The 72,089-nt window shown below is 43.3% G+C and overlaps 1 protein-coding gene across 7 annotated transcripts; it reads left to right on the top strand.

Annotated features, from left to right (window-relative positions):
* Positions 1-14,821: 14,821 nt before the first annotated feature.
* Positions 14,822-63,197, top strand: ZBTB38 (zinc finger and BTB domain containing 38). Of its 7 annotated transcripts, none has more exons than XM_044292388.1 (2): positions 14,822-14,931; positions 54,549-63,197. In XM_044292388.1, the coding sequence occupies exon 2, from the start codon at positions 54,569-54,571 to the stop codon at positions 58,334-58,336; it is 3,768 nt and encodes a 1,255-aa protein (XP_044148323.1). In that variant the 5' UTR covers positions 14,822-14,931; positions 54,549-54,568; the 3' UTR covers positions 58,337-63,197. The 7 variants fall into 7 exon arrangements, with proteins under 7 accessions (XP_044148323.1, XP_044148318.1, XP_044148320.1 ...); XM_044292383.1 differs by lacking the exon at positions 14,822-14,931 and adding an exon at positions 14,949-15,308; XM_044292385.1 differs by lacking the exon at positions 14,822-14,931 and adding an exon at positions 14,949-15,431.
* The last annotated feature ends 8,892 nt before the right edge of the window (positions 63,198-72,089 follow it).

Raw genomic sequence — 72,089 nt, 5'->3', positions numbered from 1 at the left:
GGAGGCAAGCTGGGCTTATGCCTCTTCGGCCGAGAACATCCGGCGGGCCATAGGGGAGTGTGTGTAAATCTTTATTTGGTGTGCGTGGGGGGCACGGGTGTTCACGCACTTACCCTAAACCTAACAGAAAAAAAGGGCAAAAAATGTCCAAAAAAAAATGTCAAAAAAAATGTGAAAATCAAACTCGCTGATCAGCCGTTTGAAGCTGATCAGCGGTGGGGTGTGCGATGCACTAACAGTGGCCGGATGCTAATAGTGCTGGCCACAGTCAACGTACGCAGGAAAAAAAAATGCTTGCACCCCAAAAAAATTTGTGGAGGGGGGGGCAGGGGGACAAGCTGCAGCACCCCTGGGGGGGTCTAGGGTCACACAGCTGTGCTGTGGACCCCAGACACCCGATTTACTCAGCAAAAGCCGTGACAGCAGGAGTCTCTGCAGGAGAGCAAGGAGAGGAAGCCAAGTGGAATGGCAGGTAAGTATCCAGTGGCGGGGATAACCACTGAACACAGAACCCAGGAAGGCATGGTAACTTACCTGCCGCAGCTGCTGGACGGCACAACAGAAGACCACACCAAGGTGAACTGGAACCCATGCAACCGTATTGCAATCTGAACACCATACCGGACTCAGTACGTACTGACACATATAGGAACCAGCACTCTAGCAACATAACAACAAGACATACAACAACCCCAGAACATATACCCACACCAAACATAACAACAGGTAAGGTTGGGAAAATGGAGGAGACATAAGGAAGACATCGCTGGAGACATTGATGTCCCACTAGGTGGCCCTCACACTGGAAGATGGAACAACCAGACAAAGAGCATAACTCCAGCACACATCAAGGCTGGAGCACAACTGACTCCTGGCCTAAAGCCACAGGTAAAAGAAGCACCTAGTGACCACACCCAGCAAGGTAGTTAACCCTTCTAGCACCAGACAGAGGAGGAACCAGGAGAAGGGGAGCAAAGCACACATATGCAGACAACCACACGTTGCCCCTGGCAACCGGCATGTACGGCAAATGTGTCACAGAGCACAACACCGAGGCCGTGACACAGGGATACCACATTTATAAACTTTGTACTATGTTTCACTGCTTAAAAAAAACAAAAAAAACATAAATAGGGTACCGGAGGATCCTCTGGTAGGCCCAGGCTCTAATACTATAGTGCCCCAAAGGTGCAAAAGCATTTGTCAAACTTTGGATCTAATCACTTGCCACTAGGGTCTAATTCTTTGATTTTCAAACCCATTAGACTTTATTGATTATATCGAGGTAGGGCCTCGAAAATATTTGTCTCTGGTGGGCCCAAGGAATCCTAGTCCAACACTTCACCCTTAACTATTTTATATTTCTCTCTACACAGCTATGTGCACAGTTTTTCGTGAGGCAATTTATTTATGATTAATTAATTGTCATCTACTTATCATCATTATATGTTTACATTGAGTAAGGCTGCAGAGTAATCTTAGACTGAACTTGTTTTGCTTACGCTGGGTTTAGACCTGAGCGTTCGCAATGGAGCGCTCTGTATGCGCGATTGTACCGGCGTTTGCAATCGCGCATACAGAGACAAGCGAACGCCCATTGTCGCGCGTTGCTGGAAGTCTATGTACGGGAACGCGCGACAAGACGCCCCAAAGAAGCTCATGTACTTCTTGGGGCATCGGGCGTTTTACAGCACGATCGTACGCGCTGTAAAACGCTCAGGTGAGAACCATTCCCATAGGGAATCATTGGTTCTTGCCTGTTGAGCGTTTTACAGCGCGTAGGAACGCGCTGTAAAACGCTCAGGTCTGAACCCAGCCTTAGGGAGTGAAGCAGTTAATGTCCTGGTAGACTGCATATTATAGTAGCACCTGCTATTCTGGAGAGCACCCGACAGGGTAAGGAGGGTGATGAGGGACTGTTGGTCCCCGGCCCTTCCCCTCTCCTTATGTTTCCCTTGGTAGGGGTGGAGAATAGGCCTGGGTAGTGGTTATGAGGGAGGATAGGAAGGGGTTAATAGAAGTGGTAGGTGGAGTGAGGATGGAGGGGGAGAGACGGTGGGAGGAGGAATAGGGGTAGGCATATATAGGGGAGGTCAGGGAAGAGGACTTCCTCTTGACAGGGTAAGCCGAGTTGCCCGCCCTCCCGCCCTTTAGGTTTCAGATTTATTTTATAGCAGGTTTATTTTTATACATTTATAAAAATAAAAAAAACTCAATGGTTGTGGAACGTTTTGGTTCACTGTGTCTCTCTTTTGAGGTTCGGTGGAAAGTGAAGTCACAGCTGGCGGCGGCATTTGAAAAGCAAGTCGTGGTGAAGAGTGATTGGCGTACGTACACCCTGTGGATCCAGGGTGGTATACCGCATCGGAGGAATGGTCTGTGGAGGAGGTGGTGTTTTGATACCGTTTTGTAAAAGGAAAAATTTTTGCTGTGGCCGATCATCACCCAGTAAAGGATTGGTTATAGAGCTAAGTTGTCTGAGTTTTTATTTGGTTTAAGTGTAAGGGGGTCCGGTGAGGTCTCCTCCCCCCCCCCCCATTCCTCTCCCTGCCCCATCCCTATGTTAGTACCAGCAGTCTGATTGACTAAAAGACTCATAAAGCTGATGGAAAAAATAACATAAAACTTTATTTTTAATTTTCTATTAAAAAAAATACTAATATTGTACTTTCACTAAAATCTATAGGTGTTTTTATGTGAATTTTGACGATTTAAGAATAAATAGGCTTAAGCAGGCTAAGTGATAAAAAATATTTACTAGGTGTGAGTATATATAAGATAAAACAGACACACACCTGCAGAATAAATAATAATGAATCACCTGGTCTGCACATTACAATATGGGGGGAACGTCTGCTGTCATGTCGTAGCACATGTCCGATATCCCATAGTGATACAAGAGAGAGATAGTAACCTACAACATCCTACCTGGATGTTTTTCTCAATGGAATTTCTGTTATTTTTCTTTGAGCAGAAATGTTTATAACTTTCCGCCCCTCCTCCTAAGGATGTCCAGTGCGCAGTATGCATGTCTCTGAAATATTCACTCACGAATGCATCCTTCTCCACACAATGAGGGTCTGCCGTCATAAGCTTCTAACATGAGACCTAGACCAGTGCATACATAGTAACATATGGGGTCATTTATCAAACTGGTGTAAAGTAGAACTGGATTAATTGCCTATAGCAACTAATCAGATTCCACCTTTCATTTTTGACAGCTCCTTGGGAAAATTAAAGGTTGAATGTCATTGGTTGCTATGGGCAACTAAGCCAGTTTTACTTTACACCAGTTTGATAAATGACGCCAATAGTTTATAAGGCTAAAAAAAGACATCTATCCATCCGGTTCATCCTGTTATCCTGCAAATTGATCCAGAGAAGCCAATTTTCCTCAGTTTAAGGGGAAAACTCTTTTCTGACTCCAATCAGGCAATCAGAATAACTCCCTGGATCAACAACCCATCTCTAGTAACTATAACCTGTAATATTATTACACTACAGAAATACATCCAGAACCCTCTTGAACTATTTTAGTGAATTCACCATCACCACCTCCTCAGGCAGAGAGAGTTCTATAGTCTCACTGTTCTTATCGTAAAAAATTATCTTCTATGTTTGTGTAGAAACCTTCTTTCTTCTAGACACAGAGGATATCCCCTTGTCATAGTTCTGGGAATAAATAGATGATGGGAGAGATCTCTGTACTGACCCTTAATATATTTATACATAGTTATTAGATCTTCCCCCAGTCCTCTTTTTTAAGTTGCCCTCCTCTGAACCCTCTCCAGCTCTGCTATGTCTGTCTTGTTCACAGGAGCCCAGAATTCTACACAATACTCCATGTGCAGTCTGACTAGTGATTTGTAAAGTGGCAGGACTATGTTGTCATCACGTGCATCTATGCTCCTTTTGATGCAACCCATTATCTTAATGGCCTTGCCAGCAGCTGCCTGAAACTGGTTTCTATAGCTTAGTTTGCTGACCAGTTTTGTTTGCTGTGACAGTGTTTTACCATTTAGTATGTATAGGTGACTTGCATTATTACTTCCCATGTGCCTAAACTTACATTTCTCAGTGTTAAAACTCATCTGCCACTTCTCTGCCCAAGCCTCCAATCGATCTAGATCCCTCTGTAGCAGTATACTGTCCGCTTCTGTGTTAATTACTTTACACAGTTTAGTGTCATCTGCAAAAATTTATATTTTACTGTGCAAGCCTTCTACAAGATCACTAATAAATACCTTGAAGAGAATAGGGCCAATACTGACCCCTATGGTATCCCACTAGTGATGAGACCCAATCTGAGTGTGTACCGTTAATAACCACCCTCTGTTTTCTATAACTGAGCCAGTTACTTACCCACATACAGACATTTTTTCTCAGTCCAAGCATTCTCATTTTATATACTAACCTTTCATGTGGCACAGTATCAAATGCTTTGGTGAAATTAAAATATATGACTTCCATTGACTTGCCACAGTCAGTCTACAACTTACCTACTCATAGAAACTGATTAAATTAGTTTAACATGACCGATCCCTCATGAAGCCATGCTGATACAGTGTTATTTGTTTATTTTCATTGAGGTACTCCAAGATAGCATCTCTTAGAAAACCTTCAGTTTACCCACGACAGATGTTAAACTCACCGGCCTATAGTTTCCGGGCTCTGTTATTGGACCCTTTTTGAATATTGGCCCCACATTTGCTAAGTGCCAATCCTGTGGAACACTCCCTGTCAATATAGAGTGCTTAAATATCAGAAATAAGGGGCAGGCTATGACATTACTTAATTCTCTTAGGATACGGGGGTGTATGCCGTCTGGTTCCAGCGATTTGTCTATTTTAATATTTTTAAGACGCCACTGCACATCTTCCTGGGTCAGACAGGCCACTTTAAATGGGAAATTTACTTTTATATTCTGAATTCCATCTGATAGTTTATTTTCCTCACTGAATACAGTGGAGAAAAAATCATCGCTCATCGCTCTCTGCAACTCCCCCCTCATCACTCTGTAAAGGGCAAACACCTTCAGATTTATACTTTTTACCATGTATATAATTGAAGAACATTTTAGGGTTAGTTTTGCTCTCTTTGGCAATTAATCTTTCGGTTTCTAGCTTGGCTGCTTTTATTTGTCTTTTATATATTAAATTTTTTTCCTTATAGTTTTTCAGTGCTTCCTCGCTACCCTCCTGTTTTAGTGATTTAAATGCTTTCTTTTTGTCATTTATTGCTTCCTTTACATTTCTTTTTAGCCACATTTTTCTTGTTCCTTACTTTTTATTCCTATAAGGTATGTAGCTCTCACAATTAGAGTTTAGGGTGCTTTTAAAAATATCCCATTTTGTGGCTGCGTTTTTATTTTTGAGGACATTGTCCCAGTTAGTTGACCAATTGACTCTCTTAGCTGGTTAAATTTAGCTTTTTTGAAGTTCCTCCCTGAAGAAACACTCTTTTGAATGACAATTGGAAGGTTATTGTATTATGGTCACTGTTTCTGTTGTTCTGTCAGGTCTATTGCTTAGTACTAGAGTCAAGTATGGCCATCCCTCTAGTCGGGTCCTGAACCAGTTGGGAAAGGTAGTTGTCTTTGTTATTGCCAAGAACCTGTTTCCTTTATGAGATATACGGGTTTCAGTTTCCCAGTCTATATTTGGGTAATTGAAGTCCTCCATAATAACAACCTTATTATGATTCGCTATCTCATCTATCTCGTTTAGTAGTAGATTTTCTGTGGACTCTGGTATATTAGGTGGCTTATAATCAGTGATGAGCAGCATAGGAAATATTCGTATTCGCCATATATCCAGAATTTTTGGCCTAATATTCGCCATAAATTCTAGAATTCGTGATCTCCAGCCATTATTTTCTTGATTGCGAAAATCAGCAAATTCAGGATATAAATTCGCAATACGAAAATGTGCGATCAACGCTACTCCTAAAGTCAAAGATATTGCAGCCTTCTTATTGGCCCACAAGCAAGAAGCAGTGAGAGATCATGGGTACTGATTAAAAAAAATCTAGAATATTCGCTATTACGAAGATATAGCACTATATTCTAGATATTCGCAAATTCTGGAAGTGCCAATATTCGCGATAAAAAAATCGGGATTAGAATATTTGCGATCAGCACTACCTTAAAGGGGTTCTGCACTTTCAATTAACTGATGATCTATCCTCTGGATAGATCATCAGCTTCTGATCGGCGGGGGTCCGACACCCGGGACCCCCGCCGATCAGCTGTTTGAGAAGGCAGCGGCGCTCCAGCAGCGCCGCGGCCTTCTCACTGTTTACCGCCGGGCCGCCCGCCCACTGACGTCACGACTTGTATCAACTAGAGTGGGCGCGGCTAAGCTCTGTTCACTTGAATGGAGCTTAGCCGCGCCCACTCTAGTTGATACTAGTCGTGACGTCAGTGGGCGGGCGGCCGGCGGTAAACAGTGAGAAGGCCGCGGCGCTGCTGGAGCGCCGCTGCCTTCTCAAACAGCTGATCGGCGGGGGTCCCGGGTATCGGACCCCCGCCGATCAGAAGCTGATGATCTATCCAGAGGATAGATCATCAGTTAATTGAAAGTGCAGAACCCCTTTAACTCCTGAGTATTTTGTCATTGTTTTTGCCTTCATGTATTTCTACCCACACTGACTCCACATGTTCATGTCCTTCACTTATATCTTCCCGGAGTGTGGGCTTTAGAGTACTTTCACACTAGTGTTTTTCTTTTCCGGTATTGAGTTCCGTCCTAGGGGCTCAATACCAGAAAAATACTAATCAGTTTTATCCTAATGCATTCTGAATGAAGAGCAATCCGTTAAGTATGCATTAGGTTGCTTCAGTTCAGTCACTGTAAGTTTTTTTGGCGGAGAAAATACTGCAGCATGCTGCGGTATTTTCTCCATCCAAAATTCCAGGAACACTTGCCGTAATGCCGGCATGATTTTACATTGAAATGCATTAATGCAGGATCCGGCCCTAAGTGTTCCGGAAAAATGGATCAGGTTTAAAAATGTGAAAAAGATAAATACCAGATCCGTTTTTCTGGATGACTACCGGAGAGACAGATCCCGTATTGAAATACATTTGTGAGACGGATCCACATCAGGATCCGTCTACAAATGGTGTCCGTTTGCATACAGATTGCCGGATCCGGCAGGCAGTTTCGGTGAGGGAACTGCCTGCCGGAATCCTGAGATGCTAGTGTGGAAGTACCCTTAGACAGTACTTTACATAAAGGCAAACCCCTCCCCCTCTCTGGTTTTGACAATCCTTTCTAAACAGACTGTAACCCTGTACATTAACCGCCCAGTCATAGCTATCATCCAGCCATGTCTCAGTTATTCCCACTATGTCATAGTCCTCCTCACACATCACTACTTCCAGTTCACCAGTTTTATTAGTCAGGCTTCTGGCATTAGTGTTCATACAATTAAGAGGTTTTGGTATATTTTTTACCCTACACCTTTCCTACAGTAGTTTTAAACTCAGGTCTTACTATGAGGTATGCTCACGGCATCATCTATTTTAGGTTTGACATCTTGACATTTTTATTTATTTGCAGGACCTTATCCCTTAAGGGGAATAAAATAGTGATGATTATGTTTTGTGTAGTCAGCCTGTGTTCACTGTGAAATGTGCTGCGTGTAAACCCTGTTTACATGTAATTTAATGTGTGTTGTAGTGTTCTCTCATTACACTAGGCCACACTGTTACAAAGTACATAATAGTTTGCAGCATTAAACATCAGTAGTGTGTAGCTGAAGCCATATGGTGTGAGAGGGGAGGCTGATGTAACAAAACTGTGGGCCAATAATAAGGAATCAGGTCAGAGTGGCAAGTTAATTACCGGTCACGGCATAAACTGCCCAAAAGTGGCCAGCATATTGTTGTGTGATGCAGGACAACCTGTGAGGCAAATGAACATTCCCCTGTGTTGCAGGCAAAAATATACCCTATCAAATATATCTAAAAAATACACCCTTTCAAATGTATCTCAACATATAATACACCCGCCCCCGCACGCGATGAGATGGGCACAACACATCTAATACAGTGGGATGCGAAAGTTTGGGCAACCTTTTAAATCGTCATGATTTTCCTGTATAAATCGTTGGTTGTTACGATAAAAAATGTCAGTTAAATATATCATATAGGAGACACACACAGTGATATTTGAGAAGTGAAATTAAGTTTATTGGATTTACAGAACGTGTGCTATAATTGTTTAAACAAAATTAGGCAGGTGCATCAATTTGGGCACTGTTGTCATTTTATTGATTCCAAAACCTTTAGAACTAATTAGTGGAACTCAAATTGGCTTGGTAAGCTCAGATGACCCCTGACCTACATACACAGGTGAATCAAATTATGAGAAAGAGTATTTAAGGGGGTCAATTGTAAGTTTCCCTCCTCTTTTAATTTTCTCTGAAGAGTAGCAACATGGGGGTCTCAAAACAACTCTTAAATGACCTGAAGACAAAGATTGTCCACCATCATGGTTTAGGGGAAGGGTACAGAAAGCTGTCTCAGAGATTTCAGCTGTCTGCTTCCACAGTTAGGAACATATTGAGGAAATGGAAGACCACAGGCTCAGTTCAAGTTAACGCTCGAAGTGGCAGATCAAGAAAAATCTCGGATAGACAGAAGAGAGGAATGGTGAAAACAGTCAGAGTCAACCCACAGACCAGCACTAAAGACCTACAACATCATCTTGCTGCAGATGGAGTCACTGTGCATCGGTCAACCATTCGGCGCACTTTACACAAGGAGATGCTGTATGTGAGAGCTATGTAGAGGAAGCCTTTTCTCCGCCCACAGCACAAAAAGTGCCGCTTGAGATGGTCTAAAGCACATTTGGACAAGCTAGCTTCATTTTGGAATAACGTGCTGTGCACTAATGAAACTAAAATTGAGTTATTTGGCCATAACAAGAGGCGTTATGCATGGAGGAAAAAGAACACAGCATTCCAAGAAAAACACCTGCTACCTACAGTAAAATATGGTGGTGGTTCCATCATGCTGTGGGGCTGTGTGGCCAGTGCAGGGACTGGGAATCTTGTCAAAGTTGAGGGACGCATGGATTCCACTCAGTATCAGCAGATTCTGGAGACCAATGTCCAGGAATCAGTGACAAAGCTGAAGCTGCGCCGGGGCTGGATCTTTCAACAAGACAACGACCCTAAACACTGCTCAAAATCCACTAAGGCATTTATACAGAGGAACAAGTACAACGTTCTGGAAAGGCCATCTCAGTCCCCAGACCTGAATATAATTGAAAATCTGTGGTGTGACTTAAAGAGAGCTGTCCATGCTCGGAAGCCATCAAACCTGAATGAACCAAAGATGTTTTGTAAAGAGGAATGGTCCAAAATACCTTCAACCAGAATCCAGACTCTCATTGGAACCTACAGGAAGCGTTTAGAGGCTGGAATTTCTGCAAAAGGAGGATCTACTAAATATTTTTTTCATTTCTTTTTTGTGGTGCCCAAATTTATGCACCTGCCTAATTTTGTTTAAACAATTATAGCACACTTTCAGTAAATCCAATAAACTTCATTTCACTTCTCAAATATCACTGTGTGTGTCTCCTATATGATATATTTAACTGACATTTTTTATCGTAACAACCAACGATCTATACAGGAAAATCATGACGATCAACAAGGTTGCCCAAACTTTCGCATCCCACTGTATAAATGCCCCTGGTCAGGATGCAAAAAAAACAGAGCCCACACCCTAGATATGGCCTTGTCCCCTGCCTTTTCATACGACTCCACCATCCCAGAACCCCCATAAGAATTGACATTCCGCATCCTGGTCGCTTGTATATGTATCCTCAGATATCACTCCTATCAGCCAAAACATTATAAGCATCTTTAATACAGGTTAGCACGCCTGTCCAGAAAATCCGAAGCTCAGAACATTCCTACAACATGTGTATCAGGGATGCCAGACTCTCCCCACATCTAAGGCAGGAAACGTCATTCCTCACCCCGATCCTGAACAGAAAGGTTGGAGTCTGGCAGCCACGATGAACAAGAAGAAGCTGGGGCATACGTTGGCCTTCACATACCGCCAGTTGGAGTGTTAATGCCAGAATGGCTTTCCAGGCATCATCTGATATGCTCCCCACCTCTTCCTCCCATTTTTGTTTGACTGCCAGGGAGTAATGTTTTACGGATTTTACAAATAGTTTTCTGTATATGGATGATATCAGCCCGCTTGAGGAGCCACACGTGATGATCTGTTGCAACAATAGGACTGATGTACACTTAAGCGACATAGATTTTGCCTGTACTGCGTGCCTTAACTGCAGAAATTGAAAGAAACCTGTATGAGAAAGGGCAAACTCGTTCCTGAATTGGTCAAAGGATTTAAACTTTATCACTATACAGCTGATGCAAGAACATCACGCCCTTCCGCTCCCATGGAGAAAACCCCTCTAGGCGAAACAGTTTGGGTAACTGGGGATTTATCCATACACCTTACATATCAAGTTGAGTGTAGGGTGCCCCACCAGCTTACGAGAGAGACCACTATTTTCCAATAGGGATATGGGGGATTCATTTCCAATAATGTGGGCTATCAATCTCGCAGATGCACTATCCCCCAGGGCACTCTCCCAACCCCTCAAATGCTGCAGCTGGGAACAAATAAAATAAAACCATGGATTAGGAATAGAGAGGCCCCCAGAATCGTTCCCTCTCTGTAAGGTATCTAGCTTAATCCTGGCCCTTTTTTTGCGCCAAATCAGATTTCTGAATAACTTTTGTATTCTAAAAAAATCAGTTGCGGGATCCAAACGGGGGAATTATGTAGGACATTCATAAGTTCCGGCATAATTATCATCTTAAGAAGGTTACTTCTGCCTATTTCAGACATTGGGAGTTTACACCACACACTAATCTTTTCAAACAAGCTGTCTAGGAGTGGCTCCACATTATTTTTCACGTAGTGCCCAATAGTCGAACAAACCACAATCCCCAGATATTTAAAGCTATGGGCAACCTGCAGACAGGTGGACGCAGGGGAGAGACATCGGGGATCGGGTCCAGCGGAAACAGGATAGACTTGTCCCAATTTATACGAAGACCGGATCTGTCCACATCCCCCAAATATATGAGCATGTCGTCCGCATACAGTGAGACTCGTTCCTCCCTGGCTCCCATTGGGAACCCTGCAATCCTATTAGATGAACGAAGCAGGCATGCCAGTGGCTCAATGGCAATGGATATGAATAAGAGAGGGAATAAGGGGCATCCTTGTCAGGTACCTCTCCCTAACTTAAAGGCGTCCAATGTACCTCTGTTAGCCCTAATCCTGGCCTTGGGACCACCGTATAATAGTTGAACCCAGGAAATAAAAGTATCCCTGAATCCCATGACTCTCAGCACCTCCCATAGATAACACCATTCAACGCTATCGAAGACCTTGGCGGCATCTAGGGGTATCACAGCCTTCCACAGTCTTCCTGTCGATTCCGACCGCCTCTGGATATTGAGGAACAGTCGTCTAAGATTAATTAAAGTAGATTTGTCCGGCATGAAACCAGCTTGGTCACTATGTATAATGGTCGAAATTACGGCTTGTAGCTTGTTTGCCAGGACCTTCTCCAGGATCTTTATATCTGCTGTTAACAAGGAGATCGGTCTATACGAACCAGAGAGAGTTGGGTCTTTCCCTGGCTTTGGCAACAACTGGTGTCACTTACATTCTTCCTGCGCCTCACTACCAAAAGTTGCGTGCAAATAACTATATATATAATTTGACATTTACATAATTTTACACTGTATGTATCATGTAAAACTGTTTTATATGCAGATAACAGGGATACTAATCAACTGCTGTTCTTTATGCATAGCGGTTATTGGCCGTGTGAAATTATAGTGAAAACTATCAATATGCCTACCGTTTTGATTCTAGTTACAAATGACATAAAGATTATTATTGCTGCACGGCAGAGCCAAAAGGCCTTAGAAAAGCAGGTAGGTCTGGTAGGTATATTATCTAGGTATTGTATTTTAATTGAGGCATTTTTATATGTAATTTCAAGGTTTAATACAATTTGTAGGTTATTTGGTTATACCACATCTCCAGCACTCCCATAGAGGCGAATGGTCCAACAGCATGCATGCATGTCCGTCGCTCCATTTAAGCAGGGGAACATCCCCCCCCCCCCCTTCTAAAATGAAACAGATGACCTACCGTAGGTTTAGTATTTATCCATAATTAGGTCTAAAACTTGATGTGACCAGAGGATCCTGTGGTGGGCCTAAGATTTGATTTCATGATGGGACCCAAGGATCAAGTAGAAAAATGCCCTTTGGAGCCACTCACTTTCCACTGCGTTCTGCCTTTTATTAAAAACCAATTAAACTTTATTGATAATATAGGGGTTGGGCCTCATGAATAATTTCCATTAATGGGTCCCAGGAATCCCAGTCTGACAATGTATGCGTGTGACGGTGGAGAGTGCGGGAAACCCCCCACCGTACAATGTCTGGGAATTTGGGAAAGCAACTAGGCCTGGATGCCAGGATCAGGTCACCTCCTATAGCATCCCTAATCCTCGCCCTAACTCCTCAACGTATGAGCGTACCTGGATGGTAGGACGGCTCATACCCTGGAAACCTAGGGCCCTAAGTCGCCCTTATAATCCCTCACATAGGAGCAGGGGAGAGACGACCTGTTCTTCCAAGACACGGATGAACAGGAGTCTCAACCGGCCTAGTAGCAGGGAAAAGTAGAAACCATATACAGCAACTGGATCGGCAGGTAAGAACACCAGACAACACACTTACCTGCCGCTGCCACCACGACCTGAACCCGTGCATACGTACAGGAGCCCACACAACAAACAGGACACCATACAAACAGCACATACGGGAATCCAGCACACCAGTTACTGCTTGGACCCCCATGCAGAAAGATGCACAGCGGCCCCAGGCAGCGCTGCATACAGGCATGTGGTTCACCCCTCTGGGAAACCATGAGACCCCCTTCCGGAGGCCACAACAGAATAGGAAACGTCTTGCATTCATGCTGGACAAGCCACACCAAAATACCAGACATGAAACAACAAGATGTACACCACACCCAGAACATAAACCCACACCAAACTTAAACACAGGAAAGGTAGGGAACATGGATGAAACAAGGAAGACATCGCTGGAGACATTGATGTCCCACTAAGTGGCCCACACACTGCAAGATGAAAAATCCAGACCAGGAGCATAACTCCAGCATAAACCAAGGCTGGAGTACAACTGACTCCTGGCCTTTAGCCACAGGTATAGGAAGCACCTAGTGACCACACCCAGCAAGGTAGTTAACCCCTCCAGCACCAGACAGAGAAGGAACCAGGAGAAGGGGAGCAAAGCACACACATGCTGACAGCCACGCGTTTCCCCTGGAAACCGGCATGTACGGCAAATGTGTCACAGCGCACAACACAGAGGCCGTGACAATGTGACAATGCACCAAGGTTTGTCACATTTTACCCTGAGGTCTAGGAGCAGCAACATTTGTAAATTTGCCCCAGAGAATTTTTACTTTTCAGCCCCCCTACTAAATCTTTAAAGAGTTTTTCAGTGTGCGCTACAGCACCTACTAGATTACTACTAGATTAGGCTAAGATCTGAAGGGTTAGGACATGTTGGGGTTAGGACATATTACAGGGGTCATCTGATGGTTAATGTAAAAAATTTAAATCCGGCATGGTGCATGACAATCCCTTTCTAACAAAACTAGATTCAGAGTTCCCCCCATTAATTGCTCCAATTGCTCTTCTAGATTCTCTTCCGCTGACAGCTCAGGGGGAGTGTCCTTTCTGAAGCAGTTCTCTCCCTGTAGCTGTCACAGCTTCCAGCAATAGATATGGCTGGTGGCAGTTGAGGGGGATACTGGTGCAAAGGAAAACTGACTTAGTTGCCCAATCTCACAGGAAAATTAGATTTGGTTCTGAGGAGTAGGAGCTCTGACATGTTCTTCCTCTCCCTTCTCTAGCTGGACTGGAACCCGCCCTACTGCCAGGAAGCAGGGCAAGCCCACTCCTGCCAAGAGAGGAGGAACTAGGTGGTTAGCCCTGTTCCTGCCAACCATAACCTTCTCGGCTAGAACAAACGGCCAAAACATGAAAAATACGTAACATGAACAACACATTACTATATACAGTTGCAGATATTCCCAGGTCTGGGGTACTGCACTTGCTCGGCTGTTTTCGGAACTCCTATAGAAGTGAATGGAGGGTGGCCACGCATGTGCGGTTCGCTTTTGTATACTTTGGGGGCTCTGTTCTAGAGATAGGTGTGAATCAGGTCAGCAATATCGGAAGTGACACAACCCCTTTCATGGTGGCACATATTTCTGTTTACATTGATATTTCACCATTTTAAATGTTGTAGTAGAAATTACCATAGATTGCTAGTTCAGTTCGGAAGGACGATATTATTACCGAAAACTAACTAACACACATAACTACCCTTCCTATGTCTTCAACAACACAGCACGCAGCGTAACATAAAAAAAAATAATGCCAACCCTATGAATATGACAGTATTATAGTATTATCCCCTGTACTGTGCACTGAAATAATCTGTTCTCTTGATTCTTCCGTGACAAGCTCACGGTCACAGTGCAGTAAAATATGCAAAGCGGGCAGGCAGGCAGACAGTTAATACCGCCACTAGTCAGTAAGTGCTGCGTACAGTTTAGTATGTGCTTGGCTTGGACTTGTTTGCATTATGTGGGTCAGGATACTCGGATTATGCAAGCGAAAAAACTGCAGTGGATTACTCAATGTTTGAGCAGAATCCAGTTTGTGAAGGAATAGCTTTTTTATCACGAGAGGAAATAACAATTCTTTAGTACGTATTTTCCTGTGCGACTGAGCAGCTGTAATGCTGATATATTTAGCACTTGCCGAGCCTGTGGTAAGTAGGGTGTTGCCTAAATACAATTAGCCGGTCAGATGACTGGATCTCTGTAGCTTGCAAACTGTGGAAAGGATACTGCTTTTAATAAAACTTAAACTGCGGCTTTCCAAAGCGGAAAAAAAAAAAGGGAGGCAAATGATTCGGAAGGCAGGGTGGTGTTGGGAATCCTGCCTGAAGAAGACATCACCCTTTCCTGAAGAACGTCTTCAAGGAGTAGGGTTTATTTTGCAGTGAGAAGAAGGATGTCATACATAATATGTGTGCATCCTGCATCAGCCCCGGAATGGTTATACGCACGGCTGTACAAGGCGACGAAGCTGCTATCTTTCAGAAGCCTGTCACATAACATCTGGGGAGCTGCCAGCTGAGTAAAGGTTGTTGTTCGTTTTTATTTTTTGCTTATGATTATTTTTGCATTTCTTGCTTTCTGTTCCTCAATCCGAAGCTCCCGATGGCTTGTCGTTCATCCCCATCGTTGGTGGCACGCTGCGTTTAAGGTGAGCTGGCTCTATCCTTCATAGGAGATGCTGCAGAATGCACCTCGGTTGCAAGGCTGACATGGCAGCGAGGATTAATGCCTTCTCTTCTGCCTGCTGTGCTCCGAATCTATTAGACGCTGCTGTCAGTATGTAAATGCTCTGCCTGACATATAAACCTACTGCACCTCCCGTCTCTCGCTTCCATCTCTAAGCATTGCAGCGCAGTTTTTCAGCCGGCATTTTCACCGTCATCACATGCAAAAGACCAACTTGATCTAAAAAAAAAAAAAAAAAAAAAACTGTGAAAGGCTGCGTGATCGTATTAATCTTGCTTTTAATCCTGTCCTGTATTTACCCGGCTGAATAATGTATGCTGTATTGTTAATTAATGTGAATATCAAATTAAAGCGCCTGAAAACTAATATGCTCGCCATGCAGGTAGGAGGAATGGAAAAAAAATCTATTTTTAACTCCTGCATCGCACTGTAGCTCGCCTCTTCTATGCGGAAGTTCGGGCTAAGCAGCTGGTTCTCCGGGGGAACAGAGAAGTGGCCCTTTGCAGTGGTCAGTCCTGCCGTTATTTGCACAAAGCTGCGGATCAATGAGACACAGCAGGAGTAAAACCCGGAGGTGGATTCTCATTGCTACCAAGATCCGTTCCCCTCCAATGGAAAATCCACTTCTCGTGAATCTCAGCCGTTGGAGCTGCTGTACAGCTGATTTTACCGACGACAGCTCTTCATCCCCATGAAGCGTGGACCGAATTAAAAAAAAAAAGGTTTCTTTTTATTCTTCCATAACTGCGCCGCACGCAGGAAGATGGAAAGTATTTTGTGTGTTGACAGTCCCTTAAATGGTTCCTAGAGGTAGGTTGAACGTGCATGTTGTTGTCGTTCTTGTCCGCCTGCAGCGCCAACCCTATGTCTAGTTTAAATGAAAACTGGAATCTAGCACAGAACGTATATGTTACCACACCTACGTGACCATAGGTGAACAGCAAGATAGGCTATATATCTATTTATATATATATATATATACGTGACTGTAGAATTCACCCGATTTAACAAGATGCCAGCTGCCGTGAAGAAATAGATTTTATGTAAATGACCTCTAGGCACCTCGTCTCTTGCTCGGTTGCATAAAATGAATTTCTGTGTGAAAGGTATATGCCACAGTATGGCGGATGGCTTATTATTACTTGTGTTAACTGTTCGCTGCTCTCCGGACACCTATTGGGTTGCCTATTTTTCGGACTAACAAGATCGAATCACAAAGTAGAATAAAAAAACTAAAAAATAAACTAGTGCAGTAAATTTGAATGAGCTCTGCTCTAAAAACCCAAACTGTTCCTGTCCATTAATAAGACAAGTAAAAAAGATCAGGCGCGGCCTTTATGTGTCAGTAACCCCTTGCAGGCTGCCAGCGGAGAGGCGCCGTGTCATGACATTTTTCAAAGACGTTGGCGCCTTTTGGCTTGCGTGAAAAAAAAAAAAGTTATGTTTTCCTACCAAAAGAAAATAAAGATATAGATGTTTTTTTTGGGGGGGGGGGGAAAGAAGGAACGTGGCTGTTTCTGCTCTTGCCTCGTCATTGTGTTGTGTGCACACTACGGCCACTGTTTGCTGAATATCGAGGCCTGAAAAGGCCGCTGTGGTGGTGGAAGGGTTAACAGCTAGACTGACGCAGGGTGACTGGATGTCACGAATCCAAGTCCATCCGGACAGAACAGGGTGTTTTTCTTTTTTTTTTCCCCCACATTCCTTGTCTTGCTTGGCGTGCCTGTTTACTGCATAGCTCCTTTAAGACTGGGACTCTGCATTCGTGATGATCTCTCTAGACTGGGCCCTTGCCTTGTTACTGTGGCAACGGATTTTTTTTTTCGCTAAATGATTTTAACACTGGAGGAAGATAGTGTTATTTCTAGAAAAATTTCCACCAGGCAAGTAGCAAATGCTTTCCACAGAAGGCATATTCCTTTCTTTCATTTTTTTCTCTCTTTGTTTTCTCTTCTGGGAAATGATTTATTGTTTTCACCCGTGTGCAGACGACGCTGCGTGCTGTGCATTCCCGACCTTACTGTAGCTCCTGATTCCTCCTATATGCCTCATCTGTTCTTACACCCAATGTATCCGAACCGACAATACCTACATGGCTTAAAAAGCGCTAGCTCGTCCGCAGGCTGCTAAGCTGTATTTAACGCTTCTTCTGCCAGACGTTTGTGTGTTGCTAGGAACACATTCTGTTTGACTGTGAAAGGCTGCATAGGGCGATGGACTCTGATGAGACTTTTATTTTAAATGAATGTGACTATCCTAGTGCTGGAAACAACATCTGAATCTAATTTATTGGCCCTGTATTCTATGCGCCGCGGTCTTTTATTCTCTCCCTGTCCATGCTGTGTGATATGAATAAAACAAAGCAGACCTGTAGCCACGGCCATCTTGAGTCAGTTTGCATACCACAAAATGGCTGGCAGGAAGTATAAGAAAATGGCGGCCTTCCATGGTTGACATAGCCTGTCTTTTTTTTTTTTTTTACTTGATCTAATTATTGGAAGGGACGTTCTATGAATATAGGTCACTGGACCTTAAAGCTGCGTTAATCTTCATTTCCCCTTTTTGATGGCGATAATGAAATGTAGGAAGTTATAGACGAGGCTCTCTGGCTTCTAATCTATGTCTCTGTGAGAGCTGCAGCAGCCATTTTAAGTCACTTTCGAACCGTCTGCAAAATGGCTGCAAGAGGACAAGCCCTGCTGACACGATGAAGATGACGCAGCAATCTATCGCTCAGTCGCTGCCATGGAAGCCTTCATAACATGTAAATAAACCAAGGTCGCCGAGTACAGTCATGTTTAACCCTTTAACTCTTTGGGGACATCAGTCTGATTTGGAAATTGAAATGGCTTCTTTTCATAGCCGGTGTTAAAACAATGCATAGCAGAAGAATAAATAATTCATGCACCAGAAAGAGTAATAGATCGTCTGCCTTTGCTAGCACCATAACGAGAATCTGTTGATTAAGATTCTTGGGAGGAAGGGGGGAATGGCCCGAGCGTCAATCACTAAAATGACGTGTGTCTGTATTTCTTGACATGATGCTTTTTTATAGGATCTGCTTATACTGTAATAATAATGGATGTGTTGGTGTAGTACGATGGCTCGGTCTAGCATGAAATAACATTATTCCTCAGCACTTTGTAATGCAGCTGCTCTGATGTGGTGCAGGGAAATCGACTGACCCTCCAAGTATATGGAGCGCAATGCAATCCTCTTTTGTTCTGTTCTATAATGCTATGCCATACCTAGCTACTTATATTACAGGGGTTGTCCCACTACAACAGCTTACCGCCTATCCATAGGATGGAGGATAAGTGTGTGATTGGTGGGGGTCTGATCAGTGGGGCCCTCGACATTCATAATAATGGGGGCCCGTGCTCCACCATTTGAATAGAGTGGCAGTCACGCATGCATGTCCACTGCACCATTCAACTCTATGGGACTGTCGGAGAAAGCCGAGTTCAAGCCCTCCGCAGTCTCTGGCAGCCCCATAGAGATGAATGAAGCAGCGGACATGCATGTGTGACTGATGCTCCCTTGAAACAGAGGACATGGGCCCCCCTTCTCATAATCAACAGGGGGCCCTAGCAGTCTCCCCACAGATCTTGTGGATTGTCCTAATGGGACAACTCCTTTAATTACACCACAATTATATTTTTGACCATAAGTGAGAAAACAGAGAAGGGTAGTCAAAGCATAAGAGTTAACAATTATCTTCCATAAAGACCGCCTCTTTGAGAAGACAATCCCCAATCAAGACCATATTTTTCTGTGGCAGATGTTACAATGCCCTACCTTTTGTGTATATTACTCTGTTGTATGACAAGACCAACCCACTAGAATAACATTTGTCACTGTAATATTGGCTGGTCGTCTCAAATAGGTTCCTAGTGTATAAAGAAGGACTAACCTAAGGCTAAAACATAATGAAACTGTCAGCAGACAAGAAATGTATTAATGAAAAAGCAAACGTGAATTAATTACTAAACATCTTTGCTTCTGAATTATAATCCATTAGAAAAAGAAATACATAGCAAATTCATATGATCTCTCTATAAAAAAAATCGGAATTAAAAGAATGTATGCAGGGTCAGACAGGGGTTCAGAAGGTAAGGGGGGGGGGGGGGCGCTAGCACATTAAAAGCAATAAGCAGTGTCCCACTGTTTTAGATTGAATGCAAGGGCTGGGTTTATGAATTTCATAGCTCACAATCACTAGGACTTGCTGGACAGACATGATAAAGAGGATCTTCTATGACTGGAAAGGAAGGGACTTATATACTGTTCTTGCACAGGGGCCCTCAGCTGTCTGTGTCCACCCATTAACCTATGTCTCTACAATGTAAAGTGTTTGACCAACACTGGGTTTGACCGGGTTTGGGGTGGTCCCAATGCTATGGTGGGTCCCAGGTGAGGTGTCACCATGTGTTGCTACTCTCCGGAGGGGATGATAAGGTATGGTGCTCCTTAAAGGGAACCTGTCATCAACTTTATGCTGAGGGCATCATAAATTAGTGACAGAAACGCTGATGTCAGCGCTGTGTCACTCATGAGCTAATAGTAAGTGGTTGCCGAGAACCAGCTTTATAATCATTACAGCCAAGGCCTTGAAAAGAGTCAAATCTACCTGAGAAGAGTCCTGGTTATACATAATCTCCTGCTCTCTCACCCATCTGCTGATGACTGGCAGTTCTCTCCTAGAGATAAAGGAAGGAAACTAGGTAGAAGCCTTTAGTATGGGCCACATAAAGTTTCCTTTAATGGGAAAACAATACAGGCAAGGCACAGAGCTGGCTTCTCCAGTCTCCTCCCTGGCATAAAAAGATTCTGTGATTAAAAAAAGCCTAAGCTAGCTGTCTCTCACTCTCTCTTTTTGAAGGCTGGTACACTGGCCAAAGGTTTGGTGGCCCAGGGTCTGTGGCTTGGTCTTCCGGCTCCCTGATCAAAGGGCTGCTGACACACGGTCTGTGGCTCAGTATCCCCATCTTAGCGTCTTCTTGCGGTCACTTAGGCAGGCTGGCAGAGTCTTTTATACTAAATGCTTGTCCCTATCTGCAGACTGACAGAGTCTATTTCACTAAACACTGGTCCCAATCTGCACCCAACAAGGGACTCTAACTGCTCTCCTTATATATAATTATATAAGTTCTAACTGAACTAGAACCTTCTAGTGGGAGGGGTGGAGTAGAGAAGCACAATTTAAACAGCAACAGTATTGCAATTTCAGTCTTTCATAGACTTGTATAGAGTTTCAATGCAAGTCTAGGGGAATAACTAAGCAGTTTTTCCTGGCATAAAAAAAACAACAGACGTAAACAACAGAGCTAAACCAAACACTCATAAGGTCAGTGTGTCTGTTTTTTATCTCCAAAACTTTGCATAGTCCCTTCTAACTTCTCAGTCCATAGATAGAAAGCCCCAAAGTCTCTCAGTAGTGGCTGGTTGTGCATTAACCTTTTCCATAGAGCAGTGCAGATATTGTGCAATAATAGCACAAATAAACAGGCTATATTACAATAAACATATAAAATGCAATTCAACTATATAAAACAGTAAACGTGCACACAGCAGCATAAATCACAGTGCAAGTTAACCCTTCCACAAGCAATCATGTAGGGATTTGATGTCTTTGCATAGTAGCAATAGGGGCAATTGTCCAAAGTAACCTATTCCAGGGCACTATATTTGTGCCTGAGATATCAAGGGCTCTAGCAATGAGAATTGATTGATGTTATATTCATAGATCTCTTTCTGATTATGTGATCTAAAAAATCAAGTCTCATGTACCAAATGTCCCAGACATTTACCCTGAGGAAACCAGCACCAGACTTGTTAGAGTTTAACCTGTCCATTCCTTTGTTTGCTAGAGTGATGAGCAATGCTAGGGAGGTCTGGTAACAGCTCATAAACTTTTATAACTGCAATGACATGCACGTAGACGGAAAAATCTGGGGAGATATTTATTGCCAAAATGTTGTATGTGGGTGGTTGATCTTAGAAACCTGTGCCTGCATTTTTTGGGGATTATATAATATTTTCTGGGCCCTGGCTGTAAGGCCAATTATGTAATGGTGTCAAATGTGTCCCACCCTAAATGGTGTGACCAATTGGTTTCCCCAAAGTATAAGAGAAGTGCCACATGTCAACAAGACTGAGTAGTAGAGCTCTTAAATGTCAATTGTGGGAAGAAAAATTGTGAGGTGCCAGGGGAGATATGGATCGGGTTGTTACATTTCAACATTCCCAATTCTTTTGTTCTAGTGCATATAAACCACAGCAAGAGGCTGAGCTTTGTGTACATTTGTAATTAGAAGGGATCAGGAGAGATAGCTATCAGGCAAAACGAGCATTCGGTGGACAGGTATCTCGCGTACATACAGTATCCAGCCTTAAGGTGCCCATACACATTTTATAGATGTTAGCCAACAGCTATCTCTCCTGACCCTCCAAAAAACATACACATTGTATACATTTTCAATAGAGAGAGGAGAAAGCCACGGCCAGACACCCCTGAAATTGAAACCGCACCTATCTGATATTTACGGCGTATGCTAGCATTATGCCATAAATATCCCAGATGGGACAAAACCTTTACGTGTTTTCAGTTAAAAACAAACAAAAAAAAAAAAATTATAGTTTCTGACCAGGGTCGAGTCCACCTAGGATATAGACATAGCTTAAATTCATTGGAAGTATTAATGTAAATTGACATACATAATTTTATGGTATATACACATATTAGTAAATGGCAAAAACACAAGTGACGTAATATTGACATTAAATATCTTGTACCATGTTTGTCATGAAGAATGTGCTTTGTGACAAGTCCAAACTAATATTTACAATTCAAGGGGTTGTCCACAAAGTTTTAAGTTCCTCCATACCCAGCCTTACATGTGCAGTGAGCTCGGGAGAGGACAGTAAGAGGACATAAGTGGTAGTCATGGCATGGATGGTGTTGGTAGTAGGACTCACGGTTGTGATCCTTACTCTGGCACTCCCTGTGCCGTGAGGTTGATGGGGCACACCTTTTCTTCTCCTATGGGCACACCTTGGGTGGGGTGCCCTTGGTATCAGTGGGTTAAGTGCAAGGCAGGGCACTCTTGGAATACCAGGCACTGCAACACTGCAGTACAAGGATGAGGCCAGTTTTAGATGTAAACAAGCCAACTCGTCAGATGGTATTCACAGGCACTTGCAATAGTTGGCACAGTCTCTACAGGTTGCATAGACTGTTTTCACACAGGGCTGTGTATAGGGAAGAATATGCAATATGGCAGTTATCTTGGAGTCCCTTTCCAGTTAATCTGAGCAATCTTCCCAGTTCAGCCAATGGGTGCAGTTTCTCTCACTCTCTTTCTCTATATTCTCCAGTTTCATCAGCATTTCTACAATGCCCAGCTGCGGTATTTAGTCCTTTAACAGATGGCCAATCTGTCTCTTTTGTATGGTAGGCAAGTCTGAAACTTCTAACCTCAACCAAATGAAGTGAGGTCCACAGCCAAGATACATGCATTACCTTCACTGACTTTTAATCCATGCACTGTCCCTTGGAATGGCCACTACACCTTCTGTTAGGTTCCAGTCTTATCTCCCTCAGAGGCTTGCATGTGCAACAATTACTTTTTTGGGCTGCTCTTGGTTTACTGGGCTCGTATATCCCTGTCTGCTGATTCTCCTTCCAACAGACACATACTGTTTGTAGCCATTGTTCTTAGCTATAAGGGTGGGACCAGCCCACACCCAGCAACTGTCTCTATGGAGCTATAAAATTAACTCCTTGTCCCCATACATAGCATTTGGGATACAAAGTGAATAGTAAAGACAGATTAACCCTCTTCAGCAGTGAGCCACTGGGTTACTGCACATGTGAAGGGATCTGTACCTACCTACTCCCTGCCACCCTATTCCAGCTCTGTACCTCTATTTACCGAACTTCTGGTCCCTGTATGTAAACTTCCTTCATCGATGGATCATATGCACCACTGCAGTCATTGACTGGCCTTAATGGTGACACGTCCCCATGTGGCATATGCTAGGTCATTTATTGGCTGCAAAAGTTTACATCACTCTGTCCATGCAGAAAGTTTGGGGAAGGCAGCCTGGGAGACAGAGAGTCATAATGGAGCAGTAGGGAGCAGCTAAGTATAGATCTGCTTGGGGGGGTTAAAAGAAAATCCAGAACAATCTCTTTAAGAGCAAATTATCTGTTAGAGGAGCCTTCTTGTGACCTTTTCTGAGTACGTCTGAGATTTCTCACTACATCCAAAATAGACAAAATAGAAGAGCTCTGCCCATGCGACAAACCCCCCTGTACTGTAGTGTCTAATTTACACAACCATGTAAGGTGAGAACCATGTATTTAGGATTTAGACCATTCATACGTGTTGAAGTAGGTAGCGTTCCCAGGAAGGTTTTGTTTCTCTCAATTTTAAGATACCATGTAGCCCTAGCCATATACAGTAACATTTTGCCAGATTCATGTTCCCACCGGCCGGGGGACATCGAGCACACACAGAGTTGGTGTACAATAGAGTCCGGGTTTGCCCTTCCTCAGTGTTTATTTATACATAAAGACACAAACACAAAGCCAATCGGATGTTTATGGTATAGGACACTGACCATTTAGATTATAGATACCAGGGCAATGATAGCCTCATGTCAGGATAGAGCAGGCTATGGTGGGATGTTTGGAGAGGTTCTGCCTAGCCTTAGCTCTTGGCAACCAAAACAAATCTTGTAGCCCACCACCCCATTCCCACACCTTATATTGGAATGTCCTTAAGCAGTTTTGAAAAGTTTGTTTGAAGACAAGATGGAGTCGGTTACATTAATAAGCCAGATCCATTCACATCTCACTAAATCCAGCAGTCTGTTCTGGCAGAGGAATCAACTACTGGAGTTACTGTATCCAGCATTCAGCGATATTTTTTCTACAGAAAGCAGGCATTTATGGCATAGACTATTGTAGTGAATGGTAATCTGGCGGTGCTGGCAGTGTCTGGCTATGCCAGATACGTTACCTCCGGTAGTCTACTCCTCTGCACACTACTGGATAAACCAGACAGATATATGAATGAAGCCTTAGGTAGATGATCTAGGAGGAGTCCAGAGACAGGATCTTTGATTCCTGGTAGCCCCATAATAGTGTTAGCAGCCACTTACCACTCCAGTAATGCCTTTCTATTGATGATTTTGCTGGTTTTTCCCTCTGCTGTGCTATGCGCTAGAGTGTATATTTACCACCAGCGTGTGTGTGAATCCCATACTTGCTAATAGCACTGGTAAAGGTTCACAAGTCCCTATAGAATATGTCAATGAGCTCTAACAAGTTTGAAAAGCAAAGAATTATGGAAGAAATGTATCATTCTATTTCCACCAGAAATCTGGTGCTAAAAAGTCAAAAACTGTGGAGCATGCCATCTTAGTCCCAAAATGTGAAACTTTTTGTGATTTTTTGCTGCTCTTGCTGCTTTTCAAAATTGGGTAAAAGTGGGCATGGTTAGCTATGTTAATTAGGCGTAAGTGATTTATTAACTGCGACTTTTTAAAAAGTTGCAAAAAAGTTGCGCTTTAATGGAGTGGTTGAAATTAAATTTTTTTTTTTTTGCTCAGAACAGATCTGGCAGGTTAAGTATAGAAAAACTGTCAGATAGTTTCAGTCTTCAGTGTCCAGTAGTTTCACGTCCACCCTTTGGTGCCCCTTGTGTTGTCCTGTTATGATGGCCAATCCAAGTCTAATGGTTTAAAGCCCAATAGTTAGCGAGCACATTAATGTTGTGCCATGGTATCTGATGAGTTAGTGACTGGTTTTGTCTGTTCTACATTCATGAGGGAGGATAGAAAGCTTCAATCAAGTTAAAGGGGTTATCCTAGACTTTATTCTTTAACAGATCTCTTCAGAGTGGTTGATCCACGCCGCTGGATTCTGATGCATCGCTCCACGGCCGCCTCTGCAGATCCAGAGTTTCTGCGAATCAAGATTATCTAGTGGGGCGCCACGTGATCGGCTGTAGTGGTGACCTGTCATCCATGTGGCATGTGACATACCGCATTGCTGCAGAGGTTTACGGGATGCCTGTCAAAAGGCTGTTGATTCTGAGATTTAGAACTTGTGGAGGCGACCGTGAGGTGATACAGCCAGAATTCAGTGGTGGGGACCGGGTAAGTAGGAACCCCACCATGGCTCCAGCTACTCTGAAGAAGCCTGTTAAAAAAGTTTAGTCTTGGATAACGCCTTTAAAAAAAATACAGATATAGATGTAGTCCTCATCCATAAATGAACAGGAAGGGACAATGCTTCAAAATTATTCAAATATGAAACAAGGGTAAAAGGAAAAGTGGAACGGTTGACTACTGCAACCAATGACATTCCACCTGCCATTTTTAAAAGACCATTTTAAAAATTATAGGCTATGTACACCATCATTTTTTTTCACTTGGTCTTTATTAAAAATATTGAGCCATTCTGTCACAAAGGGTTAACTGTTTTTCTAGCTGTGTGAATCGTACTTGGTATTTTTCACTTTCACTTAGTGCCGGTCATCTAATAAATCTAATCTCTAAATTACTCAAAGGACATAAACAATTATTTAGGCCACATTCTTATCAGTAAGATAAGAAATGAGCAATAATGAGTGTTTATAAGGTCAGGGATAAGGAGTCCATCAGGTAAGCTGCCTGATGGAACAGAGTGAAAATTCTGATTCTGCTACTAGGGAAACTCGTGGCTGCACAAAGACAGTGGTTCAACATTTTTAATAAAGACCAATTAAAAAAATTATTTAGCCCAACATTAGTAAAATGCAATCATATACAAATTGCCCCAGAAGGTGTACATAGCCTTTAAAGGTCTGAGAACAGGATGGGTATGCGCTGCACCTCTTTATAAAGATGCATGGAAGCACTGGAAGCAGACACTGTTCTCTGGGTTTTCATAAATAAAGGGGTTGTATCACCAGAGACAACCGCTCTAAAAATGCAGCTGCCCGGGAGGGTCCTGCTCCTAGAACAGTGGTGGCGAACCTATGGCATGGGTGCCAGAGGCAGCACTCAGAGCCCTCTCTGTGGGCACCCGCACCCTGGTAAAAGTCTATGGTGTACCAATAAGCTTTAGGTTTTTCCTGCCATTCATCAGCGCAGGGTGCACTATGAACAGCACAGGCAGCGCACTGAATGTATGCAGGCTATTATAGCTAAATGATAAAGTACATGGAAGATATAGTATATTGGTATTCAGGTTAAATTGCCGTGTTGGCAGTTTGCGATATATAAGTGGGTTTTGGGCTGCATTTTGGGCACTTGGTCTCTAAAAGGTTCGCCGATTCGCAATCGTCCTGGAACACCCAGCAAACAGCTTATTTTCCGGGGAAGCCATGGCCAGCTAGGCATTTTCCTGCAGCCACTGTAGTACGAGTTACATGGTGGCCATTCAGATGACTCCATTCAGTTTCTCTCCAATGTGCATCAGAGAGGGGAGTTCAAAGCAGGGTACAGTACAAGGCCTAGTGAAGGCAGCAGCATCCTGAACACACAGACCTCACATCCAGCATGCATTACTTAGCAGGAAACATGACAGAAAAGTCTGAGACTAGGGGTAGGTTGCAAACAGTTTTAGGAAGTCTGAAAATAAATAACGGAATGAAGAATGGGACCTGAAACTTGGGACAACAATTTTTTTTTAAACCCTCAAGTTATTTACTAATTTTAAGTAAAACATTTTTTATATGTCAAAGATTTCGAAAGACAGGGGTAAACTGGCTATAGACCCGACATTTCCCAGTGGGCCGATGGCTAGGAGGCAGCCCAAGCCCCTTCTCATGGCAGCTAGCCGGGTATATAAAGATCTGATGGTCTAAGCATTAATTAATGTTAGGAGCAACCTGAGCTCAACTGTATCACCGCTCTCAGGATGGTGATACAGTTGAATACTGTGGAAAAGGCAGAAGTATTTTGTTCTGCAATGTGGTATTTGCATCTGCTATGGCTGTATTTTGTGCTGCACTGTGCTATTTAGTTCTGCTGGGGCAGTGTTTTGTGACGCACTGTACTATTTAGTTCTGCTGGGGCGGTATTTTGTGATGCGCTGTGCTATTTAGTTCTGCAGGGGCGGTAGTTTGTGCTGCACTACAGTATTGCAGGCCAACATGGCTTCTATTAATTTTGGCAACATGGGGCCACTTTTAGTTTTTTTTTCAGAGACACTTTAAGTTCCTAGTCCGCCCATTGTCGATAGCCTTAAAGTTCTGTAATATACTGTATATTCTGCACCAATGCTGTCCCTGAGACTACATCTGGAGGGCAAGAAGTGCAGAGAGAATGCTGCTACCATCTTTCATTTCTACAAACAAGGAATATGGGACTCCAGAAACTATATTTGGAGAACCCTGGAGAACCCCTTAAGAAGACAGCACTCTATTGTTCATACTTCTATAAAAAGACCACAATGTTCCTTCCCAATAAACAAATAGTGAACATATATACAGTACACATATGGCGAGTTTACATATTTTTTTTTTAACAAGCCATAAAAACTGTCTGAAACTTGTATCTGACTCTTTGATAACTGTCACAAAAGAAAGCAGCCAGTGCTAAATAAAATAAATTATATCCACACAAGATGACTTGTTCCGAGAAGACAGGAAGTGGGTCAGTCATATTTTGCAAGGCTGAGGTCAGCAATCTGGGTAGAAGCCAAATTCACAGATTCACTTACTGCAGCCTGTCTTAGCTGATTGCAGGCCTGTAATTCTAGATGCTTACTGTAAGCCCATGTATCATCTGTGTGGTGCTGGCATATAGCAGCCATTCACAATCAGATCAGTTCGTTCGAAGATACTCCTCAAAACACTGGAAATGACTGTAAGTGACAGAAGATGTATTTGTAGCTTATATGACGCATTAAACTCTGTATTCTATACTTGTATTACTTGTTTGCTTCCTTTGTCTCTAGTGGATATCTTTTCAGTGCCCACAAACCACAATAAACTGATTGCTTTCTTCCGTTAAAGTGGTTGTCCATTTAAAGGGGTATTATAACAAATTATCCCCAAGCCATGTGATAGGGAATAACTATCAGATCATGAGATTGAGGGCCCTGTACACTGTGGAACCTCCCTGATATGGAAATGCATGCCACTGCCCAATTCATTTCTATGGGGGTGCTGGAGATAACCAAGGGCTTGCACTCAGCTATATCCGGCAGTCCTATTAAGTGGAATGGAAGTTCCATTCAGATGGGGAGTAGCGATGGCCTTGTGGCTCGCCCGGTGATCGTTTTGTGGCGAACTTTGTGCGTTCGCAATTCGCCGTACATTCGACCATATGGCGATGTCCACCGGCAATATTCTTTTGCATTGCGCCAAACTTTGATCCATGACACATCCATCAGGTGGGACAGGACAGCCAATTGAGATGTTTTAGCACATGGACACACCCTATCACAGAACCCGATCTAGCAGCCATTTTACGTTATGTATTTTGCCAGTGTAGGGAGAGGTTGCTTTGTGGAGCAGGTTAAGGCTGTTATGGACACCAAACGCTAGCTAATAGGGCCATAAAAGTCCATTTAAGGACTGATATAGGTATGCTATCGATAAGTGTGATATACTGAAGGGCGTGATATACTTATAATATACTTTCTAACATAGAAAGTATATTATAGTGCATTTGTAATGTGCAGCAGTTGTGTGCGGGTCTGCTGCGATACCGCAGCTATATAGAGGGACAATCGCTATTGGAACAACTAATTGCAACAGGTGTGATATACCTGTTGCCCCAACAAAAACTGATTTAGGGGTGTGATATACCTATAATATACTTTCTAACATAGAAAGTATATAGTGCATTGTATTGTGCAGCAGTTGTGTGCGGTTTTGCTGCGATACCACAGCTATATAGAGGGACAAGCACTATTGGAACAACTATTTGCAACGGGTGTTACATACTTGTTGCTTCCCAAAAAACTGATTTAGGGGTGTAATATACCTTTTACACAAAATACTGATTGAGAGCTGCGATATACCTGTTGCCCCAAATAAACAGGGTGGTGTGATATAACTGTTGTGGCAAAAAAAATAATTGAGGGGTGTGATATACCTCTTTCCACTAAATATTGATTAAGGTCTGCGATATACCTGCTTCCACAAAATACTGATTAAAGTGATTGATATACCTGCTTCCACCAAATATTGATTGAGGCCTGCGAGATACCTGCTTCCACAAAATACTAATTAAGGGGTTTGATATACCTGCTTCAACAAAACACTGATTGAGTTCTGCGATATACCTGCTTCCACAAAATACTGATTAAGGGGATTGATATACCTGCTTCCACCAAATATTGATTGAGGCCTGCGAGATATCTGCTTCCACAAAATACTGATTAAGGGGTTTGATATACATGTTTCCACAAAATATTGATTGAGGCCTGCGATATACCTGCTTCCATGAAATACTGATTAAGGGGATTGATATACCTGCTTCCACAAAATACTGATTGAGGCCTGAGCTATACCTGCTTTTATGAAATACTGATAAAGGGGTTTGATATACCTGTTTCCACCAAATAGTGATTGAGGTCTGCAATATACCTGGTTCCACAAAATACTGATTAAGGGGATTGATATACCTGCTTCCACAAAATACTGAATGAGGCCTGCGAGATACCTGATTCCACAAAATACTGATTAAGGAGTTTGACATACCTGTTTCCACCAAATATTGAATGAGGCCTACAATATACCTGCTTCCACAAAATACTGATTAAGGGTATTGATATACCTGCTTCCACCAAATATTGATTGAGGCCTGCGAGATACCTGCTTCCATAAAATACTGATTAAGGGGTTTGATATACCTGTTTCCAACAAATATTGATTGAGGCCTGCGATATACCTGCTTCCACAAAATACTGATTAAGGGGATTGATATACCTGCTTCCACCAAATATTGATTGAGGCCTGCGAGATACCTGCTTCCACAAAATACTAATTAGGGGTTTGATATACCTGCTTCAACAAAATACTGATTGAGTTCTGCGATATACCTTCTTCCACAAAATACTGATTAAGGGGATTGATATACCTGCTTTCACCAAATATTGATTGAGGCCTGCGAGATACCTGCTTCTACAAAATACTAATTAAGGAGTTTGATATACCTGCGTCCACAAAATATTGATTGAGGCCTGCGAGATACCTGCTTCCACAAAATACTGATTTAGGGGATTGATATACCTGCTTCCACCAAATATTGATTGAGACCTGCGAGATACCTGCTTCTACAAAATACTAATTAAGGGGTTTGATATACCTGCGTCCACAAAATATTGATTGAGGCCTGCGAGATACCTGCTTCCACAAAATACTGATTAAGGGGATTGATATAACTGCTTCCACAAAATACTGATTGAGGGCTGCGATATACCTGCTTCCACAAAATACTGATTAAGGGGTTTGATATACCTGCTACCACCAAATATTGATTGGGGCCTGCGAGATACCTGCTTCCACAAAATACTGATTGAGGGCTGCAATATACCTGCTCCCACAAAATACTGATTAAGGGGATTTTGATTAAGGGGATTTATATACCTGTTTTCACCAAATATTGATTGAGGCCTGAGCTATACCTGCTTCCATAAAATACTGATTAAGGGGTTTGATATACCTGTTTCCACCAAATATTGATTGAGGTCTGCAATATACCTGCTTCCACAAAATACTGATTAAGGAGATTGATATACCTGCTTCCACAAAATATTGAATGAGGCCTGCGAGATACCTGCTTCCACAAAATACTGATTAAGGAGTTTGACATACCTGTTTCCACCAAATATTGATTGAGGCCTACGATATACCTGCTTCCACAAAATACTGATTAAGGGGATTGATATACCTGCTTTCACCAAATATTGATTGAGGCCTGCGAGATACCTGCTTCCACAAAATACTTATTAAGGGGTTTGATATACCTGTTTCCACCAAATATTGATTAAGGCCTGCAATATACCTGCTTCCACAAAATACTGATTAAGGGGATTGATATACCTGCTTCCACAAAATATTGAATGAGGCCTGCGAGATACCTGCTTCCACAAAATACTGATTAAGGGTTTTGACATACCTGTTTCCACCAAATATTGATTGAGGCCTACGATTTACCTGCTTCCACAAAATACTGATTAAGGGGATTAATATACCAGCTTCCACCAAATATTAATCGAGGCAAGTGAGATACCTGCTTCCACAAAATACTGATTAAGGGGTTTGATATACCTGTTTCCACAAAATATTGATTGAGGCCTGCGATATACCTACTTCCACTAAATACTGATTAAGGGGATTGATATACCTGCTTCCACCAAATATTGATTGAGGCCTGCGAGATACCTGCTTCCACAAAATACTGATTAAGGGGATTGATATACTTGCTTCAACAAAATATTGATTGAGGCCTGCGAGATACCTGCTTCCACAAAATACTGATTAAGGGGATTGATATACCTGCTTCTACAAAATACTGATTGAGTTTTGCGATATACCTGCTTCCACAAAATACTGATTAAGGGGTTTGATATACCTGTTTCCACCAAATATTGATTGAGGCCTGCGAGATACCTGCTTCCACAAATACTGCTCTTCTCTAGGGACTTAGGCAGAGGGTCATTTTGAATATGACAGGCAGAGGAAGAGGCAGGCCGTTCCACAGGGGTGGTAGGGGTCAGGCAAGTGCACTAGGCCGGAGCCTAAGTGGGAAGTTGGAGAAGGCGCGTGTGATTACTCCAAAGGACGCACCAGAGTTGGTTGAGTGGCTCATTCAGCCTTCCGCTTCTGCACCCTCCTCATCCTCTGTATCTGCACCCTCCTCACTCTGCTGTGTGCACCTCCAAAGACACCACCACCACTATAGTGTCACGGCTTGGAGGTTGTTTGCCTTGACACTTTCGCCACGATGCTGGTTGCCAGTGGCAACGTGTTGCTGTTTATGCATGTGTGTGCGCTTTCCCTTTAAGGCTCACTTCCCTTCTGGTGAGCACAGGGTTAAGGTGTGTGCTAGGTGGAGCTGGGTGTGCCCTCTTAGCTCCTATAGTCTTGGTGTTGAGAGCATGGGGTCAGATTCACTTCAGCTTTTATTGGGGCTGGATGCTATGGTCCTTTCTGGGCATTTCCAGCTGCCCTGTCCTTGAGGGCCACCTTGTGGGACAGCGAAGTCCTTGCCTATGTCTACCCCTCCCCATTGTTGTTATGTGTGGTGCTGCACTTATGGGTTGATGTTTGTCTAGTTGTTTGTTCCATGTGCGGTTTGTCTATGGTGTGGATAATCCCGCATCCTGATGATCCCGCACGTCCTGCTTGTTGCACCTCCAGAAGGGGATCCCTGGAATTCCCCGGATGGGGAACTCCAAGACAGCAAGCTGTGGCTTCCGGTAAGTGACCTTGTCGTTCTGTTGTCTGTGGTCAGTAGGGCCCAGGTTCCGGTGCATGAGCCCTCCTACCATCTGGGCTTGCTAATGCGGTTAGGAGGTCAGGGATAGGATGAGGATGGCAGTAGGAGGTGACCATCTCCCTTATCCTGGCTTCCAGGCCTAGTGGCTTTCCTAATTTCAGACATTGTATGGTGGAGGGTTTCCCCCACTCCCTCCACCCTTCTAGTAAGTATGTGGTGGCTGCAAATATGACCTAAAGCTTTTTCAGGTTCGCCTGCCCATGGGGCCCGCGGCGAACGCGCGGTTCGCGAACATTTGATCGCGAACACGTGTTTGCGAAACGTCCCGGCCGATGTTTGTCTTTCACTAATGGGGAGCATAGGTCCCCATTCATGTGATCGGCGTGGACCCCAGCTGATCACTTATCTAATGGGACAGACCCTTTAAAGGGGCACTCCAGTTACAGTTGCAAGAAACAGTATGTGAACCCTTTGGAATTATATGGATTTCTGCACAAATTGGTCATAAAATCTGATCTGATCTTCATCTAAGTCACAACAATAGACAATCACAGTCTTCTTAAACTAATAACACACAAAGATGTTACCATGTTTCTATTGAACACACCATGCAAACATTCACAGTGCAGGTGGAAAAAGTATGTGAACCCCTAGACTAATGACATCTCCAAGAGCTAATTGGAGTGAGGTGTCAGCCAACTTGAGTCCAATCAATGAGATGAGATTGGAGGTGTTGGTTACAGCTGCCCTGCCCTATAAAAAACACACACCAGTTCGGGGTTTCCTTTTCACAAGAAGCATTGCCTGATGTGAATGATGCCTCGCACAAAAGAGCTCTCAGAAGACCTACGATTAAGAATTGTTGACTTGCATAAAGCTGGAAAGGGTTATAAAAGTATCTCCAAAATCCTTGCTGTGCATCAGTCCACGGTAAGACAAATTGTCTATAAATGGAGAAAGTTCAGCACTGCTGCTACTCTCCCTAGGAGTGGCCGTCCTGTAAAGATGACTGCAAGAGCACAGCTCAGACTGCTCAATGAGGTGAAGAAGAATCCTAGAGTGTCAGCTAAAGACTTACAAAAGTCTCTGGCCTATGCTAACATCCCTGTTAGAGAATCTACGATACGTAAAACACTAGACAAGAATGGATTTTATGGGAGGATACCACAGAGGGAGCCATTGCTGTCCAAAAAAAACATTGCTGCATGTTTACAGTTTGCAAAAGAGCACCTGGATGTTCCACAACAGTACTGGCAAAATATTCTGTGGACAGATGAAACCAAAGTTGAGTTGTTTGGAAGAAACACACAACAATATGTGTGGAGAAAAAGAGGCACAGCACACCAACATCAAAACCTCATCCCAACTGTGAAGTATGGTGGTGGGGGCTTCATGGTTTGGGGCTGCTTTGCTGCGTCAGGGCCTGGACGGATTGCTATCATCGAAGGAAATATGAATTCCCAAGTTTATCAAGACATTTTGCAGGAGAACTTAAGGCCATCTGTCCACCAGCTGAAGCTCACCAGAAGATGGATGTTGCAACAGGACACCAACCCAAAGCATAGAAGTAAATCAACAACAGAATGGCTTAAACAGAAGAAAATCCGCCTTCTGGAGTGGCCCAGTCAGAGTCCTGACCTCAACCAGATTGAGATGCTGTGGCATGACCTCAAGAAAGTGATTCACAGCAGACATCCCAAGAATATTGCTGAACTGAAACAGTTCTGTAAAAAGGAATGGTCAAGAATTACTCCTGACCGTTGTGCACGTCTGATCTGCAACTACAGGAAACTTTGGGTGAAGTTATTGCTGCCAAAAGAGGTTCAACCAGTTATTGAATCCAAGGGTTCGCATACTTTTTCCACCTGCACTGTGAATGTTTACATGGTGTGTTCAATAAAAACATGGTAACATTCAATTCTTTGTGTGTTATTAGTTTAAGCAGACTGTGATTGTCTATTGTTGTGACTTAGATGAAGATCAGATCACATTTTATGACCAATTTATACAGAAATCCATATCATTACAAAGGGTTCACATACTTTTTCTTGCAACTGTATATAGGATAAGGGATAACTATTAGAGTGGTGGGGGTCCGACTGCATGACACTGCAGCACTGTACATTTCTATGGGACTGCAGAAGATAGAGTACAAGCACTCAGCTATTTGTCAGTCCCATGGAGATGAATGGAACTTGGATTTGCATGCTCAACCTGCCACTCCACTTATTTCACAGGCCCTCCTGAAGAACAGGGCAGTGGCTCAGCTATTTCAGTCGGCCCCATATAAATAAATGGGAGTGGTGGCTGCGCAAGCGCAGTTCGCAAGTGCGGTGCGCTCCCATTCATTTGTATAGGGAGAGCACTTGGGAAAGGCTGGACCCCTGCAAACCGAAACCCTGTTGATGTAGGTGCGGGTCCCAGAGGTGGGACCTGCACCTATCAAACAATGGGGGCATATCCTAGCAAAATGCCCCCATTGTCTGTGATGGGAATACTCCTTTTAATGACCTTGCGATTTTCCATTTTTGTGTGTTTGTTTTTAACTCTCTTCTATTTCACCTCCCTGAAGCCAGAACTTTTTTTTTTTTTTTTCCATTAACATAGACGTTTGAGGGCTCATGTTTTACAGGACAAGTAGTACTTTCTAATAGCACTATTCAATATTGCATAAGATGTAATGGGAAGATAGAAAAAAATTCCAAATAGGGTGCAATCTATCCATTTTGGAGTGTGTATGACTTTTTATTCAATTTTTTGGGGAGGTGAAGCAACCAAATGGCAAATCGGACATTTTAATGTTTTTCCTTTATGGCATTCACAGTACAGCACAAATACATTTATATTTTAGTAGTACAGGCATTTTTGGGATATGGCGATACCAATGATCTTTTTATTGTTTATTGTTTATTTTTAAGAAGGGGAAAGAGGTAATTTGAACTTTGAACACTTTATTTATATTTTTTAAAATACTTTCTAAAACTTTTTTTTTACACTTGGGGTACTTGAACGTGCAGCTGTCTGCTTGCTTGCATTACCATTGCAGTCCATGGGAGTTTCATTATTTTCCACAGGCAGGGCTCCATAGTAACATCGCTGTGGTAAGCCTTGGAACCTTTAGCAGGCTCGGAGCTACCACAATGAACAAACGGCTCCCCCGATCTCTGTGCAGGAGAGACGTTTGGGCCCCGAAGTACAGCACTCCTGGGGAAAAGCCTCTCAGATGCCATGGTCACAATGGTACCCCAGCTGTTTTGTAACTACAACTTCCAGAATCATCCTTTCACTTCTATGGAAGTTACAAGAATAGCAGAGTAAGTGTGCTTGCTGGGAGTTGTAGTTTCACAGCAGCTGGAGTGTAGGAGGTTGCTGATCTCTGGACTACAGAATCTGCAGGGTCAAATGTCTGTGATTTTAGTTATCGGCGGTCTCAGACATTAGCTCCAGTTGTCTGCTATTCAAAACAACAGAAACAGCTTCTGAGGGGGCGCCATGTTTAAATAACGCGATTCGGCCGTACATGTACGGAGGAGATCCGGAAGGAGTTAAAGGAGATCTCCCATAAAGATTTATAATAAAATGTGAAAAACCTTTTTCACATTTTCTATACTGACAATGACTTGAAGTTACAGGCCCTAAGCCACAGGCTGCACTACTGAGAAAGTCTGTCAATTGTACCCTTCATATTTCTACTAGATACAGTGCAGTCATGAAGACTATACTGCGATGAGCCTACCCATATAGCTGCCAATGATCAGGCACCAACAGAAGTAGATATTGCTGAATTTAGAGATTTGGATGCTCATCTAGATATTATTTTACATAGGGCAAACATTTCAAGTGTTACCAGATGTTACAAAAAATCAATGCTGTCCCCTGAACCGTGCATCTAATAAGCCCTCTGATTGATGGGGGAGTTGATAACATGCCCAGAAGTCCATGTTATCCTTTTCTCTGGGGTCATGTACAGTTATACCTAGACCAGAGGATGTGCACACATAGAAAGGGCAGGCTGCACTTCCCGTACCACAGACATGATGACTGTCAATCGCTTCTATCAATCCGATTGTTAGCGACAACTATTACACCCATGGTAAATATTTATTGACCACAGGCTCAAATGACTTATGTTAGAAATGACTTTCCCTGGATGCCTGCTATGTTAATTGGCGGCCATTTGCAGTTGTTGTCTATGGTTGAAAATTCATCAATTCTAAAAATGTTTTCCCATGTATGGGACATGGCTGAGACTGGCACTGGACCATCAATGTCATTCTTGTTCTAGCAAGGGCTGATCCTGCGCTGGTCCCATATTGTTCCCGCATTACTGAGAAATGATGTTTTGATATATGCAAATAAGCCTCTAGGAGCAACGGGGGCGTTGTCATTACACCTTTCTCTGCAGCTGACTTTGATTGACAGGACAAGGCACTGTAAACATGATCACCCCCGGCCCTGTCACTCTAAGTGCAGAGGGGCGGCAGTTGCAGAGGGAGCAGCAATGCGGGCACATATGAACATGGCACCAACACAGACGTCTTCAGCTGCCAAGCGCACATGTAACAGGTCAGCCGGTGTCATAGGTACAGATCTGCTGACAGATGCCCTTTAATTTACTGGACACTGCAAATCATAGGTGGCATTAGTAATTGCTTATAATTTAAGGTGCAGCCCAGGAGCATAACTATAGCGGGTTCAGCCACACCCGAGCCATGGGGCATAGGACCAACATTACATGGCATCAGTTTTATAAATGGCGCAAGCTAGGGGCTTGTTACACGTTGGGCCTTACGGCGCTGGGGTTTCAAGTCACTCTTTTGGCGGAGGCCTAGAGCTGGGAGGCCTGTGTGTGGCCTCTAAATAATATCATGGGGGGGGGGGGTCATTTGCAAGATGGCGGCGATGAAGTGGTTGTCAATAGCTGCTCTCCTTTTGCTGTGCATTTGTTTTGCTAAACATCCCTTAAAAGCCTTGTGGACCTACAAGTTGCAGCAAGTGAAATCTTCCTGCTGCCCTGGTATCCCTCTGTACCCTCACTCTTATAATATCGTTACAGGCCGTCCTCGGGCTCCCATTCCTTTTCCCCACAGTCTGCATGTCACCGCCATTAGGTCATTGGGAAGCAAGGAGGAGCCCTTCGTTCTCGGCGCTGCTTCGCCACTAAGTGCTCGGGCGCCACCTGCTGGTAGAACAGCGCCCGGCCGCTCTGCACACTGCATGCAACTGACTGTAAACATCCGCGGCTGCACGGAGGTAAGGGCCCGGGTGGCCTGGTCCCGCAGTGCGTGCGGGGGATGCGGGGCACAGTCACTTCTTCTGGGGGCTTCTCTTGCCGAGGATGCTTTGGCTCTGGTCAGTTGTGTGCTGCCAGCTGTGCAATGGACTTCTGTATTAGGGGCATGACGTGTGTTGTTAGCATGTTAGCAGGAGCTGTCATATTTCGTGTGTGACCACATGCCATAGTGCTGCATGCCGGGTGGACAGGCCTGGCAGTGGGCAGCTGGCATTGCAGCTGTAGGGCTGTGCATGGCACTGCTGCAGGTTGAGGATTTGTATTGTGTGGCATTCCATACATTGCCCTATGCACATTGGATATATCATGGAGAATGCATGCTGGGCAGATGTTATAATATAATGGGGGTTGTAGTTCTCCCCCATCAGCCAGGCCTTCCTTATTGTATGCAGTCAGGAAGTGTGGCATGAGCTGGCACTGCCCGTCTTTGGGCCTCTGCATTAACCGTTGCCAGTCTGCTGCTGGTGCCAGCATTCGCCGTCTTAACCTGTTCATTTTCGTACAGAAGTTTCTGATTTCTTCTCTGCTGATGTGTATGGCTTCAGCCTCGGTCTAGTGAAAGCCCTTCCTTTATAGGCAGCGTCATGTGTGAATCTAGTTCAAGTGCGACGGGTCCCAGGATGTAGAATTGTCCATCCACCTAGAATTTTTGAGAGGACACTGCTATAACATAATAGATGAGTATTACGGTTTCTGCCCCCCACTGATCCGGTTCTGATGCTTCTCAGGTCCTATACACTGGGGATACACTGCGATCTTGGGTGCGACAGGTGTCGCAGGGCAGCCATAGAACTGAATGAGGTCGCAGTGCAACATAAAAGTTTACCGCCACCCTAGAATGACAAAAAAAGGGTTTGATTATTTTTATTTTGAGATTCTAGGGTTGCATCAAACTTGTGAGTCGTACTGCAAGCCTATTCAGTTCTATGGCTACAATGCAATCCTTGGTCCTGTTGTAGCCGCACCCTTACCGATCAGGCCTCGTTCACACTTCAGTGAATCACAGACTTTTGCTGTCCGTTTTCTCCACGGACAGCACACATGGCCTTTGATTTTATTATGTTTGTTCGCACACCGGTGGTTTTCCATTGATCGTGGTTCAGTGGAGATGTGCACCGCTTTGGTCCGGGACGTGGATGAAACACTCCCATTGAAATCTGTGGGTCCATGAAAAACCACTGACACAACACGGGTGGCATCCATGCTCTGTCAGTGGTTTTCCATGGATGGTTGGTAGTAGCAGGGCCGGTGCAAGGATTTTTGCCAACACAAGCGAAGCTACATTTTGGCGCCCCCCCCCCCCCCCCCCCCGCTTCTCCTCTCTGTGGTTCGGGTATCTTCTCTCTGCTCCAGACAATGGCTGGTTTAAGGACCATATTTTTTGCCCTCCAAGACACACCTAGGTTTTAGAGGAGGATAATAAGAAAAAAATATTTTCCATTACACCTCAGGTCAGACCAGCAATCAGACCCCCAATGTTAATCAGACCTCAGATCAGCCCCCAATGTCAGCCATCAGACCCCCATGTCACATTTCTCCCCCTCCATGTTACATTTTTCCGCCCTCCCCAGGGTGCGCCCTAAGGCGGCCGCTTGGTCTGCCTTATGGTAGCACCGGCCCTGGGTAGTAGATAATCTGGAAATTAATTTTCAGCTGAGCAGAGTCCATGGAATCCGCATGATGAACACACGGACCAAACACGAAACACGAGTGGATTTTCCACAGACATCATTCCAGCTCCAACAACGACTTGTTAACAAGGACATGTGACTGCAGCAGCCATTCGCTGGCCACAGCAGTGATGTGTCAACACGACTGAGGTCAACACGTTATCATTAGAGTAGTAGGAAGAACAGAGGCAGGCGGAGAACCCGGGAAGTGTCAGGACGAGAGCGGTAGGTTATTAGTACAGAGTGCGTTAGGGTCCTCATTAGGGATGAGCGAAGTGAGCTTTGGATCAAAGATCCGAAGTCACTTTGCTCCAAAATTCGTTTTAAAGGGTTTCTATCACCAGATTTAACCCTATTAAGCTAGCTGACATTAGCGATGTGCTACTTTTATCTATGCCCCCGTTATGCCAGAAATCTAACTTTTATAATATGCTAATTAGCCTCTAGGAGAGGGGGGGGGCATTGTTCCTGGTCCTAGAGGCTCCGTTCTCCCACCTTTGTCGCCGTTCCTCCAAGAGGCTCCTAGAGGCTAATTAGCATATAATAAAAGTTATATTTTTGGCATAACGGGGGCATAGATAAAAGTCGGATTAGGCTAGTTAGGTTTAGCACATCGCTAATGTCAGCTAGCTTAATAGGGTTAATTCTGGTTACAGAATCCCTTTAATGCTGTACGGAGATCCGTCTCCGTAGAGCATTAAAATGTATGGTCTCAGGCGAGGCAAATTAAGTTTTATCAAAGTCTTGTGAGACTTCAGATAATAACTTCGGGATTTCATTCTTGAACTTGAAAACTATTTTTAAACCTGGTTCCGAAGTTGGCTGCATTACAGAGGTACCAATCGGTACCGAAGCTGACTGCGGCTACCTCTTTTAAAATGGTTTTCAAGTTCAATAATCAAATCCCAAAGTTGTTATGCTGATAATTCACTTTGCCTCGCCGGAGTGCATACATTTAAATGCTGCACGGAGACGGATCTCCGTACAACATTAAAACGAATTTTGGAGTGAAGCGACTTCAGATCTTGGATCCAAAGCTCACTTCGCTCATCCCTAGTCCTCATACACAAATTTGGTTCAGGCCTTTTTTGACCAGTAATGCACAGGTGTTTTTTGCCACCTGCAGTTTTTTGTGGTGTTTCCTCTGCCATTTTTTGCACACAGTAAAGGGCTAATTCAGACATGCTGTCCGCAAAAATGCGGATCCGTTTTTTTGCGGATTAGATGCTGTACCATTCACTTCCATGGGGCCCTTTTCTTCCATTGCATGGCTCAGCAAAAAAATGAAACATGTCCTATACCTGTCCGTGAAATACAGGACATGGCCCTATTGAAGTCTATGGATCAGCAAAAAAACGGAATGCAATCAGTTTTTTTGCAGATATGCTGAACTGTTCGCAAAAAAAAAACAGAACGCATTTTTGCGGACAGCATACGGCCATCTGAATATTATGGCAGAAAAAAGTAGCAAATTATGATGCAAATTTTATCATATGCGTCAGTAAATCATAGTTCAAATCTATGCAAGCCCATAGCTAATGTAGGTTTAAATATCTGGTGCACGGACTGAATGGAGATGTCCCAAATTTATTAAGAGGCCTGTGCCAACATACTTTAAACTAGATATATCTGTAAAGAATAAATCAAGGCAACTGGACGTACTGTAGATTTCTTGAAAACGTTTCACTCGTTCTTCCAACGAGCTTTCTCAATTCTGAGTGACTGTACAAAAATTCTGGGAATAAATATGTAACTGAATCCACATCTGGTAATTATACCGAGCATTGGGTCAAAGGTGTTGATTCCATTATCCTAATTGGAGTCAGTAGGTGATAAAGACTTCCCAGAAAAAGGTGTTAAGGTTAATTACTGTGACGAACGAATTGGATTCGTACATAGCGGTATGAACCGATTCGCTCATCATTAGTAGGTTCGCATGTGGTGTAAGTGTTGTGGATTTGCTTCTGTTGATTTTGTTTGCTCTGTACAGTAGCACTGAAGTCGGTAACATTTTCAGAAATGTTATTCACACTCTGTGGTAAAAGACAGTAAAGCCTGTCACATAAAATGACTTGCTGCGCGCCGCAGCCTGTTAGTTTATGCTGCCGGGTTTACCTACAGCTTTCAACAGTTGCTAAAGACTTGCTGTGATTTCTTGTAGCAATACCACCAGGAAAAAACAGCCCAAATCGGGCGGTTTTTGCAGTAGTGATTTTAAAAAAGACCCGCTGCTGCATTTCGCCACGGGAACGCTAAATACATGAGGCATGGTGAGGCAGATTCTGTCAGCGTAGTAACAACAGCTTTCTAGTGTAAATACAATGAAAAAGATGTCGCTCAGCACATGCAACTGTGTGGAGCTTCAGAGCTGTGCCAAGCATGACTCATTTATCAAAGGTTTCATGTACTTTTGGAAAACAAAGCAAGGTCAGGCCTGTACCGTGAGAGGTTCATTGACTGCGACACGCAGTGCACTGGAGAAGAGACTCATGAATTGTTCATAAGGCTCCCCAGTATTAATGAGTCTTCTTCGGTCTTCTCTATGTTGTTACAGTGGGATGCAAAAGTTTGGGCAACCTTGTTAATCGTCATGATTTTCCTGTATAAATCGTTGGTTGTTACGATAAAAAATGTCAGTTAAATATATCATACAGGAGACACACAGTGATTTTTGAGAAGTGAAATGAAGTTTATTGGATTTACAGAAAGTGTGCTATAATTGTTTAAACACAATTAGGCAGGTGCATAAATTTGGGCACTGTTGTCATTTTATTGATTTCAAAACCTTTAGAACTAATTATTGGAACTCAAATTGGCTTGGTAAGCTCAGTGACCCCTGACCTACATACACAGGTGAATCCAATTATGAGAAAGAGTATTTAAGGGGGTCAATTGTAAGTTTCCCTCCTCTTTTAATTTTCTCTGAAGAGTAGCAATATGGGGGCCTCAAAACAACTCTCAAATGACCTGAAGACAAAGATTCTTCACCATCATGGTTTAGGGGAAGGATACAGAAAGCTGTCTCAGAGACTTCAGCTGTCTGTTTCCACAGTTAGGAACATATTGAGGAAATGGAAGACCACAGGCTCAGTTCAAGTTAAGGCTCGAAGTGGCAGACCAAGAAAAATCTCGGATAGACAGAAGCGACGAATGGTGAGACCAGTCAGAGTCAACCCACAGACCAGCTCCAAAGACCTACAACATCATCGCCGGGGCTGGATCTTTCAACAAGACAACGACCCTAAACACTGCTCAAAATCTTCTAAGGCATTTATGCAGAGGAACAAGTACAATGTTCTGGAATGGCCACCTCAGTCCCTAGACCTGAATATAATTGAAAATCTGCGGTGTGACTTAAAGAGAGCTTTCCATGCTCGGAAGCCATCAAACCTGAATGAACTGAAGATGTTTTGTAAAGAGGAATGGTCCAAAATACCTTCAACCAGAATCCAGACTCTCATTGGAACCTACAGGAAGCGTTTAGAGGCTGTGATTTCTGCAAAAGGAGGATCTACTAAATATTGATTTCATTTCTTTTTTGTGGTGCCCAAATTTATGCACCTGCCTAATTTTGTTTAAACAATTATAGCACGCTTTCTGTAAATCCAATAAACTTCATTTCACTTCTCAAATATCACTGTGTGTGTCTCCTATATGATATATTAAACTGACATTTTTTATCGTAACAACCAACGATTTATACAGGAAAATCATGACGATTAACAAGGTTGCCCAAACTTTCGCATCCCACTGTATCTTGAAGGAAAATGAGTTCATGCAGAACAGATGATGGGGCTTTAAACATAGCAGTGGGCTCCATAGCCGGTGGATGATTACCGCATTGTACAGGTGCGCCATAATAAATTTCCTATTGAGCCTTGTCTCAGACAGGGCTTAATAGGAACACAGAAATTTTACCATGGACTGCAGCCGTAAACCATTGCAGTCTATAGAAAAAGGTCCCTTTCACCCGCACTTAATCCTGACTAGAGTTGTTGCGATACCAAATTTTTGATTCGGTTTCGATACCATGAAAAAGTATTGCTATACTCGATACCATTTGATACCACGCGAAAAAAAATAAACCAAAAAAGCCACGTGCATTCCGCATTTTAAAAAATGGCGAATCACGCAGTTTTTTTTTTTTTTTTCTGTACCGGCGTTCACCACCTAGATTTTTTTTTATATTTTAATAGTTTGGATTTTTCTGACGTGGCGATATGTAATATGTTTATTATTTATATATTTTATATGTGAAATTTGGAAAAGGGGGTGATTTATACTTCATATTTTGGTGGGGGTTTTTTACTTTTTTTTTTTACACTTTTTATTTAATAACTATTTCCCCCCTTAGGGGCTAGAACCTGGGATCTTTCATCTCTTGTCCTATTCAGCCTGATAGATCTCTATCAGGGATCAGGGTGAATAGAACTTCACACTGTCCCTGCTGCTCTGTGCTTTGTGCACACAGCATCAGGTATGTTACCATGGCAGCCAGGGCTTCTGTAGCGTCCTAGCTGCCATGGTAACCGATCGGAGCCCCAGGCTTACACAGCTGGGGCTCCGATCAGAAGCTGCCACTGCACCACCAATGAGGGGGAGGGGAGAGGACCCTGTGGCCACTGCCACCAATGATTTTAATACTGGGGGGTTAAGGGGGGGCACACTGCACCACCAATGATAATTACCCCTTTATACAGGAGGCGGGTACTGGCAGATCAGCGGCAGTTAACCCCTTAGGCGCCACACCCGAGGGGTTAACTGCCGCTGATCGCAGCTCCCTGTCAGGGGCAGGGTGCCGGCAATGCAATTCTGCTGCCAGCACCCGCCTCCTGTATTGTGTTAAAGACTGACTACTTTTCCTGGGTCGAGACTAAGTATCAGGCTACACAGAGCGGCGCCCAGCGATGTCACAGCACTCACCATTATTCCTGGGCGCCGCTCCGTTCGCCCGCAGTGCCTCATTACTGTCTCCTCTCCTGCTCCACATGCTGATTACTATCAGAGCGATGGGGAGGAGACATGAGCTTCACTAGTGGGCGTTCCTTCTCCCTGGCTGTAGCGCTGTCCAATCGCAGAGCAAGGAGAAGGAACGCCCACTAGTGAAGCTGATGTCTCCTCCACATCGCTCCGATAGTAATCAGCAGCATGTAGAGCAGGAGAGGAGACAGTAATGGGGCACTGCGGGCGAACGGAGCGGCTGTGTGGGAATAGTCCTATCATTGGTGGCGCAGTGCGACCGCCCCTCTCTTCTCATTGGTGGCAGCGGCAGCAGCACAGGGGGGAGGGAGGAGGAGGACAGCTTCCTTCTCCCCGTGTTGCTGAGAGAACATGAGCGCGCCAATAGCAGCGCGCTCATGTTCAGAGATACTAGACTGCGCAGAAGCGCAGCCCAGTATCGAAAAACGGAAATCCCGGTATCGTATCGATACCGGGACAAAAGTATTGATTGGGTATCGAAATTTCGATACCTGCAACAACCCTACCTCCTACCACAAAATATTGATTGAGGCCTGCGAGATACCTGCTTCAACAAAATGCTGATTAAGTGAATTCATATACCTGCTTCCACAAAATACTGATAGAGGTCTGTGATATACCTGCTTCCACAAAATAATGATTAAGGGGATTTATATACTTGCTTCCACCAAATATTGATTGAGGCCTGTGAGATACCTGCTTCCACAAAATACTGATTAAGGGGATTGATATACAGTACAGACCAAAAGTTTGGACACACCTTCTCATTCAAAGAGTTTTCTTTATTTTTTTTCTGCATGCACAGTTTTTGCAGATTAGATGCAGATCCATTTCAATGGGGCCACAAAAAATGCAGACAGAACACTGCATGCTGTCCGCATCCATATGTCCGCTTGCCCGTCCCTGAAAAAAATAGAACATGTCCCCCAATCTTGCATATCAACATTTGGTTTGATGCTGGTAAGTGACTGGCCACAAGGTCACTGACCCAGTAATGTGACACATGGGGGACATGCACGGCTGCAGTCAGTCATTGGCTGCAGGAAACACGTGACCCACGTCAAATCGGATGTTGACATATTGAGATCGCAGCAGGGCAGTACCAGCAGGGGACCGAAGGGGGTGGCACCCAAGGGCGGGGAGCAGGTAAGCATGCTTCCTTCCTCAAGTCAGGCAGAAAGACCCCAAGAGGTGAACAATCCGTTTACGAATATTAATAATATAATTTAAGTTAAAGGGGTTGTCCAGTCAGATTAAACATTGTTTTAATGATTTTGAAATTGAAATGAATTTAATTATGACAGCTGCCCGATGTCTTGATATCAGCCCTGGTCCAGCTTGTTCTTTGCTCTCTTTAGCATAAAACTGTGGTCCTATACCACAGGAAAAACTATGAGCATGACTTTTTACACGTTTTTTTCTTTACCAAAAATTCACTGCAAATCCAAGATAAAACCATGATCTATAGAGCTAACAGATACCTAGATACCAAAGAAGCCTTAGGGTGGTTTCACACTAGCGTTAGGGATTCCGTTACGGCTTTCCGTTATAACATGGTTAGAACGGAATCCATAGGACGGATCCGTTATTCTGGCCATAGACTCGTATTATGACAGAATGCAAAACGGAAGTCTTTAAAAGCCATTCCGTTTGCTCTCCGTCCTAATAGAAGTCTATGGGAAAGCATAACTGATCCGCCTAAGTCTCATTATGCAAGACGGAAAACAAAGTCCTGTCCTGCTCTTTCCGTTTTGCATTCCGTCATAATACAAGTCTGAGGCCAGAAGAACGGATTCGTCCTTCCGTCTTATGGATTTCGTTATTTTCCGTTATAACCATGTTATAATGGAAAGCCATAACGGAATCCCTAACGCTAGTGTGAACCCACCCTTAGGCCCCATGCACACGGCCGTTGTTCACAGCCGTGTGCGGGCCGTGGAACCGCGGCCTGGATCCCTTCCTGTGAGCTGGAGCGCACGGCGTCACTGGTTGCTATGACGCCGTGCGCCCCCTGCTGCCGGCACAGTACAGTAATACACTGGTATAGATCATACCAGTGTATTACTGTATAGCGGCGGCAGCAGGGGGCGCACGGCGTCATAGCAACCAGTGACGCCGTGCGCTCCAGCTCACAGGAAGGGATCCAGGCCGCGGTTCCACGGCCCGCACACGGCTGTGAACAACGGCCGTGTGCATGGGGCCTTATTGTGTGTTTTTTTTCTTGATTTTTTTTGTTGTTTAATTAAGTAGAAGCAAATAAGTAAAACCCTTGTGCGATCATTGTCATATTTTCACTTCGAGAAATCTTGCATAGCGCTGAGAAGATTTCTGAACCGTCACTGAGACACCTACGAAGGCCAATAAAAACATGTATTGTCAGTCCTGTGAATCCCTAGGGCTCCAGGAGCCTCTGATAGCATCCAGTGCTATAGCAGTGACGGGACAATGATATCATTGTACAGTGCACCATTTCCGAGAGTCCCATTGCACCATATCTACATTGCATTGATATACCAGTTATGAGCAGCAGACTGTTCATATGGCCTGACCCTATGCGTTGGATCTTTTTGATCAGTTCATATCATGTGCCGTCAGTCCATATACAGTACATTTGTCTGCATTTCTGATGTTATGCTGTTTGCTTTTGCTATACTGTATATTTTTCAAACTATGAACCAGCCAATAGTTGTAAAAAATGTCCCGGTAGTGCAATTTATTTTAGTCTATTTTTTTGTCGTTCCAAATTAGTAGATTTTATTTCGTCTTGATTGAAACGATTTCTATTTCTCAAATTCACCCTGGAAAAGCACCTAAAGTGTTGACTAGGAACATTTACAATTCTGTAGCTGTAATTCTGCAAATGGTTGCTACCCTAAGTCCCAGTAGTGTACAATACGGGAACTTGTCACCTAGTTAACTAAACCAGTAGCATGTCGCTATGCAGCTGGGTTTAGGGGACCAAACCTGCCCATATCAAACCTATCTGTCCCTGCGTAAGAAGGTACAAAATATTCAAACTTACAAGGAGAAAAGTTTGGGAAGCTCTGGCACACTGTGTATCTGAAGCATTGCGCATGCGCCCAGTGCTACTGGAGAAGAGTCCTAGACTCTTCTCATAGTTACTTTGAATTATTTTGTTTTCCAGGCGTTAGAGGGGTTGATACAAGCAGTTTAGGGACCCTAAACCCCAGCTGCATAACAGCCTGCTGGTGGTTTAGTTTCCCTTTTATATGTGTCTTAAGATAAACAAAATTTATAAAAAATGAAACAAATATAAATACATTTTTACCCCAAAATACAAGCGTTTACCTCTCTGAACCAATCTGTACCAGCATTGGAGATTCTGCCTGGCACAGATACATTTAGTGTCAAATGCACTAATACACACGTAGACAAAATAGTTGGTTCCCTTCCATTAAAGAAAGAAAAACCCACAATGGTCACTGAAAAAACTTGAAACTGCCAAAAGTATTAATAAATAAAAAAGTTACTGAAATTCAACTAATGAAAATCAGACAATGCTTTTGAATTGTGGTTCACTAGAATAATTTATAAAACAAATGAATGAAAATGGCCTGGATAAAAACGATGTTACCCTTAACGTAATATTCTGTTGCACAACCTTTTGAGGCTGTCACTGTAATCAAGTGATTTCTGTGACTTCTGCACCCGTCCACAGGTATTTTGACCCACTCCTGCTCCAGCTGTCTCAGGTTTGAAGCTGATGTGACTTGCCAAAAAAGCTCCAGTTTTGTCTCATCTGTCAAAAGGACATTCTCCCAGAAGCTTTGTGGGTTGTCAATATGCATTTTGTCAATTTTGGTTCCAGTTGTTTTCAACAGCGGTTTCCCTCCTCGTTCGTCTTCCATTAAGTCCACTTTGGCTAAGACAGTGACGGATGGTAAGATCTGACACTGATGTACCTTGACCTTGAAATTCACCACTAATCTCTTTGGAAGTTGTTCTGGGCTCTTTGGTTACCATTCGTATTATCTGTCTCTTCAATTTGTCATCAATTTTCCTCCTGCGGCCACGTCCAGGGAGGTTGGCTACAGTCCCGTAGACCTTAAACATCTTAATAATATGCGCAATTGTAGTAACAGGAAGATCAAACTGTTTGGAGATGGTCTTATAACCTTTACCTTTAACAACTCTCTCCTTAGCTTTTTTTGGTCCATGTTTAGTGTGGTACCCATCATGATACCAAACAGCACAGTAACTACTGACTGATTACAAGTTTGAAGACACCTGTTATGCTAAATACTGGACACACTTTAGTTTAACATGTCCCTATAGTCAAATTATTTTCAGTCTTTTCTAGGAGTACATGCCAGTTTCATAGATTTTTGTGGGATTTTCATTCTTTAAAGGGGTTTTGCCATCACATACAATGAGGGCAGGGTATGCCCCCATTGTCTGATAGGTGTGGGTCCCACCTCTGGGACCCGCACCTACAACGAGAACGGAGCGGGGAAATGAACGGAGGGTGCACTGCGTATGCGCAGCTGCCCTCCATTTATTTATATGGGGCCACTGAAAATAGCCGAGCGCTGGCTCGGCTATTTCCGGCTGCCCCATAGAAATAAATGGGAGCAGGGGCCGCACGTGCGCGGTGCGCTTCCATTCACTTCTATGGGAGCAGCGCTTGGTGGTGGACGGATCCCGGGAAATACGGGGTCCTCCAGCCACAGCGCTCCCCGCTCCGTTCTTTTTGTAGGTGCGGGTCCCAGAGGTGGGGCATATCCTAGCATGTGATGGGAACACCCCTTAAATGGAACGGTATCAACAATTTGGGCCATGTATATCCATATTACAGGGAACAAGGTAAAAAAAAAGAGCAACACTTCAAATATTTGTTTTTGAGTGGAGTAAATTTACCATAATTTACACCAAAAAAACAGCATAAGTTGTAACTGAAGTCTGTGTCAGCAGATAGCCGGCATATATTGTACGCCAACAGCACAGTTTGAGACAAATTTCTCAAAAGGCCTGCACCTATTTAATGAGCTTTCAGAGAGTTCTTTAGGCTCCATTCACACGTCCGTGGTGTGTTGCGGACCCGCAAATTGCGGCTCCGCAACACACCCGCCGGGCACCCCTATAGAAATGCCTATTCTTGTCCGCACGCTGCGGACAAGAATAGGACATGTTCTATCTTTTGCGGAGCTGCGGACCTGAAGATCGTGTGCTGTCCGCATCCATTCCGTCCCCATAGAAAATGAATGGGTCCGCACCTGTTCCGCAAAATTGCGGAACGAATGCGGACCCATTTGCGGACGTGTGAATTGAGCCTTACTGATGACCTGTCTTCTGGATAGGTCATCAGTATCTGATCGGTGGGGGTCTGACATCCAAGCCCCCCGCCTATAAGCTATTTGAGAAGGCAGCGATGCTTGCAGTAGTTCCACGGTCTTCTCCAGCTTTTCCTAGGCCATGTGATGTCACGTTCATTGCTCACATGGCCTAAGCACAGCTCAACCCCATAGAAGTGAATGAGACTGAGCTGCTAACAAGCACAGCCGCTATACAATGTACAGTGCTGTGCTTGGTGAGCTGAGAGAAGGTCCCTGCACTACTGCGAGCACCGCGGCCTTCTCAGCAGCTGATTGGCGGGGGCCCCTGGTGCCAGACCCCTTTCAATCAGATACTGAAGACCTACCCAGAGGATAGGTCATCAGTAAAAAAAAAAAAACCCTTGGAAAACCCCATTAAAGGGCTTCTGTCAGCCCACTAAAGCGTTTTTTTTTTTGGTTAATAATAATCCCTACACTGCGAGCTCCCTATACATAAGCTAAATATTCATTTTGGTTCTGTAGATTTTGTTAAAAAGCAAGTTTTATAATATGTAAATTACCTTGCTACCAGCAAGTAGGGCGGCTACTTGCTGGTAGCAGCCGCATCCTCCTCTCATAATGACGCCCCCTCCGCTGTGTGATTGACAGGGCCAGGGAACGGGATCGTTCTCTGCTGGCCCTGTTTGAATTCAAAATATCGCGCCTGCGCCGTACCTGTCTTTAATCGGCGCAGGCGCACTGAGAGGCGGCCGCTCTCAAACAGGGCCAGCAGAGAACGATCCCGTTCCCTGGCCCTGTCACTCACACAGCGGAGGGGGCGTCATTAGCAGCGGAGGATGCGGCTGCTACCAGCAAGTAGCCGCCCTACTTGTGGGCTGACAGAAGCCCTTTAATAAATTTAGCACATCTCACTCCTAGAGGCCTCTTATTTAGGGTACATTCACACAACCGTATTATTTTTTCTGCGTCCGATCCGCATCCGTTCCGCATTTCGTGGAATAGAAGCGGACCCATTCATTCCTATGGGTGAATAAAATGTGCGGACAACATTCAGTATGTTGTCCGCATCCGTGTGTCCGCATTTCTATTCCGCCACAAAAATATGAAGAATGTCCGACTATTGTCCGTACAGATTGGTCCGCAGCCCCATTCAAGTCAATGGATCCGCAAATTGCGGATGACATACGGAATGGTTTCTGTATGTCATCCGTTTTTTGTGGATCCGTTTCCATATTTTTGAAGGCCTTAATAATTATATATTTTTTCTCTCTCTTTTTTTTCTTCCGTTTTTTGCGGACCGTAAAAAACTGAAGACATACGGAAGTCATTTGTCCGCAAAATGCGGACACACGGTTACGTTATTTGCGGACCGCAACTCGGAAAAGGATTACACACAGTCGTGTGAATGTCCCCTTAGACTGGGGTATAAAATAAAATAGTAAATGTGACGACATATATCAATAAGACCTCTTACACACGAACATATTTTCTTTCCGTGTCCATTCCGTATTTTTTGCGGACCGTATACGGAACCATTCACTTCATGGGGTCCGCAAAAAAACCAGAAGTTACTCCATGTGCATTCCGTTTCCGTATTTCCGTTCCGCAAAAAAAATAGAACATGTCCTATTATTGTCCACATTACGGGCAAGGATAGTACTGTTCTATTAGGGGCCAGCTGTTCCGTTCCGCAAAATACGGAATGCACACGGATGTCATCCGTATTTTCTTGCGCACCGCAAAATATATACGGTTAAGTGCACGAGCCCTAAAAAAGAGCTAAATATGACGATACTAAAAAAATCAAAAATAAAAAAAATCTGTTTAACCAAAACATGATATTTAACCTTAGGCATCAAGTGCCTCTTTTTATGCCACTCTCGGCACTTTTCCAAAAGGGGGTGTGGTAATGGTGAGTAAGGGGTGTGGCCAATGCCCCGAGACTAATTTATCTTCAGTTCCACCAGTTTTCTAGAGAAAATGAAGCCAGAAAATCTATGGCAGCTAGATTTCTGTTTAGGCGCACAAACTGTAAGAGGATGCACCTAATTTATGACCAGACCTTTACCTCTTCATAAGTTAGGCGCATCCTCCAGCAGCACGGAGGATATGAAGACAGAAAGTGCCAATCTTGATAAATCTCCCTCTTAATGTCATGAAAGGTTTTAGATGGGGTTCTGTCTTATGTAACTTAGAACTTAAAGGGGTTGTCTAACTTCAGTAAATGGCATTTATCATGTAGAGAAAGTTCATACAAACCACTTACTAATATATTGTTATTATCCATATTACCTACTGTGTCCTTCTCCCAGACCATGTAGATTGTAAGCCTCACGGGCAGGGCCCTCTCTCCTTCTGTACCACTTTGTAACTCATCCTGTTTATGATTATTGCAATTGTCTATATTATGTATGTGCACCCCTTATCATATGTACAGCGCTATGGAATGAATGGCGCTTTAATAATAAATAATAATATTGCTTCCTTTGCTGGCTGGATTAATTTTTCCATCACATTATACACTGCTTGTTTTTATGGCTACGACCACCCTGCATTCCATAAGTGGTGGTCGTGCTTGCACACTATAGGCAAAAGCGCCAGCCTCTCTTGTGGCCGGGACCATGGGAGCGCATATAGGCTAGTGCCTTTTCCTATATTGTGCAAGCACGACCACCACTGATGGATTGCAGGGTGGTCTGTAACCATGGAAACGAGCAGTGTATAATGTGATGGAAAAATGAATCCAGCTAGCAAAGGAAGCAATATGGACAATCACAATACATTAGTAAGTGCCTTGTATTAACTTTGTCTGCATGTTAAATGTTATTTGCTGAAGTGAGAGAACCCCGTTAAAGGAGTTATCCCATGATTAATGTAAAAAATAAGCATACATCATATAGTACATGACAATGTCTTTAACAATATTATAACCAGCCCTGTACCTCACATGGATCCCGAGATCTTCCCATTCATCACTTCAACTGTTCTGCTAGATTTATTTCAAGCGGTCACTTATGGGGTGTGTCCCTTCTGCTGCAGCTGGTGGCAGTTGAAGAATGGAAGTGAGCATGTGCTTCCGTCTCAGTGAGTGGGACAGAGATATTAGAAAAAGAGCAAACAGCAGGTGGCGCTATACAGATGGATTTCATTTAAAAAAAAAACCTGTCGAATATTTTTCGTGGGACAACCCATTTAACTCTTTCTGGACTTCCGCCGTACATGTAAAAGACCGCTCTTTAAAGATTGCATCCGTTCGCGGGCACCATAACCGCCAGGTTGCTGTTGTTTTACACAGCAGAGGTTAATGTCTGCGATTGGCGGTAATGCTGATTACAGGCATTTAACCCCTTAAATTTGACCATGACATCTGGGAGCACTAGAACTAGAAACCATGCACTTTCCGGCCCGGGCCACCTTCCTCTGGCTGGGATCAGTGAAGGTGGCCTGTACTAGAAATAGGCCTGAGACCGTACAAGGTTTCTAGACCGATTACTAGTATATTCTAATGCAGGCCTGCAGGTGGCAGCACTGCATTGGAATATTCAGTATTCTGTAATGGATATTCATTACAGAATACAAGATGCAGTTTAATGATCGTATATTATAGTCACCTAGGGTAAAATAAAATAAAAATATATAAAAATTCAAATCACCACTTTTTTTCCTAGAATAAAAAATAAACAATAGCAAATTTTAACAGCATGGCCAGCGCCACGTCTAAAAATGCCAATTAAAATGTATCCCATATGGCAAATGGCATAACAGGAAATAAAAAATCTGAATGGTGTCAATAAAAACTGCGGATCATCCCGCCAAAAATGAGCCCTCATAAAGCTCTGTAGTCATAACTATAAAAAAGTTACGTGGGTCAGAATATATCGATGAAAAGAAAAAAATTATTTTCCCAATATTTTTTTTTTCCAGTATTTAAACACAAGAAAAGCTTTTTAAAAATGTGATATTGCTGTTATCGTACAGACCCAGAGAATGAAGGGCACAGGTCAGTTTAACCCATAAAACTGTTGTGGAATTGCATTGTTTTCCAATTCCACATTGTTTGGAATTTTTTTCCAGCTTCCCACTACATTATATGCAAAAGTAAATGGTGCCATTGAAAAGCACCACATGTCCCACAAATAACAAGCCCTCATATGGCTATGTGAACGGAAAAATAAAAAAATATGGTTTCTGGAAGGCAGGAAGTGAAAAATGAAAATGCAAAAACAGAAAATCGCATGGTTCTGAAGGGTGCTGCAGCTTTGTAGGGTATGGCTGTTTTTTTTGCAAATGAACATTTCACTTACGTACAAATGAAACAACCCCCTCAGTATGTTGACATGTCTTTAGTCATTTTTATGGAAACTAAATATATTTTGTTTCTGTCTTCTCAGATTTCCATGCCTAAGTCAGAATGTGCACTTCCGAAGACCTAGCAGATTGTCTTCACGGAGAGAGTCTTCTCTGCAGTCTAAATGATCAGCGCATGCAAGGATTCTTGTGTGATGTCACCATCGTGGTTGAGGACACCAAATTCAAGGCTCATAGGAATATACTGGCAGCCTCAAGTCTGTATTTTAGGAATCAGTTCCGGAGCCAGAGCATCTTAATACAAGGACATGTCTTGGAACTAACAGATTTTAAAGCCGACACGTTTACAGAGATACTGAATTTTATTTACAGCTCAAAGATTGCAGTAAAGAAAAAGGATATGCTTAGCGATCTTGCAGATGCAGGTAAAAAACTGGGAATAACATTTTTAGAAAATATTAAAACTTCCAAAAAATGTTTGTCTGTCACATGCTCAACAGAAACTGAGGGAACATTACCGCCCGCGAATTATCGAGGAGAGAATGGTATGAAATCAGAAACTGTAGATAAAAAAGGAGATGACCCTGCAGTTGCTAGTGGACCAAGAATAACCAATGCATTTTCCATTCTGGAAACTGAAGTCAATGGATTTTCTCCTCTTGACTTGAGAGCAAATTTTAAGAAGACTAACGGCCCTTCTGAAGGAGAGAATGATAAAAGTAACTGTGATAATGGTGTCTGCAGCGATGGCGAGCCTGTTAATACCTTGGCTGAGCATTCCTATGCAGTGTCTCCTGGGGATGCTCCATATAAGAGAGACTCTGTGTTTGATCACAGCAAAAAGCTTAATCATGTAGGGGATGGTGAAAGCACCACACCATGTACAGTTCCTGGTATCCAAGAACCGTCATCTACTGGCAATATGCCTGTGATAGAACCTCAGCGTTTTATGCCCCAAACCATAGTCCAGAGCAGTGCTACAACAAATAATGTTAGCTGCTCAACAGACCAAACAACCAACCCTTCTCATTTCTATAGCCAAAGGGAAAATGAAAGCCTCCAACTGCCACTTCCACCAAGTAACCCACCTGTCCCTCAGTCTTTCCGTGAAAATGCACTTTATCGACTTCCTAAAAGGCCTCATGAGACATTTAGCTGCAAGAATTGCAGCAAAGAATTTGCACATTTCAAACGCTTACAGAGACATGAACAAATCTGTTTCAAAGTGGTTCATACAGAAAAAGATATGAGGTTTCACAGCAGCCATTCACAGGTTACATCAGCTGATGGAGCCTCGGACCAGAACGGCCTTCCGCATGGCTCTTCAATGGCAACGGACCATTTTGTGAAGATAGTAGATGGTAAAATATTCTATGTTTGCATTGTGTGCAAGAGAAATTATGTCACCCTTTCAAGTCTTCGACGTCATTCAAATGTCCACTCCTGGAGGAAATCTTATCCTTGCCATTATTGCAGCAAAGTTTTTGCCTTAGCAGAATATCGAACTAAACATGAAATTTGGCATACAGGGGATCGACGGTATCAGTGCATATTCTGCCTGGAAACGTTTATGACTTATTACATCCTTAAAAATCATCAAAAATCTTCTCATGGAATTGATCCAAGGTTAGGTGTGAGCAGTAAAGCAAACAATAGAGGCCTGAAATCTAGCATCTATCCCTACAAACTATATCGACTTTTGCCAATGAAGTGTAAAAGGGCTTCCTTGAATAGCTCTAGAAATGACTCCACAGAACAGCCTGGAATCCACTTCCAAGGACAGAATTCATTTAACATGGCCACTGTTGTTCAAAATCCAATGATCTCTCAGCCGTTTGCTTTGGAAAACCAGGAAAGCTTTGCTTGTACACTAGACCCAGCATCACAAAATGCTGCAACCACAAACCAGGATTCTTGGTCATTTAACATAATACAGTGTGATAAAAATGCTAATGTTTTACCTGCCCTGAATTTGAGCTCTTCCAGTGAAGTTTTAGACTCCATGCCGAAAGAATGTGACAGTGAAGCCTGTTCTTCTTATACTGATAGTCAAAGTATTCCTTCTGTTATCAACACTAGCAAGTCGGCACCTTCTGTGATTATGCACAGCAGTAGGGTATCGTCTGTGATAATGCATGGAAATGCTGTGACCGGAGGTACAGCCACAAATGGAATTGGATGGAAACAGAGTAGAACCATTGTATCACCAGAAAGAGAAGATACTCATCAGGGAAATAATGTTGAAGCTACACAGACAAAGTCCACAAGTCAGGAAGAGCAACCAGAAAAGAGCAGGGCAAGAGAATCTCACCAGGATAGGCAAGAATACATACAACCTGCCACTTCATATAAAAAGAACAAAAGCGTAATTCAGGAAGGAAATAAAACAGAAACGTACATAGCAAAACCAGCGTTACCTGGAACTCTTGTAAACAGTGGCATTGCGCCTCTTTGCCAGATCACAGTCAAAATTGGAAGTGAAGCTTTGGTGAAAAGACAAATCTCTGGTTCATCACTGTTTTTTAGGAAAAACGGAAGACCAAGGCATTCTGAGCCCAAACCAGAGAAAGTAAGGCAAGAATCGGATGAAGACAAGAAAGAGAGGAGCTCCATTCGACTCCGTAAATCAGAATGTATTCAGATGGAAGAGATGTGTGATGACGCTAGTGACCAGGATGTGTCTGACAAACCATGGCGACCTTACTATAACTACAAACCTAAAAAGAAATCTAAGCACTTTAAGAAATTCAGAAAACTTAAGAAAAAGAAAAAACACAGCCGACCTAGATTTGTCGAGGAGGATATCAGCGAAGAAGAGAAGGATGTTGAAGTGGACATTAAATGTTCTTCTAGAGATGCTGAAGATCAAGAAGATAGAGAGGAGAAACCTCTGGAGACTGAAGATTACAAAGACCATGAGAAAACGGATAGGGTGGAGGAAATGGCTGCAGCACAGTGGCAACTGGACAGCAAACCGTTTTTTTGTGAACTGTGTCAAAAATCTTTTCGGAATCTTTCAACATTAAAAGTGCACATGCGATGCCACACGGGGGAGAAGCCCTATCCTTGTAAGACCTGTGGAAAGTGCTTCTCCTTCCCAGGGAATTTAAACAAACATGAACGCATCCACCAGACTGTAAAGAGCTTCACGTGTCAGTACTGCAACAAGTCTTTTATGTTACATGAAACTCTGAAGAAGCACGAGAGGATTCACACTAGGGAAAAAACATATGACTGTCAGTTTTGCTCCCAGCAGTTCCTATATCTTTGTACAAAAAATAACCATGAGCAAAAACATTTAGCAGAACAGAGCGTCAAAGGCTTTGTTTGTTTCCATTGTTCTAAAGTCTGCAAAACCGCTGCAGCTCTTGGGATGCACCAAAAAAAGCACTATCTTAAGGGTCTAAAGCATAAAGAGCATAAAGACTTTTCACCTTCTACAGGCGACATAGGAAGCTGGTGTAATGTTGCCAGTACTACTAACAAAGAATCCAATATTGTCAGAGAAAGAAGTTCCCTGAATGTGCCTGAAAGTTTTCCCCCTTCCTTTGATGACTGCGAGGCTCCGTTGTTGTCTTTTAACAACAGTGTTACAGAAGTAATCCCCCAGAATGTTAATGCTGCAAGTCTCGTGGAGAATGTAAATGAAATTGGAGAAAGCGATAGCCATTTCATGACTCCAGCGCCACCTCCGACTGGATTAAACAGCAGCGTGCTGATCGAGGCCCCGAGAGGCTGGAAGCACTGGAAAACAAGACAGTACAACTTAGAGGAAAGCATGAACTCTGATCATTCGTCTTTGAAAGAGAGTACTAAGACTTTCACCGAATTAAAGACAATGACTAGTTTTGAGACTCCATTTGTCCCGTAAAAAACCGAGACGGGATACGGCAAACTGTTTTGTTAACCCCCTTGCTGCCACAGGGCAACCGCAGGTCCCATTGCAGCAAAAATGGTTAAACTAGTCAAAAGTTAATAAAAAGTTTAGTGTTAATAAGTGTTAATTTCCTCAGCTGTACATCCAAGCACCAGTCCTGTGTAGAAAAAAAAAAAATGCTTATAATGTGTTTTTGAGAGCAGGTAACACCTTCTGTGCAGATGATAGTATAATATACGTTTATTAAAGCAGCAGTCGATGGTGGGAATTTATGCATTCTGATTTCAGAAAGTCACAGAATAGGATTCAATAGGTTCAATAATTTTGCAACATTTTGCATATTTTGACACCACTCCAGTTTTGGAAAGTGAATGTGGATAGCCTGTCGAAGTCGCAATAATTGTCACACTCTTAAGACAGAAGTGTTAGACTTGAAGGGGCTGTGCAGCTAGTAATATTGATCACCCATCATTAGGATAGGTCATCAATATCTGATTGGTGGGGGTCTTACTCCCAGCACCCCTGCTGATCAGCTATTTGAAGAGGAGGCGGTGCTTCATGGGACACTGCTTCCTCTTCCCCATTACACTGCTCGTCATCTCGCTTGCAGCAGCGGCGCAGTGTAATTACAAATGCTTGTTACATACAAGTGAACGGAACAAGCACTTGTAATTACACTAGTGCCGCCGAAATTTCCCAAGACGACGCGCAGTGTAAATTTGAAGAGGTAGCGCTAGCACAAGCGCCGCCTCCTTCAAACAGCTGATTGGCGAGGGTGCTGGGAGTTGGCCCTCCATTGATCAGATTGATCCTGAGGATAGGTAATCAATATTACTGGCTGCACAGCCCCTTTAAAGTTTCACCACATCATGCAACATTAGACGAATCGGGCACAGTTTACAGCAACACAGTCTCCTGGGACACTGTTTTCAAATATTCCCCTCATGATAAATCTCCCCCCAATGTGTTTTTCTACATACATGTTGGGGGTTCAGCACAGCCCATAGAAATTCTCTTACCGTTCACTGTACACCAGATTGGGGGTTTCCATCTTCCCCATAAATGTAAAAATGATGTGACGTTTAGCACCTGACAGCACTTTCCTGTAATGGTATGACAGCTGACCGTCCGATGTTGTAGTGCCGTTATCTATAGGCTACAACTGTGTGGACTGCCTCTTTTAATACCATATATTATGCTACATTTAGTAGAAACTGTACAGTATATTTTCTATTGTATTTAGTGTATTATTTAGGAAATAGCTCACTGCAGCCGGGACAAAAGAAAAAAAACGATGTGTATCTTCAAAATCTGAATCACACATAATATGTTATAGTGAATTATACTGTTAACACAAAATAACTATTTGTCATCATTTCTCTAAAAACTGCGTTCTTTAGACTTTAACATTCTTCAGTGTTGTACTGGTCGTTGGCGCATGAGCGACATTTATCATCTATGCACGGGATAGGTGATCGGTGGGGGTCTAACTGCTTGGACCCTTACCTATCACGAGATTGGGGGTCGTTGGTCGTGCATGCACACTATGTTCAGTCTATTGGACTGACAGAGATAGCCTAGTACAGCACTCATTTGTCTTCATCAGCCCTATAAACAGTATATGTTGTAGTAGTGTGCATGCATGACTATTGCTTTGCACACATGGCCCCCCCCCATTCTTGTGATTGGTGGGGATCCCGGGAGTCAGACCTCCAGCGATCAGAGAGTTATCATTATCCAGCAGATAAGTGATAAATGTTGTTTGTGAGCCAACCCCTTTAATAATTTTTTATTTTTTTTTGGCTTTTTTTTTTTTCTAAGATTGTGCCTGAAAGAACCGGAAAGAATGGAAGATAATTTTATCTATGCAACCAAAGGATATTTCTTTTTCATTGCATTTTTTGTGTTAAATTTGCCATATGCCTAAGTATTTTTTGCACATTTCAGCAAATCCTAAAATCCCATGGCCTGTTGTGTATCAGTCTTGGCTTCCTTCAGGCTATTATAACAGTCTCCAGTCTATTTGGGTTGGCGATTTCCCTTCCCATTTTCCCCGCAGTCATGGGGTTCCTTGTTTCTAAAAGCAGGGAGATGAAGTAAGTGAGCTGGGACTGTGGACTTACACTTAACCCCATGTCGGCAAAAAAGACTTGGAGGGTAGTGAGAGCTTAAATATTCAGGTAAAACCAATTTCTCCCTGTTTTTTTTTTTTTTTTTAAATCAAACCATTTTTATTGACTTTTATAGTTAGAAATAACAGTACAACAAGTACAATACAATGCCTCCCCTGAAACCCCTTCCACCCTCCCCTCCCTCTTCCATGCAGTGTCCTCCCCCACCCCAGCAGACACAATTTCTCCATGTTTGACTGGGTACCAGTCATGTTGAACCCGCTTTCCAATCTGCAGGCAGCATGTTATAGATTAGGAGGAGCTGAGCAAATTAATGTATAGTTTTGTAGAATATTCAGTGTACGGTATTTTATTCAGTGAAATCCCTAATAGCGCTGGGTCTATGAGTCTAGTCTAGTGGATGGTCCTACTCACTGATTGACTACCCTATATGTATACTCTTGCAAGGCAGACTGTGATGCATTCAGTGACTCTCTTGACCAGATTTATGAGCCCAAATTGATTTATTCATTCATTATTTAAATTAATGAATTATTATTTAAAGGCTATGGGGCACATTTTTTTATGTACGATTGCATTTTATTCATTTTGGGCTAAAGTCATTTTTTCAATTAGTCTTTACTAAAAAGAATCTGCAGTTTTTGTTCTACAAAGTAGCTTCAGTCTATCTGCAGAGGATCTTACTTTCAGTTTCTCAGTGAACCTGTGAGGTTGCTGCTGTAATGGCTGGATGTATAGCCCTTATCTCTGAACTCCTGACAGATCTTAAACACTCATTTTCATTCATATTCTTATCAGTCTTATAAGAATTTAGCTATAATGTGTGTTTATGACCTGTCAGAGATCTGGTGAGCGCTGCAGCTTCCCAAAACAGCTGATTGGCGAGGGTGCTGGGACTTGCTGATGGGATATTGATGACCTATGCTGTGGATAGGTCATCAATATTATTTCCCGGATAACCCCTTTAACCCTTTATAATAAAAAGTGCTGACATTTTTTAATAAAGACCAATTGAAAAAATATTTTCAGCCCAAAATTGCCCCCATGGTGTTCATAGCCTTTACGTCTTATGCATATTGTCATATTATGGCTCTTTACTACCTCTGAGTTGTATGGAGCCATAATACAAGAATTTGTATAGAGGAATATAGATTATTTCTTCTAGGGGATATCTGAAATATGGTTCTGCTGTTTGCTTGAGGTTTTGTATCCAATCTGTTACTACAAAACGGTATATCAATCTGCCCCTCCAGCGCTATAACATGATGCACACAGATAAGACAGTATGTTCAGCGTGATGGGTTTTCGTTAAAAAAGGTTATGGGATTTAGGCCACTTTCCCATTGTCAGTATTTGGTCAGTATTTTTTATCACTATTTGTAAAGCCAAAACTCGGAGCAGGTCCAAAAGACAGAGGCACAAATCTTTTCTTGATACTTTGCAGGTTCCAGTCTTGGTTTTGGCTTGCAAATGCTAATGCCAAATACTGACTGGTCTTATAATTCAGTATCTTGAGTTCTAACTTTATTAAAGATATGATGGCATATTTATTGCCTATTTATGGTTTCTCAGAGCCACAAAATATATTCCATGTTAACTTTATTTGCCCCACACCATAGAACATTCAGGGAACCTATTTTTGTATTTGACAACTAAGCGCACACTTCGAGGAAACTTCATTTAACAAACCCTAGAGCATTGCCTTTTTATTATTGTTATCTAAAATTTACTAATTTGCTTAATTATGGTAAATTATGGCAATACCATGACTTGCATGGGACCTCAATGTTTCCCTATGGGGGAGTCACACATCAAACACAAGATTTCCAACATGCACTCCTTCTGATCAAAGCAAAAAAATTCTTAGGCTAGTTTCACACTAGTCCTAAACAGTTCCGGCAGGCTGTTCCGGTAGAGGAACCACCTACTGGAGTTCACCACATTTGGCATAGCTGGAAACAGGCTGAAAGCAGCGTTTTTTTGTCCGGCTGAGTCCTGCACTAATGCCGGAAACAGGCCGGATCCCTGCCGAGTCCCATTATAGACAATGGGCTCTGACAGGGAAAGGTAGTATCCTGCTATGCCAGATGCAATGAACTCTACGGGAACAGGCTGCTGGAATAGTTTAGCATTAGTGTGAAACTAGCCGTAGTTGCACCTGAGTTACAGTAACCGTGTGGTTTTATACTGGCTAGGGCTCCACAGTAACATTTGGTCACTTGCAGACCATGGTAAAATTGCAGCATTAGTATGATTCGTGCACAACCTCAGTGTTTCCCTATGGAGTAAGTCACAAGGCAAACACAAATTCTGACCATGGAACCCTTGTGACCACTGCAAATTGCCTGCAACCTTTCTCTTATCGTGATCATGCCCGAGTCTTGTGATTTTACAGTGACCTGCAGGTGAACAAATCCCACCCTGGAGCCCTAAACTAAAAATATCTGCTTTCTACTTGCATATCCAACAGGACAAGACAGGAAAATAATTGACCATGGGATTGGAACATTCTCAAAATATCAACCACTATGAAACTACCGCACTAGAAAGTACTCCGTTGAGCACTGCAAATCATTTTTAGGCAACAGTAAAATGTCATGACCATTACAGTTATAATATAAAATGTTATTTTAATTTGTTTGTATTCTTCTATGTGTTTTCTGCATTTTGTCCTGTTTTATTATGTCTTAATTTCTCATAAAAAAGACTAAACAGTAGTGTAATTTCTTAGAGCTTTATTTTTCCTAGTCAGTTTTAAATCTGAAAAAAAATGCTAAAAGTTTATGTTAAACTAGACCTGCCACCTTGACATTTTTATTTTTCCTTAAAGGGATTACTATGATTTTTAGCTGATATAGTAGTTGCTTACCTCATATACCTCTTCTCCATGCTATTTTTTCAGTTTGGACTCTAGTACTGACCCATGTAAACCAATCTCTCTGGTTTGTTTCCATTCTATATGTAGCACTTCCTGTTCATGTATCCAACCATACCCATGATGCACTTCTCATTTCTCTGCCACAGCTCCAGCACCACCCATAACAACACCCAGCTAGTTTATAGCTCCTCCCACCGCTAGATACCCTCCCATCACTGACACGCCCATGAACATAACATCACAGGAAATAAGATAGAGCTGCATGGACATGGTCATGTGACCACAGCCCAAAACAGGAGACAGGAGCAATAAAGGTAAAAGAAATACATTACAAAATTACAGCTCTCTTCATAAATGGCTTCTCATTACTAAGCCTCACTCAACTTAGTCTATGTGCAGCAGTTACCTGATAATTTCCTTTTTTCTCACTTTTGGGTTACTAATCTATAACTAATAATAATTCTGCCATTTCAATACTGAAAATCAACTTTCCATGCACTGAGGATAATATACAAAAACAAAACAACCAAAGGGGATCCTCATGCCCAAGCTAACATTAGCATATACAATCCATATTGCGGCAATAGTACGAGGATCAACCTGTAAACAATCACGAGTACCAACTCCCATGAAAATACAAAACCTATAAAAGAAACAAAGCTGACTACCTACTATTATCAATTATCATAAATACTTTATTAATTACAAAACATGATATATATCACGGACATAATCATTAAAAGCCAAGTGGACAGAAAGAACACCATCCTGAATGAACACAGGGTACAGGCAACATTATCATGAATTGACGTATAGGTGAGTAATAAATTAATTTGTATATAAATAAATAGTATCACAAAGGTAGGTCATGAATCATACCACACTGTATGTTATGGGGAGCCACAGGTGAAGAGAATAATAACTACCGGTCCAGAGAGAGGATCCAAAAAATAATCACCCCCCTCTACCCATACAACCTGAGCAGCATAGAGAAAAAGTAAGGGAGAACCTACCAAGACAAGTGCTGTGTGTCAACCAACAAGGATGGCGTTACCTCAACGCGCGTTTCGGCATGCCTTCGTCACTAAGTGAAAGGTGCCTGGCTTACCAGCGACAGACTCCCTTTAAAAATTAAAAAAATCATTACCTCCATTGGTCTCCTGTTGTTGCATTCTAACGCTGCTCTGGTCCCTGCTGGAAATGCCAGGAACGGCAAGCTCACCCAATCACAGGCTGAGGCAGGTCATAGCTAAGGCCAGTGATTGGCTGAGCTGGCCTACCTTGGCATTTTCCGTGTGTTCAGCTAGGACAGGAAGTGACCAGCAGCAGAGTAATATTCTTTTTTATTTTCATCCCTTAACGCCCAGCGCAGTACATGTACGGCGCCCTGATTGGGCGAGTGCAGGAGCTGCGCCTGCGGCAGGGGTCCAGCAGTCACTGATAGCCGGACCCCTGCTGTATGCGCGGGCATCTATGCCGATGCCGGCGCATTAACCCTTGCACTGCACGTGCGGGCTTCAGACGTGTGCAGGGTGTCCATCGTATACCCGCGCTGTTGTGACATGGACCCGATGTCAGGGAAGTCGGTCCGATGCCTTCCTTAGGCATCCTGGCTGCCTTCCGGCCGAGCCTGTGAGATCCAGCCCCCTGGATCTCACAGGCAAGCTGGCTGAAGTGTATTACAGTGTGTAATACAATTACAGCCAATGGATTACAATACAGAAGTATTGTAATGCATTGTAAAGGGTATCAGACCCCCAGAAGTTGTGGGGGGGGAAAAGTTTTAAAAAAAGAAAGTTTTACAAAAAAATAAAAGTTTCAAGTAAAAATAAAAAATCATCCTTTTCCCAAAATAAAGTTAAAAAAATTGTAAAAGTAATGAAAAAAATAAAAGTAGACATATTAGGTATCGCCGCGTTCGTATCGACCGGCTCTTAATAAATTTCACATGACCCAACCCCTCAGGTGAACAAAAAATAAAATAAAAACTGTGCTAAAATTATCTGCCAAAAAAGTTACATTCTGAAATTTCATCTCCATTTTCCTTTAATTCCTGTGGAACACCTAAAGGGTTACCAAAGTTTGTAAAATCAGTTTTGAATACCTTGAGGGTTGTATTTTTTAAAATGGGGTCACTTTTTTGGAGTTTCTACTCTAGGGGTGCATCAGGGAGTCTTCAAATCTGACATGGCAGCTTAAAATTATCTCAGTGAAATCTGCCTTCGAAAAACCATGTGGCATTCCTTTCCTTCTGCGCAATGCCGTGTGCCCATACAGCAGTTTACAACCACATATGGAGTGTTTCTGTAAACTACAAAATCAGGGCAATAAATAATGAGTTTTGTTTGGCTGTTAAACCTTGCTTTGTTAGAGGAAAAAAAAATATTAAAATGGAAAATCTTCAAAAAAAGGGAAATTCTGAAATTTTATTTCCATTAATTCTTGTGGACACCTAAAGGGTTAACAAAGTTTGTAAAGTCGGTTTTGAATACCTTGAGGGGTGTAGTTTCTAAAATGGGGTGGTTTCTATTATGTAAGCCTCACAAAGTGACTTCAGACCTAAGCTGGTCCATAAAAAGTGGTTTGGAAATTCTGAAAAATTTCAAGATTTACTTCTAAGCCTTCTAACATCCCCAAAAAATAAAATGGCATTCACAAAATGATCCAAACATGAAGTAGACATGTGGGGAATGTAAAGTAATAACTATTTTTTGAGTTATTACTATCTGTTATAAAAGTAGAGAAATATAAATTTGGAAATGTGCTATTTTTTTCAACATTTTTGATAAGTTTGGTATTTTTTTTTATAAATAAAAATGAATTTTTTTTGGGCTCAATTTTACCACTGTCATGAAGGACAATATGTGACGAGAAAGCAAACTCAGAATGGCCTGGATAAGTAAAAGCGTTTTAAAGTTATTACCACATAAAGTGACACATGTCAGATTTGCTAAAAATGGCCTGGGCAGGAAGGTGAAAAAGTGCTTGGTCCTGAAAGGGTTAAATGCTTTTAGCTCAATTTTTTTAAAATCTCCCTTAGCAAACTAATCAGCAGAAAAGTTGGGACCTAAAAGCGACGTGGTGTGTACTTTCTGCTTAAAGGCGTTTTCAGGATTACTATGTTTTTTGTTTTTTTTTAACAAATCTTTATTTATCACGGCAAGCATGGTAAAAAAGACATTAACATATGCGGGCAACAGCCCAACAGTCGAGGAGACATATGCAGTACAATGATGTGAATATAAGTGCATTATCATGAGTGTACAGGCAATGAATAAAGACAAGTCAAGTTAGTCAGACGGACCTAACAAGAGTAGTGTGCAAGATATGCAAGGAGGGACATGTTCCCCTGGGGCTCAACCACCTTGGACCGCACGACGGCGGTGGCATAGGCCAGTAATAGTGGTAAAGTTTGCTAATACAGAGTGAAGCATGACCCCTGGTAAGTAGCTCAGACATGATATACAATATAGGGTATATAACGCAAATGGATATCTACTAAAAAGGGGGAGAGGACACAGTAACCCCAGTAGAAAGACACAAATTCCTCGACTCTGATTCCAACCACCCAAACCACGGCCCCCACATAACATTGAACTTGTCGTGCGAGAAGGACTCCCAGCTAGTAAGTTCCTCAAACCTACAGATCTCGTGAACCTTTTGGGTCCATTCCTCAATCGAAGGAGTATGAGTCGAGAGCCAATGTAGAGGGATTAAAAGTTTGGCCGCCGACAACATGTGAGCTAGTAGAGAATATTTATGCAAGGGGAAATCCTTTGATGGTACATTGAGAAGAACCAGAGTCGGAGAGAGTGGAGGGGCTAAAGGGCAAATTTGTTGTATTATCTTACTAAGTGAGGACCAGAACTGTGAGACCCCACGACACGACCACCATACATGTGAGACTGTGCCAACCTCTTCGTGACATCTCCAGCAGGCTGGGGAAGTGAGAGGATCCATCTTATGTAGCACCTCCGGAGTGCGGTACCATCTCGTCAGCAGTTTAAAGGAATTCTCCTGGATTCTAATGCACCTGGAGAACCCGTGAGAATTCCTGAGTAGTAAAGAGACGGACTCATCTGATAAAGTAATCCCTAAATCTTGCTCCCACCTCTCAATGAAGGACGGTCTGCTAGGTACGCCCTCCAGCAACAATTTGTTGTAGATAAACGAAATAGCCCTCCTCACCGGTTTGTGTGAGGCTACCAGAGTGTCGAACCAAGAGGGAATAAAGTTCCTAATAGCCCTATCGAGATACTGTCGACCTATAAATGAAAAGTGAGAGTAATGCAAAGGGGTCCAATTCAAAGCCAATTGTGATGCCTGGAGGTCCCCCAAGGACGCAATCCTCCCGTCTCTCAAGAAATCACCCACAGCAAATTCGTTGAAGGCAGGCCATATCCCCAAGACATCTGTATAGTTTGGAGATAAGCAGTACGGCAGCAGGCGCATGGGGAGAAGGGGCGAGGGACCAGGGCGAAACCCAAACTTCCTAGCTGTAACGTTCCAAGTTGTTAGAAGACCTCTTAGAAGGGGTGGTGCATCAATGCCAAACGCAGGACCACGATCCCCCGACCAAAGGCGGGCGAGCACGTCAGGTGGTGTTAATTGGCTTGCAACTTGGCAACCCAATTTTTTAATGTTAATGTTTAGTAATTCACTCAACAGACGGAGCTGAATAGCCCTATAGTATAATTTGATGTCCGGCAGACCAAAGCCGCCTCTATGTTTTGGCAGGGTTAACAAGCTATAAGCCAATCTCGGACGAGCACGCCTCCAAATGAAGCCCGAAATAATCCTACGCAGGTCCTGGAAGTAAGAGTCAGGCAAGTATATAGGTAGAGTCTGGAGAAGAAACAGCACTTTGGGAAGGATATACGTTTTAATTATATTTTTGCGCCCCATCCAAGAAACAAACGGAATATCTAAGTGTTTCAATTGATCTTTAACGTCAGCAAGGAGAGGGGCATAGTTTAATTGGAAGGCCTGATCTATACTGGCTGAAATCTTCACCCCTAAGTAGGTGATACTGGACGACCACTGAAAGGGATGATCCTGTGACAGCAATGAGATGGTCGCATCAGGGACACCAACCCCCAGTGCCATGCATTTAGATAAATTAATCTTAAAGTTGGATATATGGCCAAAAGACTCAAAAAGACCCAGGATAGCTGGGAACGCCTTTATTGGATCTGGCAGGAGGAGCAACATGTCATCGGCAAAGGCCGCGACCTTATGAGTCAACGAGCCAACCTTTAGCCCGGTAATGTCATCATCCTGCCTGATGGCCTGTAACAACGTTTCCAGACAAAGGATGAAAAGGGAAGGAGAGAGGGGGCAGCCCTGCCTGGTCCCATTGGCTATAGTAAAGGAGGGCGAGAGCACCCCATTGACTCTAACTCTCGTGTGGGGCGAGGAGTACAGGGACAGCACCGCACGGATAAAATGAGGAGGGAAGCCAAATTTGTTAAGAGTGGCTTCCATAAATTGCCAGTCGACCCTGTCGAATGCCTTCTCGGCATCAGTGCTAAGAAGGGTGAGCTGCTTGTTACTCTTCAAAGAGTATTCTATGGCTTGCAATACCCTGTAAGTGCCGTCCCTGCACTCCCGACCCCCCACGAAACCGGCCTGATCACCCCCTATCAGTCTCTGGAGCAACGGGTTTATTCTATGGGCCAGAATCTTTGCCCATAATTTAGTATCTGCGTTTAGCAGGGAAATGGGCCTATAGCTGGAAGGAAGAGACAAATCCTTCCCCTCTTTAGGGAGCACCACTATATGCGCCTCCAAAGCCTGAGAATTCATGGCGGTACCAGTAAGTAAAGCGTTGAAATAGGAAACGAGTTGGGGGCCTAAGACCGGGAGAATTTTTTTGTAGTACGTGATCGGAAACCCATCGGGGCCAGGGCTTTTTCCCTGGGGAATGGAGGAGAGGGTTTTCTTAATTTCTTCAAGCGTTATGGGAGCTAATAAAGAGTCCCTTTCTGGTTCCGACAGGGTAGGTAAGGCGAGAGAATCTAAGAAGTTTGCCACTTTTATTGACCTAGAACCAAGTACATCAGGAGTCTCGCACTGACGAATGTTATATAAGGAGCAGTAATAATCAGTGAACGCCTTAGCGACTTCTGAAGTATCAGAAACTAAAGCACCTGCAGTATTCCTCATGGAGCTAATGTGTGTTTGCTCTTTACGTTTTTTGATCAGAGCCGACATTATCTTGTTGCCCTTGTCGCCATGGGCATACTGTCTGTGACGCAGTTTTAAGTAAGCATTAGCGGCCTTGGTGTTTAGAAGCGTTTTTAGTTCATTCCTCAGAGATAAAAGGAGCTTATGCTCCTGAATAGCCAGTGACTTTTTATGTGTGCATTCTAGTGTCGCAATTCTAGATAGAAGGGAGTTGATGTCCGCAAGACGCCTCTTCTTCAGGAAGGCACCAATCGAGATCAACTCCCCCCTAATCACAGTTTTGTGGGCTTCCCATATAGATGCGGGAGATACCTCTGCGACTGAGTTGGTCTGGAAATAATCAGTAAGTGAACGTGAGATAGCAGCCATTTGTGAGGGAGTATTAAGAAGAGTGGGATTCAGCTTCCATGTCCACTCTCTAGAAGCAACCCCGGGCAGTGACAGGGACATAACAATAGGGGCGTGATCAGAGACTGTGATAGCGTGGATATCCACCCCATGCACCTGCTGCAAGTACCTGTCTTGGATAAGGAAGTAGTCGAGCCTCTGGTACGATCTATGTGGGTTAGAATAAAAAGTAAAATCTTTAGCATCTCCATGGATAGACCTCCAGACATCACACAGGTTAAGGTCCCTCAGGCGACCCTGCAGACTCCCCAGGGCACGGTATGATATAGCTGATCTCCCTGATGATGCATCTAAAATAGGATTTAGAGTGAGATTCAGATCACCGCCAATTAGTAACAAACCATTAAACATAGCAGAAATATCCCTAATGATCTTGGTGAGCCAGGGTACAGTTTGCTTGTTGGGGGCATATAAGTTGCACAAAGTGACCGCCACATTCCCAATTTTACAACTAAGAAATATATAGCGACCCTCCGGGTCTGCAACTATAGTGGGATCGGTGAGGGGGACATCCTTATGTACCCCAATACTAACCCCCCTGGAAGAGCTAGAATGACACGCATGAAACCATTTGGAATAGCTAGATCTGGATAAATTAGGAACATGCCCTGCTCTAAAGTGGGTTTCTTGGAGTAAAATGATGTCAGCCTTATGTCTCCTTAGTATTTGGAAAACCCGACTTCGCTTGATGGGATTATTACAGCCGTTCGCATTGAGCGAGGCTACATTGATAGTCAGAGCCGCCATGTCATTAGAACACCAGATAACCGCACGTACCGATAAGCTATGTCCTCGATAAACTTAACTGAAAATAAAAGAAACAGGCAAACATTGCCACAAAAATGTAGAGTAGCAGTACACATAAATATGAAGCAAGTGAAGATATGATGCGCTCTATAACGAGCGAGAGAGGGGGGGAAGTAAGGATTCAAAACCTCTGGCCTGATCTGCCCAAGCTGCCAAGCATTTCAGACCGAAGCACATAAAGTGCAAAAAAGAAAAAGGTCTAATCCCGTGCAGGCAAAGATATGGTCAGTAACAACAATGGGTGAGGAGGGGAGGCAAAAATTATGGACAGACAAGGGGGAGGGAGGAAAAGGGAGGAGGGGGGGGGGGGGAGACAAACCCAACACTACATAGGAAAATCACATTAGGGAGAGGGGGAATAGAGTAAGTATATAGCCTATTATATAGAACCTATTATGCATAATCATTACAATATAAAGCAGTATAACCCATTAGTATGGACCGAAAAACTGGTCTAGGAGAGTGGTCCTAGAGAACCACACAGGGAGAGGGTGGCAGGAGCGAGGAAAAAGACCAAAAAGGCCTCATCCTCACAACTCCAACCCCAACCCAATAACCTACAAGTAGAAAAGAAGAAACTGAAGTGACCCTTAAAAAGGGCCTCAATCATTAGAGTCCAACCGCGATGTTCTGGGCTTCTTAAGTTTCTGCTTTCCAACGGTCGTCCACGGGGTAGGGAGTTGCGGGAACGTGCCATCATGCTGGACTGGAAGCCATGAAGGAATGACGATTGGTGGGATCCGCAGGGCATTCCAGAGCACAGGTAAGTCCTCGGGTGAACGGATTATAATGCGCCTATTTCCAGATGTGACCTGGACCCCGAAGGGGTAAAGCCATTTGTATGGGATCCTGGCTTCACGCAGAGCCTCTGTAAGTGGTTTCAAAACTCTCCTTTTTTGGAGAGTGGAAGGGGCGACATCCTGGAACAACTGGACTATGGAGTCTGCAATTTTTACTTCCTCCATACCTCTGGCTTTGTTTAAAATGGCGTCAGTGTCCCGAAAACTTAGTAGGCCGCAAATAATGTCCCTAGGATTATCCGCCGGAGACGGCTTGGGACGCAGGGATCTGTGCACTCTCTCCACTATGATGTTTTTGGCGCGCTCAGCACCCAGGAGGTAAGTAAAGAGCTCGTGCATAGCCGCAAAGAGATTTTCTTTGTCCGCAGCCTCTGGAAGACCTCTCACACGGATGTTTTTGCGGCGACTACGATTTTCCTGGTCCTCTATTAACAGCAGGGCCGTGTTGATCGCCTCTGTGTGGGTCTCCAGGGTTTTAGCAACGGACGCCGCTTGTGAAAAGAGCGTGTCCTGCGACTGTTCCAGAGCCTCCACGC

Source organism: Bufo gargarizans, chromosome 4 (assembly GCF_014858855.1).
Source record: "Bufo gargarizans isolate SCDJY-AF-19 chromosome 4, ASM1485885v1, whole genome shotgun sequence".
In the NCBI taxonomy this organism is placed as follows: Eukaryota; Metazoa; Chordata; class Amphibia; order Anura; family Bufonidae; genus Bufo; species Bufo gargarizans.
The sequence above is the reverse complement of the archived record's forward strand: the minus strand, read 5'-3'. Positions and strand labels throughout refer to the sequence as shown.

Bases quoted from the DNA above. Each gene is read 5' to 3' on its own strand.
- ZBTB38 (XM_044292388.1), top strand. From the start codon at position 54,569: ATGTGCACTTCCGAAGACCTAGCAGATTGTCTTCACGGAGAGAGTCTT.